Source organism: Neovison vison, chromosome 6 (genome assembly GCF_020171115.1).
Source record: "Neovison vison isolate M4711 chromosome 6, ASM_NN_V1, whole genome shotgun sequence".
Lineage (NCBI taxonomy): Eukaryota > Metazoa > Chordata > Mammalia > Carnivora > Mustelidae > Neogale > Neogale vison.
Window position 1 is genome coordinate 210,578,196 of NC_058096.1, and position 72,089 is coordinate 210,650,284.

The 72,089-nt window shown below is 39.8% G+C and overlaps 4 protein-coding genes and 1 non-coding gene across 5 annotated transcripts; 4 read left to right on the forward strand and 1 right to left on the reverse strand.

Annotated features, from left to right (window-relative positions):
• The first annotated feature begins 15,181 nt into the window (after positions 1-15,181).
• LOC122910208 (olfactory receptor 7A10-like) lies at positions 15,182-16,130 on the forward strand. The gene has a single exon (XM_044254871.1). The coding sequence runs from the start codon at positions 15,192-15,194 to the stop codon at positions 16,128-16,130; it is 939 nt and encodes a 312-aa protein (XP_044110806.1). The 5' UTR covers positions 15,182-15,191.
• A 2,582-nt stretch (positions 16,131-18,712) lies between these two features.
• On the forward strand, positions 18,713-18,853 carry LOC122910885. The gene has a single exon (XR_006385287.1). It is a non-coding gene; the product is annotated as a U4 spliceosomal RNA (small nuclear RNA).
• Positions 18,854-33,079: 14,226 nt separating this feature from the next.
• On the forward strand, positions 33,080-34,018 carry LOC122910210 (olfactory receptor 7A10-like). The gene has a single exon (XM_044254872.1). It carries the CDS (start codon positions 33,080-33,082, stop codon positions 34,016-34,018), a length of 939 nt encoding a protein of 312 aa, XP_044110807.1.
• Positions 34,019-39,467: 5,449 nt separating this feature from the next.
• Positions 39,468-40,463, forward strand: LOC122910211 (olfactory receptor 7A10-like). Its single transcript, XM_044254873.1, has one exon. The coding sequence runs from the start codon at positions 39,468-39,470 to the stop codon at positions 40,461-40,463; it is 996 nt and encodes a 331-aa protein (XP_044110808.1).
• Positions 40,464-61,443: 20,980 nt separating this feature from the next.
• On the reverse strand, positions 61,444-62,412 carry LOC122910212 (olfactory receptor-like protein OLF4). The gene has a single exon (XM_044254874.1). It carries the CDS (start codon positions 62,410-62,412, stop codon positions 61,444-61,446), a length of 969 nt encoding a protein of 322 aa, XP_044110809.1.
• Positions 62,413-72,089: the final 9,677 nt, after the last annotated feature.

Sequence of the window (72,089 nt, forward strand, 5' to 3'; positions counted from 1 at the left end):
CATGCAAGCCGTGCCCTCTATAATACCCACCACCTGGTACCCCAACCTCCCACACCCCCACCACTTCAAACCCCTCAGATTGTTTTTCAGAGTCCATAGTCTCTTATGATTTACCTCCCCTTCCAATTTCCCCCAACTCCTTTCTCCTCTCTAACACCGCTTGTCCTCCATGCTATTTGTTATGCTCCACAAATAAGTGAAACCATATGATAATTGACTCTCTCTGCTTGACTTATTTCACTCAGCATAATCTCTTCCAGTCGCGTCCATGTTGCTACAAAAGTTGAGTATTCATCCTTTCTGATGGAGGCATAATACTCCATAGTGTATATGGACCACATCTTCCTTATCCATTCATCCGTTGAAGGGCATCTTGGTTCTTTCCATAGTTTGGCGACTGTGGCCATTGCTGCTATAAACATTGGGGTACAGATGGCCCTTTTATTCACGACATCTGTATCTTTGGGGTAAATACCCAGGAGTGCAATGGCAGGGTCATAGGGAAGCACTATTTTTAATTTCTTGAGGAATCTCCACACTGTTCTCCAAAGAGGCTGCAACAACTTGCATTCCCACCCACAGTGTAAGAGGGTTCCCCTTTGTCCACATCCTCTCCAACACATGTTGTTTCCTGTTTTGTTAATTTCGGCCATTCTATCTGGTATAAGGTGATATCTCAATGTGGTTTTAATTTGAATCTCCCTGAGGGCTAATGATGATGAGCATTTTTTCATGTGTCTGATAGCCATTTGTATGTCTTGATTGGAGAAGTGTCTGTTCATATCTTCTGCCCATTTTTTGATGTGTTTGCCTGTTTCGTGTGTGTTGAGTTTGAGGAGTTCATTATAGATCCTGAATATCAACCTTTTGTCTGTACTGTCATTTGCAAATATCTTCTCCCATTCCGTGGGTTGCCTCTTTGTTTTCTTGACTGTTTCCTTTGCTGTGCAGAAGCTTTTGATTTTGATGAAGTCCCAGAAGTTTATTTTCGCTTTTGTTTCCTTTGCCTTTGGAGACATATCTTGAAAGAAGTTGCTGTGGCTGATATCAAAGAGATTACTGCCTATGTTCTCATGTAGGATTCTGATGGATTCCTGTCTCACGTTGAGGTCTTTTATCCATTTTGAGTTGATCTTTGTGTACAGTGTAAGAGAATGGTCGAGTTTCATTCTTCTACATAGAGCTGTCCAGTTTTCCCAGCACCATTTATTGAAGAGACTGTCTTTTTTCCACTGTATATTTTTTCCTGTTTTGTCAAAGATTAATTGACCATAGAGTTGAGGGTCCATATCTGGGCTCTCTACTCTGTTCCACTGGTCTATGTGTCTGTTTTTATGCCAGTACTGTCTTGGTGATCACAGCTTTGTAATAAAGCTTGAAATCAGGTAAGGTGATGCCGCCAGCTTTATTTTTGTTTTTCAACATTTCCTTAGTGATTCGGGGTCTCTTCTGACTCTATACAAATTTTAGGATTATTTGCTCCAGCTCTTTGAAGAATGCCGGTGGAATTTTGATCGGAATGGCATTAAAAGTATAGATTGCTCTAGGCAGTATAGACATTTTAACAATGTTTATTCTTCTGATCCAAGAGCATGGAATGGTCTTCCATCTATTTGTGTCTTCTTCAATTTCTTTCATGAGTTTTCTGTAGTTCCTCAAGTACAGATCCTTTATCTCTTTGGTTAGGTTTATTCCCAGGTATCTTATGGTTCTTGTTGCTATAGTAAATGGAATCGATTCTCTAATTTCCCTTTCTGTATTTTCATTGTTAGTGTATAAGAAAGCCACTGATTTCTGCACATTGACTTTGTATCCTGCCACGTTGCTGAATTGCTGTATGAGTTCTAGTAGTTTGGGGGTGGAGTCTTTTGGGTTTTCCATATAAAGAATCATGTCATCTTCAAAGAGAGAGAGTTTGACTTCTTCATTACCCGTTTGGATACCTTTTATTTCTCTCTGTTTTCTGATTGCTGTTTCTAGGACTTCTAATACTATGTTGAACAAGAGTGGTGAACGTGGGCATCCTTGTCTTGTTCCTGATCTCAATGGGAAGGCTGCAAGCTTTTTCCCATTGAGGATGATATTTGCTGTGGGTCTTTCATAGATAGATTTGATGAGGTTCAGGAATGTTCCCTATATCCCTATACTTTGATACGTTTTTATCAGGAACGGATGATGGTTCTACATTTGCAAATCAATCAATGTGATACAACAAATTAATATGAGAAGAGAGAAGAACCACATGGTCCTCTCAATTGATGCAGAAAAAGCATTTGACAAAATCCAGCATCCGTTCATGATCACAGGATTCTTAAGCAAGGTGGTCTTTAGCTTCCAGGTGTTTGAGTTCCTTCCAAACTTTTCCTGTGGTTGAGCTCCAGTTTCAAAGCATTGTGATTTGAAAATATGCAGGGAATAATCTCAATCTTTTGGTATCAGTTGAGCCTTGATTTTTGACCCTGTGTGTGGTCTATTCTGGAGAAGGTTTCATGTGCATTCGAGAAGAATGAGTATTCTGTTGTTTTAGGGTGGAATGTTCTGTATATATCTATGAGGTTTATCTTGTCCTATGTGTCATTAAATAGTCTTGTTTCTTTTTTTAAAAACTATTTTTTTATTTATTTGACTGACAGAGATCACAAGTAGGCAGAGAGGCAAGCAGAGAGGAGGAAGTAGGCTTCCTGCTGAGCAGAGAGCCCAATGTGGGGCTCAATCCCAGGATCCTGGGATCATGATCTGAGCTGAAGGCAGAGAATTTAACCCACTGAGCCACCCAGGCACCCCAATACTCTTGTTTCTTATTGATTTTCTGCTTGGATGATTTGTCTATTACTGAGATTGGCATGTTAAGATCTCCTACTCTTAATGTATTCATATCAATATTATTCTTTATCTTGATTAACAGTTTTCCTTAAGATTTTATTTATTTGACAGAGAGAGGTCACAAGTAGGCAGAGAGGTAGGCAGAGAAAGAGGAGGAAGCAGGCTCCTTGCTGAGCAGAGAGCCCGACGTGGGACTCGATCCCAGGACCCTGAGATCATGACCTGAGCCGAAGGCAGTGGCTCAACCCACTGAGCCACCCAGGCGCCCAACAGTTTTCTTATGTAATTGGCTGCTCCCATATTGGGGACATAAGTATTTACAATTGTTAGATCTTCTTGGTGGATAGTCCCTTTAAGAATGATGTAGTGTCCTTCTGTATCTCTGACTAGACTTTAGTTTAAAATCTAATTTATCTGATACGAGAATCACTACCCCAGCCTTCTTTTGAGGCCCATTGGCATGAAAGATGCTTCTCCAACCCTCACTTTCAGTCTCGGTATATCCTTAGGTTCAAAATGGGTCTCTTTTAGACAACATATGGATGGGTCTAGTCGTTTTATCCAATATGCAACCCTGTGTCATTTAATGGGCTCATTTAGGCCATTCACATTGAGAGTGATTATTGAGAGATATGTTTTTATTGACCTCATGTTACCTGTGAAGTCTTTGTTTGTATAGATTGTCTCCATATATTTCTGTTCAATGATATTCTTAGGATTTTTCCTGTTTTATAGAACCCCCCTTAATATTTCCTTTAGTGTGGGCTTGGTGGTCACATGCTCTCTTAAACCTGGCCTGTCCTGGAAGTACTTTATCTCTCCATCCATTTTGAATATCAGTCTCACTGGAGAAAGTATTCTTGCCTGCATGTTCTTCTCATTTAGTGCCCTGAATACGTTTTGCCAGCCTTTTCTGGCTTGCCAGGTTTCTGTGGCCAGGTCTGACAGTATTCCGATTGGCTTTCCTCTATACATAAGGAATTTCTTTGTCCTAGCTGCTTTCAAGAACTCCTGTCTACAATTATGATTCATCATTTTCAGTATGATTGAGTCCTTTCTAGATTCTATGATTTTGGAGGTAGACCTTTCTACCTCTAGCACATGACTGCTGGTTCCATTCGACAGATTGGGAAAAGTTTCATGTAGAATTTGTTCAACTATACTTTTTAGTCTCCTTTATTTCTCCTTTCCCTCAAGGATTCTAATAATTCTGTCATTGGAACATTTCATGGCATCATTTATTTCTCTAATTCTGTTTTCATGGCTCCTAAGCTGTTTGTTCAGGCTTCCTTCTAATCCTTTCCCTCTATCTGTTTGTCCTCCAGATCACTAATTATATCTTCTGTCTCAGTTACACTAGCTTTTTTTAAAAAATAATTTTTATTTTTTTAATAAACATATATATATTTTTTCCAATTTATTTTCAGAAAAACATTATTCATTATTTTTTCACCACACCCAGTGCTCCATGCAAGCCGTGCCCTCTATAATACCCACCACCTGGTACCCCTACCTCCCACCCCCCCGCCACTTCAAACCCCTCAGACTGTTTTTCAGAGTCCATATATTTTTTATCAGGGGTACAGGTCTGTGACTCGCCAGGTTTACACACTTCACAGCACTTACCATAGCACATACCCTCCCCAATGTCCATAACCCCACCCGCCTTCTCCCAACCCCCTCCCCCCAGCAATCCTCAGTTTGGTTTGTGAGATTAAAAGTCACTTATGGTTTGTCTCCCTCCTAATCCCATCTTGTTTTATTTATTCTTCTCCTACCCCCTTAACCCCCCATGTTGCATCTCCACTTCCTCATATCAGGGAGATCATATGATAGTTGTCTTTCTCCACTTGACTTATTTCGCTAAGCATGATACCTTCTAATTCCATCCACGTTATCGCAAATGGCAAGATTTCATTTCTTTTGATGGCTGCATAGTATTCCATTGTGTATATATACCACATCTTCTTTGTCCATTCATCTGTTGATGGACATCTAGGTTCTTTCCATAGTTTAGCTATTGTGGACATTGCTGCTATAAACATTCGGGTTCATGTGCCCCTTCGGATCACTACGTTTGTATGTTTAGGGTAAATACCCAGTAGTGCTATTGCTGGGTCATAAAGTAGTTCTATTTTCAACCTTTTGAGAAACCTCCATGTTGTTTTCCAGAGTGGTTGCACCAGCTTGCATTCCCACCAACAGTGTAGGAGGGTTCCCCTTTCTCTGCATCCTTGCCAGCATCTGTCATTTCCTGACTTGTTAATTTTAGCCATTCTGACTGGTGTGAGGTGATATCTCATTGTGGTTTTGATTTGCATTTCCCTGATGCCAAGTAATGTGGATCACTTTTTCATTTGTCTGTTGGCCATCTGGATGTCTTCTTTGCAGAAATGTCTGTTCATGTCTTCTGCCCATTTCTTGATTGGATTATTTGTTCTTTGGGTGTTGAGTTTGATAAGTTCTTTATAGATTTTGAACACTAGCCCTTTATCTGATAAGTCATTTGCAAATATCTTTTCCCTTTCTGTCAGTTGTCTTTTGGTTTTGTTAACTGTTTCCTTTGCTGTGCAAAAGATTTTGATCTTGATAAAATCCCAATAGTTTATTTTTGCCCTTGCTTCCCTTGCCTTTGACGATGTTCCTAGGAAGATGTTGCTGCAGCTGAGGTTGAAGAGGTTGCTGCCTGTGTTCTCCTCAAGGATTTTGATGGATTCCTTTCTCACATTGAGGTCCTTCATCCATTTTGAGACTATTTTTGTGTGTGGTGTAAGGAAATGGTCCAATTTTATTTTTCTGCATATGGCTGTCCAATTTTCCCGACACCATTTATTGAAGAGGCTGTGTTTTTTTCATTGGACATTCTTTCCTGCTTTGTCGAAGATTAGTTGACCATAGAGTTGAGGGTCTATTGCTGGACTCTCTATTCTGTTCCACTGATCTATGTGTCTGTTTTTGTGCCAGCACCATGCTGTCTTGATGATGATGGCTTTGTAATAGAGCTTGAAGTCCGGAATTGTGATGCCACCAACTCTTGCTTTCTTTTTCTTTTCTTTTTTTTTAATTTTAAATTTTTAAATTTTTTATAAACATATAATATATTTTTATCCCCAGGGGTACAGGTCTGTGAATCACCAGGTTTACACACTTCAGAGCACTCACCAAAGCACATATCAAGGAATGCATCCATTTCATCAAGGTTGCTAAGCTTCTTGGCATATAACTGTTGATAATATCTTCTGATAATTGTTTCTACTTCCTTGGTGTTAGTTTTGATCTCTCCCATTTCATTCATAATTTTATGAATTTGGGCTTTTTCTCTTTTCTTTTGGATTAGTGTGGCTAGTAGCTTATCAATCTTATTGATTCTTTCAAAAAACCAACTTCTAGTTTCATTGATACATTGTACTGTATCTTTGGTTTCTAACTCATTGATCTCAGCTCTAATTTTGATGATTTCCCTTCTTATATGTGGAGTTGGTTTGATTTGTTGTTGATTCTCCAGTTCTTTAAGGTGTAGAGACAGCTGCTGTGTTCTGGAGTTTTCAATTTTTTTGAGCAAGGCTTGGATGGCTATGTATTTCCCCCTTAGGACCGCCTTTGCTGTATCCCATAGGTTTTGAACCAAAGTGTCTTCATTCTCATTGGTTTCCATGAATTGTTTCAGTTCTTCTTTGATCTCCTGGTTGATCCAAGCATTCTTAAGCAAGGTGGCCTTTAGCTTCCAGGTGTTTGAGTTCCTTCGGAACTTTTCCTTGTGATTAAGCTCCAGTTTCAAAGCATTGTGATCTGAGAATATGCAGGGAATAATCTCAGTCTTTTGGTATCGGTTTAGTCCTGATTTGTGATCCAGTATGTGGTCTATTCTTGAGAAAATTCTATGTACACTTGAGAAATATGAGGATTCTGCTGTTTTAGGGTTGAATATTCAGTATATATCTATGAGGTCCATCTGTTCCAATGTATTATTTAATGCTCTTGTTTCTTTATTGATTTTCTGCTCCGATGATCTGTCCATTTCTGAGAGAGGTGTGTTAAGATCTCCTACGATTAGTGTATTCATATCAATATGACTCTTTATCTTGATTAACAGTTTTCTTATATAATTGGCTGCTCCCATATTGGTGGCATAGATATTTGCAATTGTTAGATCATCTTGGTGGATAGTCCCTTTAAGGATTATGCAGTGTCCTTCTGTATCTCTGACTACAGTCTTTAGTTTAAAATCTAATTTATCTGATATGAGAATCACTACCCCAGCCTTCTTTTGAGTCCCACTGGCATGAAAGATGCTTCTCCATCTCTTAACTTTCAGTCTTGGTGTATCTTTAGGTTCAAAATGGGTCTCTTCTCAACATTTCCTTAGCGATTCAGGGCCTCTTCTGATTCCATACAAATTTTAGGATTATTTGCTCCAGCTCTTTGAATAATAATGGTGGAATTTTGATTGGAATAGCATTAAAAGTATAGATTTCTCTAGGCAATATAGACATTTTAACAATGTTTATTCTTCCAATGCAAGAGCATGGAATGGTCTTCCATCTTTTTGTGTCTTCTTCAATTACTTTCATGAGTGTTCTGTAGTTCCTCCAGTAGAGATCCTTTACCTCTGTGGTTAGTTTTATTCCCAGGTATCTTATGGTTCTTGGTGCTATAGTAAATGGAATCGATTCTCTGTTTCCCTTTCTGTATTTTCACTGTTAATGTATAAGAAAGCCACTGATTTCTGTACATTGACTTTGTATCCTGCCACGTTACTGAATTGCTGTATGAGTTCTAGTAGTTTGGGGGTGGAGTCGTTTGGGTTTTCCATATAAAGAATCATGTCATTTGTAAGGAATCAGAAGAGACCCCAAATTGCTAAGGAAATGTTGAAAAACAAAAATAAAGCTGGGGGCATCATGTTACCTGATTTCAAGCTTTACTACAAAGCTGTTATCACCAAGACAGCATGGTGCTGGCATAAAAACAGACACATAGACCAGTGCAACAGAGTAGAGAGCCCAGATACGGACCTTCAACTCTGTGGTCAGATAATCTTCGACAAAACAGGAAAAAATATACAGTGGAAAAAAGACAGTCTCTTCAATAAATGGTGCTGTGAAAACTGGACAGCTATATGTAGAAGAATGAAACGTGACCATTCTCTTACACTGTACACAAAGATAAACTCAAAATGGATAAAAGACCTCAATGTGAGACAGGACCATCAGAATCCTAGAGGAGAACATAGGCAGTAATCTCTTTGATATCAGCCAGAACAACATCTTTCAAGATATGTCTCCAAAGGCAAAGGAAACAAAAGTGAAGATGAACTTTTGGGACTTCATCAAAATCAAAAGCTTCTGCACAGCAAAGGAAACAGTCAAGAAAACAAGGAGGCAACCCATGGAATGGGAGAAGATATTTGCAAATGACAGTACAGACAAAAGGTTGATATTTAGGATCAAAAATGAACTCCTCAAACTCAACACACACAAAACAGACAATCATATCAGAAAATGGGCAGAAGATATGGACAGACCCTTCTCCAAAAAAGACATACAAATGGCAATCAGACACATGAAAAAAAAGTTCATCATCACTAGCTATCAGGGTAATTCAAATTAAAATTACATTGAGATATCATCTTACACCACTTACAATGGCCAAAATTAGCAAGACAGGAAACAACATGTGTTGGAGAGGATGTGGAGAAAGGGGAACCCTCTTACACTGTTGGTGGGAATGCAAGTTGGTCCAGCCACTTTGGAGAACAGTTGGAGAATTCCTCAAGGAATAAAAAATAGAACTTACCTATGACCTTGCCATTGCACTCCTGGGTATTTACCCCAAAGATACAGATGTTGTGAAAAGAAGGGCCATCTGTACCCCAATGTTTATAGCAGCAATGGCCACAGTCGCCAAACTATGGAAAGAACCAAGATGTCCTTCAACGGATGAATGGATAAGGAAGATGTGGTCCATATACACTATGGAGTATTATGCCTCCATCAGAAAGGATGAATACTCAACTTTTGTAGCAATATGGACGGGACTGGAAGAGGTTATGCTGAGTGAAATAAGTCAAGCAGAGAGAGTCAATTATCATATGGTTTCACTTATTTGTGGAGCATAACAAATAGCATGGAGGACAAGGGGTGTTAGAGAGGAGTAGGGAATTTGGGTAAATTGGAAGGGGAGGTAAACCATGAGAGACTATGGACTCTGGAAAACAATCTGAGGGGTTTGAAGTGGCGGGGGGGGTGGGAGTTTGGGGGTACCAGGTGGTGGGTATTATAGAGGGCACGTCTTGCATGGAGCACTGGGTGTGGTGAAAAAATAATGAATACTGTTTTTCTGAAAATAAATAAATAAATAAAAATTAAAAAATATAAAAAAAAAAACCATTGAGGCGGCGCCTGGGTGGCTCAGTGGGTTAAAGCCTCTGCCTTCGGCTCAGGTCATGATCCCAGGGTCCTGGGTTCGAGCCCCGCGTCAGGCTCTCCGCTCAGTAAGGAGCCTGCTTCCTCCTCTTTCTCTCTGCCTACCTGTCTGCCTACTTGTAATCTCAAATAAATAAATAAAACCTTAAAAAAAAAAGTAAAGGGTAAAAGTTAAAAAAAATTTTAGCGGAAGAAGAGAAAAAAAATGAAAAAAGAAACAAAATTAAATTAACTGCAAGACTAAAATATCACAGGGAGAAAGCCATGAGTTCCGTGGTTTGTTTTCTCCTCCTCTGGAATTCTGCTGCTCTCCTTGGTATTGAAACTGCACTCCTTGATAGGTGAACTTGGTCTTGCCTGGATATCTTGTTGATCTTCTGGGGGAGGGGCCTGTTGTAGTGATTCTCAAGTGTCTTTGCCCCAGGTGGAATTGCACCGCCCTTACCAGGGGCCGGGCTGAGTGATCCGCTCGGCTTTGCTTTCAGGAGCTTTTGTTCCCTGAGCGCTTTCCGTAGAGTTCCGGAGGACCGGAATACAAATGGCGGCCTCCTGGTCTCTGGCCTGGAGGAGCCGAGAGCCCGGGGCCTGGCTCCCCAGTGCGGCCTCAGCGAACAGCTCCTAGTAACTCCCGTCTGCCTAACCTCCGGCTGCGCTCCGAGCACCGAGCCTGTGACGGGTTCAAGGCAACACCGAGCTGTGAGCTTACTGTCGGCTCTGTCTCTGCAGCCAGCTTTCCCGTTCCAATATCCGCAAGCTCTGCAACACTCAGACACCCCTGATCCTTTTGTGACCCTGTGAGACTTGAGGCCACGCCGACCCCATGTGGGCTTCGCCCCGGTTTAGCCTCTGGAGTGATGTCCCTCAGCGGAACAGACTTTTAAAAGTCCTGATTTTGTGCTCCGTTGTTCTGCCGCTTGCCGGGAGCCCCCCCCCCCCGGGGTCTATCTTCCCGTTGCTTTGGATTCACTTCTCTGCCAGTCCTACATTTCAGAAAGTGGTTGTTTTTCTGTTTCTAGAATTGCTGTTCTTCTTCCCTTCCTCTTTGATCTGCCGATGCATTTGCAGGTGTTTGCAATCTTTAGATAAGCTCTCTAGCTGATCTCCTGCTAGCTGAAGTAGTCTCAGCCTGCTACTTCTCCGCCATCTTGACTCCTCCCCCAATACCCAACTTTTGTAGCGACATGGACGGGACTGGAAGAGATTATGCTGAGTGACATAAGTCAAGCAGAGAGAGTCAATTATCATATGGTTTCACTTATTTGTGGAGCATATCAAATAGCTTGGAGGACATGGGGAGTTAGAGAGGAGAAGGGAGTTGGGGGAAATTGGAAGGGGAGGTGAATCATGAGAGAGTATGGACTCTGAAAAACAATCTGAGAGGTTTGAAGTGGCGGGGGGGGTGGGAGGTTGGGGTACCAGGTGGTGGGTATTATGGAGGGCACGGATTGCATGGAGCACTGGGTGTGGTGAAAAAATAATGAATACTGTTATGCTGAAAATATATAAATTTAAATTTAAAAATTGGGCAGAATATATGGACAGACACTTCTCCAATCAAGACCATGAGAGACTATGGACTCTGAAAAACAGTCTGAGGGGTTTGAAGTGGCGGGGGGGTGGGAGGTTGGGGTACCAGGTGGTGGGTATTATAGAGGGCACAGCTTGCATGGAGCACTGGGTGTGGTGAAAAAATAATGAATACTGTTTTTCTGAAAATAAATAAATTGGGGAAAAAAAAAGACATACAAATGGCTATCAGACACATGAAAAAATGTTTATCATCACCAGCCATCAGGGAGATTCAAATTAAAACTACATTGAGATATCACCTTACACTAGTTAGAATGGCCAAAATTAGCAAGACAGGAAACAACATGTGTTGGAGGGGATGTGGAGAAAGGGGAATCCTCTTCCACTGTTGGTGGGAATGCAAGTTGGTGCAGCCTCTTTGGAGAACAATCTGGAGATTCATCAAGAAATTAAAAATAGAACTTCCCTATGACATGCAATTGCACTACTGGGTATTTACCCCAAAGATACCGATGTAGTGGAAAGAAGGGCCATCTGTACCCCAATGTTTATAGCAGCAATGATTTGTATTTCTACTCATGTTGTTGTTGTTGAAAACAGATCATTTAATAATGATAGTGTGGTAACTCTGAAAGTCGTATTTCACCCTCCCTAGGATTTTTTTTTTGTTGAATATAATCTACATACAGTCTTATTTTAGCTTCAGGTGTGCAATGTAATGATTCATCAATTCTATACATTGTTCAGTGCTCATTGAGATAATTGTAGTCCTAATGCCCTATATCTATCTCCTCTATCACCCATTCAACTGTGAACTCCTCAAGAGAAGGAATCTTGTCTTATACTTTTCTTCATTCCCAGGACATAGTTTAGTGCATAGTTTAGTACCATATCATAACTGCTACTTAAGTGTTTGTAAGATGCCCAAAGAAATAAATGGTTGAGTGATGTCAAATAGACATTTTGTACAATGAAGGAGGAAGGAGGAGCAAGACAACAGGAGAAGCACTGTGGTGGCTGGTGGATCTATGATCACGAGGCAATAGAAGAGTGTCTGGATGGGAGAAAGAAAATATTGAAGACTCAAGGAATCTCTCCTTCAAATCAGAATTACAGTGTAGTTTGCCTTATTAGTGTGATTCTTATTGAAAGGAGAACTCCTTGTGGGATAAAATATTTAATGAGATAAGAGGCAATCATGGAATGCCCAGGCTGTGTCCCAGTACCAACTCTGGGACTAGCTGCATTCTGTGTTTCTCTCCTAGCTTCAGAGCACCAAGTCTCTGAAGGGAAGTGAGACAAAAGAATATTTCATTAATGAGACTCATGGGAATTCACCCCTACAGCCAAAAATTTAAAATACCTCTGCTCACCCACTGAATATGTCTCTTCTAATCTCAGGTGAAATGAACACATAACTGTGTCTTCCAGAGCCTTCATGAGTGGGGCCATGTCTCTTCCTTTCCTGGGGCCATAACTTCCAACCTCAGCAATCATCCATGGCAGAAACTGGGTCAGTGATCTCACAGTGTTCTGTGATATCCCTGGGTGAGCCACATGTTTTATGGTGGGAGGGACCATTTCAAACCATTGCTATTTTAGGGGCACCAAGAGGACAGTAAGTAAAGGAGGGTTTAGTGATGCCAGATCCTGTTTATTAAGGCTTTGATTCTGTGACAAAACTCTTTTTTTTCAATTTATTTATTTTCAGAAAAACATTATTCATTATTTTTTTCACCACACCCAGTCTTAATACACTAAGCCATCTTTCCCAGATCAGTCTTCTCCAGAGTAGTGCTTAATGACAGGGATGTCGTTCCTCAATAGTCTTTCCTCTTTTTTCATTGATTGTTCTTTCATTGTTGAGAGCATCTGTTTATTGTTATTCAACCATTTGTATTGCAGTTATTTAAAAAACATTTTTTCAGCAATTAATAAATGTTGACACTAAGGTTTATTCTGGGAATAAATTAATGACTAAGACATTGTTTCTTCTCTCAAGGTACTCACTGTGTAAATGAAGTGAGAGATGCAAAAATAAATAAATGTGACATCATGATGTTGCATGGAAATTTGTAGAAGTATCCAGAAAAGTTGACTCTTTAATTTATTTTTAACTGCCTTCAAAAATTTGACTCTTTCAGGGGAGTTAGTAAAATCCACAGACAAGATTATAATGGAACTGAGGCTTGAAGGAGCTGTTGGAGTTCTTCCGGGGGGATAATGGTTTTGATCAGTCCAGGAAGGAAAAGCAGAGGAGGAAATTTAGAGACTAATTAAACTAGAAGTTGTGCTTCTATGATTAGAAACACTTCTTACCTCATCACCAAACTCAGCGTCTACAGTCTTTCATGGTTCATCTCCCCCTCCTATTTCCCCCAACTCACTTCTCCCCTCCTTCTCCCAATGTCCTTCATGTTATTACTTATGCTCCACAAGTCAGTAAAACCATATGATAATTTACTCTCCCTGGTGGTGGGTATTAAGGAGGGCACATATTGAATGGAGTACTGGGTGTAGTGCATAAACAATGAATCTTGGAACACTGAAAGAATAAAATAAAATAAAATAAATTTTTAAAAATAAAATACTGATGTATATAATGCAAAAAAGAAAAGAAAAGAAAAGAAACACTTATTAGTGATCTGACCAACAATCAGTAGATCAGTAGCAGGGTATGCAAAATGAACCAACATGAACCTGGCCTGGTAGGAAACAGTATGTTAAGAATCAGGTATTTTGACTAAAGAATTGAAATTTAATTCTGAAATTAGTGAGGCATAAGTGCATGTTTTAAATGTCAGGGGGTAGCTATGCACAGGTCTGCTCTATGGAAAATGGCACAGGTTAATGTGAAGAATAAACTATTGCTGTGTTCAGAGTGTGAGGGGGACATTGAGGGATAGAAGTAGCACCATGAGCATGAGATGGGAGGCAAGTGATGGGTCTCTGAGGGATGGACATCATAGATACAAAAATTCAGATGAATAATATTTTATTATATGTATATAACACATCCTCTTTATCCATTAATCAGTAGATGGACATCTGGACTACAGTTTGGTCATCACTGCCATTTGCAATTATATGGGTGGCACTAGAGCGTATTATGCTAAGTGAAATAAATCAGTCAGAGAAAAATAAATATATGATCTCCTCATTTGTGGAATTTAAGAAAGAAAGTCACTGAACAATGGGAAAGGACAAAAGAAAAAAAGGAGAGAAAAAAACAAGCCATAAAAGAGTCTTGATGGTGGAGGACAAACAGGGTTGATGAATGGAGGCAAGTGGGTGGGTGGGGGGGTGAGGGGATGTGCTAGATTAGTGATGGGTAGTAAGGAAGGATCTTGGTGGGATCAGCATTGAGTGTCTTATGTAAGTGATGAATCACTGAATTCTATTCCAGAAACCAATATTGCACTGTATGTTAACTGACAAAAATTTAAATAAATAAATTTAAAAAATAAGATGAATATTTTCATTCATTATTAAGTGTTTACTAGAAACTATGTTAGTCATCTTCTTTTAATCACATCTATGAGATAATTAATACTACAAACAATGACAGACATATTATAGCCATTATTTTATTGAATTCTCAAAAACTATGGATTTGGTATCACTCTTTTATTTTAGTTGAAAACCACCTCTTGAAACATCATTTGCTCTTTCGTTAATATTTTATTGCTCTCTCTGGCACACACATATCTTAGACACAATCTGGTGAAGGTCATACACGTATCACTACTTCGTAATGCTTTCACAATGCTTGCCACAAGATAATTGGTTAAAATATTTCTCAAGTAAACAAAAAAATCTCAGGAAATTTATAAAGCACAATATTGCTTTGGGTAAATGTTTTGATTCAGGACTAGGACTGCAATTATTTTCAGCATCATGAAAAATATGGAGTTTTTGAGATCCTTGATATTCTTAGGTAATTTTTCTAGATTTATAGGTAATGTGTAAGCATTAATGAACTAAGCATGTTGAAAAAGCCAATTTCACTGCACAAATAACAGACTTTCTTTTTTTCTTTTCCTTCTTTCTTTCTTGGATTTCTTTCTTTCTTCTCTCTCTCTCTCTCTTTCTTTCTTTCTTTCTTTCTTTCTTTCTTATTTATTCATTTAGTTTAGAGAGAGAGAGAGAGAGAGAGAGAGAGAGAGAGGACAAGCACGGGAGGGTAGAGGGGACATGAGAGAATTTGAGGCAGACTCCTGTCACTGCAGAGAGTCCAATTCGGGATTTGAACTCACCACCAGGAGATCATGACCTGAGCTGAAATCAAGAGTTGGTTGCTGAAATGACTGGGCCCCCCAGGAACCCCAGTCACAGCATTTCTTTTAATTCTGTTCTCACTGCTTGTGACTTTGTTATGCTCTTGTCTCTGTTCCAGCTGTTTTCAGCAGTTACATGAAACAAAGGAATCAAACTGCTGTTTCAGAATTTATCCTCCTGGGACTTTCAGAGGAGGGAGAACTGCAGCCACTGCTCCTGTGGCAGTTTCTGTCCATGTACCTGCTCACCTTCAGTGGGAACCTGCTCATCATCCTGGCCATTGTCACAGACTCCCGCCTCCACACACCCATGTACTTCTTCCTCTCCAACCTGTCCTTTGTAGACATCTGTTTCACCTCAACCACCGTCCCCAAGATGCTGCTGAACATCCAGACACAGGGCAAAGTGATCACCTATGCAGACTGCCTCAGCCAGATGTATTTTTTCATGCTTTTTGCGGGAGTAGATAACTTTCTTTTGACAGTGATGGCCTATGACCGGTTTGCGGCCATCTGTCACCCACTGCACTACATGGTTATCATGAACCCCAAGTTCTGTGCCAGCCTTCTTCTGGCATGCTGGGTGTTGAGTGTTCTGGACTCTCTATTACATGAGTTACTGGTTTTGCAATTGTCCTTTTGTATGCCGTTAGAAATCCCTCACTTTTTTTGTGAACTTAATCAGGTGATCCACCTTGCTTGTTCTGACACCTTCTTCAATAACCTGGCAATTTATCTTACAAGTGGACTTCTGGGTTTTATTCCACTCATTGGTATCCTTTACTCTTACTCTAGAATTGTAACCACTATTTTGAAAATTCCATCTTCTGGGGGCAAGTATAAAGCATTTTCCACGTGTGGGTCTCACCTTTTGGTTGTCTCTTTATTCTATGGTACAGGCTTTGGGGTGTATTTTAGTTCTGCAGCTTCTCAAAACTCGAGGACAACTGCCATAGCTTCAGTGATGTACACAGTGGTCACACCCATGCTGAATCCCTTCATCTATGGTCTGAGGAACAGAGACATAAAGCTGGCACTAAGAAAGTTCTTGAGCAAAAAGATTGTCTCTGCATAGAAGGATCCTGTGTTTCAAGATAAAGATGTGAGTAAAAGGTCTCAAGACCCTAGATGACCCAAATCATGATTTTTGTATCAGTTCATGAAAGATGATCTACAATTTATCTTTCTACACTATTCTGTAGTTTAATTTTTTCATACAGAGCAATCAACTATCTGTTTATTTTTTTCAGTTTGAAGTTAAAAAAAATTCCAGTTAGTTAACAGATAGTGTAATATTAGGTTCAGGAATAGAATTCAGTAATTTATCACTTACTGACAAGATCCAGTGCTCATCACAACAAATGCCCTCCTCAATCCCAATCACCCATTTAGCACATCCATTCCCCATATCCTCTCCAGCAGCCCTTAGTTGGTCTTCTGACTTTAAGAGTCTGATGAATACCCAACTTTTGTGGTCTATTTTCTTAAAAAAGTTTTCTTAAAATATCTATCTATCTATCTATCTATCTATCTATCATCTATCTATCTATCTATCTATCTATCATCTATTTATATTTCAGAGAGAGAGAGAGAGAAATAGTATGAGTGGGGGGGAGTAGAGGGAGAGGGAGAAAATCTCAACCAGACTCCAGGTTGAATGAGAAGCCATTTGCAGAGCTTGATCTCACCACCCACAGATGATGACCTAGGACAAAATCAAGAGTCAGTTGCCTATCAGACTGTGCCATCCAGATGCCCCGTATCTTTCCCAATTTTAAGTTACCAATTTTAAATTCCAATCACAGTCCTAATGGGCCATAGTAACCTGGCCAGCAACATCACCTTAGAGTCTTTGGGTTTGGTTTGGAGGAAAAAGTATTGCATTCATTGCTGTTTTACAATCTTCACTCAGGGGAAACTGGTTGCATCAATTGAAGATATGGGTCAGTGATTGATCTCAGGTCGGAGAGTGAAATAGAGATTATCACCTATCAGAGCAGTGATACGGTCACTCTTTTATTCATGATTTTTTTTTTAGTTGGATTATTATTTTTTTTTCTTTCAATTTATTTATTTTCAGAAAAACAGTATTCATTATTTTTTCACCACACCCAGTGCTCCATGCAAGCTGTGCCCTCTATAATACCCACCACCTGGTACCCCAACCTCCCACCCCCCCACCACTTCAAACCCCTCAGATTGTTTTTCAGAGTCCATAGTCTCTCATGGTTCATCTCCCCTTCCAATTTACCCAAAAGCACATACCCTCCCCAATGTCCATAACCCTACCCCCCTTCTCCCAACCCCCCTCCCCCCAGCAACCCACAGTTTGTTTCGTGAGATTAAGAGTCACTTATGGTTTGTCTCCCTCCCTATCCCATCTTGTTTCATTGATTCTTAAAGGGATTTTTGTTTTGTTTTGTTTTCCTGAGTTACATAAATTGGATGAGCCCTTAGTAAGCTGCCCATCGTTTTTGTTTTATGGAGACACCATGAATAATTTTCCATTTTGAGAAATCCCCATGGCTCTCACAGTTTAGATGAGAATGATGAATTCTTATATGAACTATGAATATCAAACCTCAGATGGTTGTGGGCTGTTGACATTTTCTGTTGACATCCCCCAGTTCAGGATGGGCTGACCACAGGACAAATCCATCTCAATTTAAGCATGTTCATGGCACCTATACTGCAGGGGAGAAGTTCTGTAGAGCTTGTAAAGGAGGCCATTACAGCCTCACCAAGTCATTTCTCAATGACCTTATTTTATGACCTCTGAACCCTTATTTTGGGTATACTTTGGGATTGAGGTGTTGAATCACATAACATAGGTTCATCACATCACAACACCCTTGTCTTCCTCTACCTCATATAAAACTATTTATGGCATTGACATTCTTAGAGTATGCCAATTTTTTCATCCCTTTTTTGTCATGGTAAAAAATATGTAAAATTTATTATTTTGAACATTTTGAAGCATTCAGTTATGTGGCATCAAAGATTTTCTCCCCATTGAGCAACCACAGTCCCTATCCATCTCCAGAACTTTCTCATCATCTCAAACTGAACCTTTTGTTCCCATGGAACACTAACTCTCCATTGCCCCTCTGACCAGCCCCTGGCTCCCACCATCTTACCTTCTCTCTCTAAAAGTGGGTCCTGTAGGTGCCTCATATAGATGGAACTGTATATTATTTGTCCTTTTGTGTTTGGCTGCTTTCACTTAGCATAGCGTTGGTGAGGTTCATCTATGTCATAGCCTGTGCCAGAATTCTATTCTTTTTAGAGAATAGAATGAATGACAAATGGTATTCCACTGTCTGTGGTCACTGTGCTTTATTCATCTGTGATTTTGTTGATGGAGATTGGGGTTGTGTCCACATTTTGGCTACTGTAAATAAAGCTTTATGACAAGTGGTGTCCAAATATCTGTTATAGTCACTGCTACAAATTCTTAGGGGGCATATAAGTAGGCATATACTCACTGGTGAAACTACTGGATCATATGATAATTCCGTGTTTCAGTTTTTGAGGAACTGGCACACAGTTTCCCACAGAAGCTGTGCCACTTTTAAAATTCTCATCAGCAAAACATCACCAGGCTCCAATTTCCCCATATCCTCACAAACTCTTATTTTCTGTTTTATCTTTGAAAATAGCTTTGCGCAGTGGCAGTATCGTAGCCAATGAGGTTTATCCGAGGCGCGATTATTGCTAATTGAAAATAGCCATCCTAGTGTGTGTGAAGTGGGGCTATATTATGGTTTTGGTTTGCATTTCCCTAAAGATATTTATGTTACCCATCTTTCATATACTAAGTATTGATTCCTATATCTGCTTTGGAGAAGTGTCTCTTTGTGAAGTGGTATTACATTACGGTTTTGGTTTACATTCCCCAATAATTAATGATGTTGCACATCATTTTTGTGTTAAATATCAGTTCCATATCTTCTTTGGAGAAATACCTATTTGAGTCCATTGCCTGTTTTTTTTTCACCATTAATTTTATATTTTAAATTATTTTAAGTTTTGATTCTGGTGTAGTTAACATATAGTGTAATGTTAGATTCAGTTGTACAATATAGTGATTCACTACCTCCATAGATCATCCAGTGTTGGTCAGGGGCAGTGCATTCCATAATCCCCATCACCTATTTCACCCATGACCCCTATTTCCTCTCAGGTAACCATCAGTTTGTTCTCTAAAGAGTCTGTTTCAAGTTTTTTTTTCTCTCTTTTTCCTATGCTCATTTGTTTTGTTTCTTAACTTCTTCATATGAGTGAAATCATGTGGTATTTGTCTTTCTATGACTGACTTATTTCACGTAGCTTTGCATTCGGTAGCTCTGTCCATGCATTACAAATAGGAAGATTTCATTCTTTTTTATGACTGAGTAATATTCTATTATAAGTATAATTATATAATATCTTCTTTAACCATTCATCTGTTCATAGATTCTTGGTTTGCTTCTATGGCTTAGCTACTGTAAATAAAGCTGCTGGAAAAATGTAATCCTTTGAATTTTGGGGGTAGTTACTCACCCAGAAGTGTGTTTACTGGATCATAAAATAGTTCTAATTTAACTTTTGAGGAGCCTCCATACTGTTTTCCATATTGGTTTCACCTGTTTGCATTCCCACCAACAGTGCAAGAGAGTTTCTTTTTCACCAAATCATTGCCAACAGTTATTCTTTCGTTTTTTAAAAATACTTTTTTTAGCGTCATTTCTGAATATCTTCTCCCATTCCATGGGAGGCCTCTTTGTTTTGTTGACTGTTTTCTTTGCTGTGCAGAAGGTTTTGATCTTGATGAAGTGCCAAAAGTTCATTTTTGCTTTTCTTTTTTTTTAATTTTTTTTAAATTTATTTTTTATTTTCAGCATAACAGTACTCATTATTTTTGCACCACACCCAGTGCTCCGTGCAATCCGTGCCCTCTATAATACACACCACCTGGTACCCCGACCTCCCACCCCCCGCCCCTTCAAAACCCTCAGATTGTTTTTCAGAGTCCATAGTCTCTCATGGTTCACCTCCATTTTTGCTTTTCTTTTGAGGGGGCGGAGGGTGTGAGGTTGGGTGAGCCTGGTGGTGGGTATTATGGAGGGCAGGTATAGCATGGAACACTGGGTGTGGTATATAAACAATGAATTCTGGTACACTGAAAGGAAATAAAAAATTAAGAAAAGCAGACAAGACACATAATTACATTATTTCATGTATATGAAGTCTCTAAAGTCACCACTTTTAGAAATAGAAATGAGAACAGTTGTTGCCTTAAACCAAGGGAAGGGGGAATGGGCATTGTTCAATGTGTACAGAATTTCAGCTTTGCAAGATGGAAAAGTTCTGGAGCTCTGTTGTTAATACTGCTGGGCTGTACAGTTAGAGATGGTTAAGATCTAAATTTTATGATATCTGTTTTACCATAATAAAAAACAATAAAATAAAGTAAAAAAATGAACTGTTTGGGTGTTTTGCTATTGAATTTTTGTACATGTTTTGGATATTAATTTGTCATCAAGTATGTGGTTTGCCAATTTTTTCTTTGTGGCTTGCCTTTTCACTCGGGAAATAGTGCCTTTCAATGCACACATAGTTTGAACTTATGGAAGTACTTTTTTCTCTGGTTGCCCGTGTCCTTGGTATTATATACTGGAAATCTTGGTCAAATCCAGTATCATAAAGATGTACTTTTGTGTTTCCTTCTATGTACTTACAGTGTTATTTCTTGTGGTTAGATCTGTGATCCATTTGGAGTCATGTTTGTAGATCATGGGCAGAAAGGTCACCTTCAAGATTTTGCAGATGGAAATCTTGGTTTCCCATCACTATTTCTTGGAATGGCTGTCCAGTTACCATCGAACTGTCCTGGCAATATAAAAAATCATTCAATCATATACATGAGAGTTTATATATATGGGCTTTCTCCTGGCCCAGTGATTTCTGTTTCTGTTTGTGTTGTTGTTATTAAAACAGATTGGTTTAAAAGTAAAATGTGGTAACTCTGAAAATCAGGTTTCCCCCTCTCCCCGGGATTATTTTTTATGAAAGTATAATAACATATATTGTTATATTAGCTTCAGGTGTATAACACAATGATCCAACAATTGTGTATACTTTTCAGTGTTCATGAAGATAGGTGTAGTTTTAATCCTCTTTATTTATCTCATCCATCTCCTCACCCACCTCCCCTTTGGCAATCACCATTTTCTTTTCTGTATTTAAGAGTCTGTGTTTTCTTGTCTCTTTTTTCCTGGTTTGTTCATACATTTCGTTTCTTCAATTCCACATATGATTGGCATCAAATGGTATTGGTCTTTTTCAGACTGACTTATTTCACTCAGTACTATACCTTTAGCTCCATCTATGTGGAAAACTTGCATACTATTTTATGTTGTTGCTGTTGTTGTTTTTGGCCTTGTAAAAGTGTCCATTCTTTCTCTATTTTATCAGTCTATACTTTTTCAGTTTTCTTTGAGTATTATAGTAGCAAGAGTGTATGCATAACATTGTCACAGGATGACTTTTCCACAGGGTGAGCTTGATCCTGGACATGCCATCACGAAATCTGCACTGACACTCAACTATTTTCATAAAAAACATCAGCCTGTAGCCAAAATACAAGAAGCATCTCTGCTATCTGAATGCTGTCTCACTGCCCAGGGGCAGGTTTCAATTATCATCCTTAGCCCCTTATTACTGGTCAGCAAGTATGAAGTACAGAAAATACCTTGAATGTACCTTAACAGTCTAACTGTCACATTGACTGCCCTGATACCCCTTCTTGGAGTGCTCTTACCCCTTTCCCTGACATCAAGACACAGGACAATTATAAGCTTGTTTGGGAAGCCTTCATTCATTGCCCCTGGAAGAGTTGATTATGTTGGTGTTCTCTTCATCAGGTGTCAGGGCCATTTCAGGTTAGTACATTCATTTGTTGTTCAGTCTCTTGCCCTGTTTGAACTGTGAGCCATATCTTACACTTTTCTTAATCCCCAGGATGTACCTTAGTACCTACTGTATCCACCCCTGCTGTGCAAGTGTTTGCAAGATGCCCAAAGAGGCTAATGGTCGAGCCATGTTAAACAGACACTGTGTACAATGAAGGAGAAAGAGGTGCAGAACAGGAAAAGCATTGTGGGGGCTGGGGTATCTATGATCATGAGCCAACAGAAGAGGGTCCAGATGAGAGAAAGAAGAGATTTAGGGAACATGGAATCTCTCTTCCAAATAAAGAGTTGCATATTCATTATGGGGTACTCTGGCTTAGTGAGACCCTCTACAGGGAGAGGACTTCCTTGTGAGATCAAAGAGTTTAATGGGATAAGAGATGATCATGGAATGCCCAGGCGGTGTCCTAATACCAACACTGGGACTAGTTTGCATTCTGTGTTTCTGACCAAGTCTTTCAATGGGAAGTGAGACAAAAGACTATTTCATTAATGAGACTCCTGGGAATTCAGCCTCTATAGCCACAGAAATTGAAAATGTCTCTGCTGCACCCACTGCCTTCATCTTTTCTAATATCAGGTGATACAAACACATAACTGTGCCTTCCAAAGCCTTCATGAATAGGACCGTGTCTCTTCCTTTCCTGGGGGCATAACTTCCAACCTCATCAATCATCCATGGGAGAATATGGTTCTGTGATCTCATACTGTTCTGTGATAACATCTGGGTGAGTCACAAGTTCTGGGGACATGTGGTATGGTGGGAAGGACCCCTTTTGTTGGTGATTATTGTTGGGGTATTGACAGGGACAATAAGTTTTTTTTTTGTTTTTGTTTTTTGTTTCCAATTTATTTATTTTCAGAAAAACATTATTCATTATTTTTTCACCACACCCAGTGCTCCATGCAAGCCGTGCCCTCTATAATACCCACCACCTGGTACCCCAACCTCCCACCCCCCTGCCACTTCAAACCCCTCAGATTGTTTTTCAGAGTCCATAGTCTCTCATGGTTCACCTCCCCTTCCAATTTACCCAAATTCCCTTCTCCTCTCTAATGCCCCTTGTCCTCCATGCTATTTGTTATGCCCCACAAATAAGTGAAACCATATGATAATTGACTCTCTCTGCTTGACTTATTTCACTCAGCATAATCTCTTCCAGGGACAATAAGTTAAGGAGAGTTAATAAAGCTAAGGCCTTCCTGTTCAGGCTTTGATTCTGAAGAGAAACCCTGGCTACACTAAGCCACCTCTCTCTGATCTGTCTTCTCTGGAGTAATGTTTAATCATAGAGACTCCATTCCTCAACAGTCTTTCCTCTGCTTCATTGCTTGTTCTTTCATTTTTGAGAGTGACTGTTTATCATTATTCAGCCATTTGTTATTGTAGTCTTTCAACAAACATTTTTTTCAGTATTTAACATATGGTAAACACTACCATTTATTGTGGAAACAAATAAGATGTTGTTTTTTCTCTCAAGGTACTCACTGCGTAAACGAAGTGAGAGATGTAAAAATAAGTAAATGTGGTATTGTGAGGTTGCATTGAAATCTGTGAAAGTATCCAAAAAGTTGACTTTTTCTTTGAATATTTTTTTCCCATAAGTTAACTTTTTTATGGGACTTAGTGAAGGCTTCACAGACAAGATTATAATGGAACTGACCATTGAAGGAGGTGTTTGGGTCCCTCCAGGGGCACATTGGGTATGATCCATCCAGGAAGAAACAGCAGAGGAGGAAATTTAGAGATTAGTTGAACTAGAAGTTGTGCTGCTATGATTAGAAACACTTCTTACTGATCTGACCAACAATCAGTAGCAGGATATGCAAAATGGGTGAATAGGCAACTGGCCTAGTAGGAAATCATATGTTAAGAAAAAATCAAGTGTTTTGGCTACAGGGTTGAAATATAATTCTGAAAGTAGTGAAGCATAAGTGCAGGTTTTAAAGGTCAGGAGATATCCATGCATAGATCTGCTCTGTGGAAAATTGACATAGGTTAATGTAAAGATCAAACTGTTACTGTGTTCAGAGTGTGAGAGGGACATTGAGGGTAGAAGTAGCACCATGAGCCTGAGATGGGAGACATGATGGGTCTCTGAGGGGGTAGACATCATGGATACAAAAAAATCATCTGATTTTCATTCATTATTATGTTTTTTCCAGAAAGTGTACCAGACATCTTCTCTTTATCATTTTTATGTATTAGTTAATAGTACAAACAGTTCTAGACTTATCATATCATAGTCATCATTTTATTGAGCTTTCAAAAAGTATGAATTTGTTATCAGTCTTATTTTATGGGTGGAAGTGTCCCTGACAACAGTGATACTGCTTACAGAAAACATGTAATAGAGCCCAAGGTGTTGTCAGTGTTCCGTGTTTCCAAAGGTTTTGCATTTCATTAATAATTTTTTTTCTTCATTAATAATTTAAAGTTTTATTCAACTTTAGTTTTTGAACAGTTGTACATTTACACACAAAACAAATTGCTGTGATAGTTCAGAGAGTTCTCACAAGCTCCCTTCCCAGTTTCTGGTCTTATCATTACATTGTATCTGTTATACATGTTATGTGTAATCCTCTTATCTGCTGAGCTTCCACACACGTGAATTTTCTGAGGTCTCCTTTGTTCTTGAAGTAATTGATAGTTTTGAGGAGTACTAGGTGGGTGTCCTATAAAATTATCTTTCATGGACTTGCCTCCTTCTTCTTTTCTTTCTGAGTAGGCTAGGACTATGGATGTGGGATAAGAAGACCAGAGAGGTAAACTGCCATATTCATCTCATGATATCAAGGGTACACACTATCAACATGACTGACCCCCATTGGTGTTGCTGCTGATTCGCTGGGTGCATGGGGTTTTCCAGATTTCTCTACTGTGGTTACTTCCCCAACCCTTTTTTTTCCCATACTGTACTCTTGTAGGGACTTTTCTAAGTGTAGTCTCATTCCTAAGTAGTGGGAATTATCCTCCACCTCCTTGAAAATAAAACGGATTGCATAGAGCACTGGGTGTGGTGCAAAAACAATGAATATTGTTATGCTGAAAATAAATTAAAAAAAAGAAAAAAAAGAAAATGGAATATGTATGCACATCATTGGTATTCTTCTGCCCTCTAGTGTGCCTCTTCTCCATTTTTTCCCACTTATTTACACTGGTGTGCACTCCTTGATATTGATAATATAGTCTGTGTTTTAATCCAGTACTATTTCATTTTGTTGCTCAATTTGTTCCAGCTTTGGCAATAGAGAACTCCTTCAGTCAGCTAATATCTCTCTTTAGCATGTCTCTATTCTTGGCTTTTTAGGGTAATATTTCATTACTGTCTTACAGTAAAAGAAACTTCAGCTTCAGGTTCGGCTTCCTGTATTTTACCCCCCCGAGCACTAGAATCAGTGATTCCTGAAAGGACTCATTTTATTGATCTGTTTTATTTTATTGGATCATGGGATCAGCACCAGGATCTGGGTGCCAGGTGTGCTTGCTGCTGCCAGGGTCTCTATACACCCACATCTGATGTGGTGAGGAAACATATGAGTGTATACTCTGTGTATATGTGCACACACACACACACACACACAGATAGAGATAGAGATAGAGATGATAGAGATAGAGATAGAGATAGGGATAGATATATACAACTCTCTGTAACTTTGTTAAGCTGAAGCAAGTTCATACTGATGGCTCCAGCTCTCATTTATTGCCACATGGATCATCCTAACCTCTCCACTTTGCTTACATGTAAACTCCAACACCAAACGGCCCACGATTTACTCTCCATTTCTTTATATGTTCAGTTTCAGTTCACATGTGTAGAGTATCAGCATCGTTAACAGTTCTTTCTGGGATACACCTCTATTAACTATAGTAGAATCGTTCTGTACACTTTCATCTCCAGTTTCACTGGCACCACTCAGTCTCCAGATCACATATTTCTGCATTTTTGCCCACATGCTTCATTGAGATTTTCTTCATGCAATTGTAATATAGTTAGATTGTTTTTTATTTTGTCACATGGAACATTCCATCCTGGGATTTTCTCACTCCTCTGTGTTTGCTGTGTATGATTTGTATTTTTTTTAATTAATTTATTTTTTTTTAGCATAACAGTATTCATTGTTTTTTTTCTTTTTTTATTTTCTTTATACAATCTTTTTATAAAATTTATTTATTTTCAGAAAAAACATTATTCATTATTTTTTCACCACACCCAGTGCTCCATGCAAGCCGTGCCCTCTATAATACCCACCACCTGGTACCCCCAACCTCCCACCCCCCCCCACCACTTCAAACCCCTCAGATTGTTTTTCAGAGTCCATAGTCTCTCATGGTTCACCTCCCCTTCCAATTTATCCAAATTCCCTACTCCTCTCTAACGCCCCTTGTCCTCCATGCTATTTGTTATGCTCCACAAATAAGTGAAACCATATGATAATTGTATTCATTGTTTTTGCACCACACAGAGTGCTATATGCAATATGTACCCACCACCTGGTTCTCCAACCTCCCCGTCCCTTCAAAATGCTCTGGTTGTTTTTCAGAGTCCATAGCCTCTCATGGTTCACCTCCCCTTCCAATTTCCCTCAACTCCCTTCTCCTCTCCATCTCCCCTTGTCCTCCATGCTATTTGTTATGCTCCACAAATAAGTGAAACCATATGGTAATTGACTCCCTCTGCTTGACTGATTTCACTCAGCATAATCTCTTCCAGTCCGTCCATGTTGCTACAGAGGTTGGGTATTCGTCCTTTCTGATGGAGGCATAATACTCCATAGTGTATATGGACCACATCTTCCTTATCCATTCATCCGTTGAAGGACATCTTGGTTCTTTCCACAGTTTGGCGACCGTGGCCATTGCTGCTATAAATATTGGGGTACAGATGGCCCTTCTTTTCACGACATCTGTATCTTTGGGGTAAATACCCAGGAGTGCAATTGCAGGGTCATAGGGAAGATCTATTTGTAATTTCTTTTTTTTTTTCAATTTTTTTCAATTCATTCATTTTCAGAAAAACAGTATTCATTATTTTTTCACCACACCCAGTGCCCCATGCAAGCCGTGCCCTCTATAATACCCACCACCTGGTACCCCAACCTCCCACACCCCCGACACTTCAAACCCCTCAGATTGTTTTTCAGAGTCCATAGTCTCTCGTGATTCACCTCCCCTTCCAATTTACCCCAACTCCCTTCTCCTCTCTAACACCCCTTGTCCTCCATGCTATTTGTTATGCTCCACAAATAAGTGAAACCATATGATAATTGACTCTCTCTGCTTGACTTATTTCACTCAGCATAATCTCTTCCAGTCCCATCCATGTCGCTACAAAAGTTGGGTATTCATCCTTTCTGGTGGAGGCATAATAGGTCTTTTATCAATTTTTTTTTCTTTTTTTTCCAATTTATTTATTTTCAGAAAAACAGTATTCATTATTTTTTCACCACACCCAGTGCTCCATGCAAGCCGTGCCCTCTATAATACCCACCACCTGGTACCCCAACCTCCCACCCCCCCGCCATTTCAAACCCCTCAGACTGTTTTTCAGAGTCCATAGTCTTTTATCAATTTTGAGTTGATCTTTGTGTACGGTGTAAGAGAATGGTCAAGTTTCTTCCTTCTACATATAGCTGCCCAGTTTTCGCAGCACCATTTATTGAAGAGACTGTCTTTTTCCACTGTATATTTTTTCCTGTTTTGTCAAAGATTAATTGACTATAGAGTTGAGGGTCCATATCTGGGCCCTCTACTCTGTTCCACTGGTCTATGTGTCTGTTTTTATGCCAGTACCATGCTGTCTTGGTGATCACAGCTTTGTAGTAAAGCTTGAAATCAGGTAACATGATGCCCCCGGTTTTATTTTTGTTTTTCAACATTTCCTTAGTGATTCGTGGTCTCTTCTGATTCCATACAAATTTTTGGATTATTTGCTCCAGCTTTTTGAAGAATACCGGTGGAATTTTGATTGGAATGGCATTAAAAGTATAGATTGCCAGGTGGTGGGTATTATAGAGGGCACGGATTGCATGGAGCACTGGATGTGGTGAAAAAATAATGAATACTGTTTTTCTGAAAATAAATAAATTGGAAAAAAAAGTATTGATTGCTCTAGGCAGTATAGACATTTTAAGAATGTTTATTCTTCCGATCCAAGAGCATGGAATGGTCTTCCATCTTTTTGTGTCTTCTTTGATTTCTTTCATGAGTGTTCTGTAGTTCCTCAAATATAGATCCTTTACCTCTTTGGTTAGGTTTATTCCCAGGTATCTTCTGGTTCTTGGTGCTATAGTAAGTGGAATTGATTCTCTAATTTCCCTTTCTGTATTTTCATTGTTAGTGTATAAGAAAGCCACTGATTTCTGCACATTGACTTTGTATCCTGCCACGTTGCTGAATTGTTGTTTGAGTTCTAGTAGTTTGGGGGTCGAGTCTTTTGGGTTTTCCATATAAAGAATCATGTCATCTGCGAATAGAGAGAGTTTGACTTTTTCATTGCCAATTTGGATACCTTTTATTTTTCTTTGTTGTCTGATTGCTGTTGCTAGGACTTCTAATACTATGTTGAACAAGAGTGGTGAGAGTGGGCATCCTTGTCATGTTCCTGATTTCAACGGGAAGGCTCCAAGCTTTGTCCCATTGAGGATGATATTTGCTGTGGGTCTTTCATAGATAGATTTGATGAGGTTCAGGAATGTTCCCTCTATCCCTATACTTTGAAGCGTTTTAATCAGGAATGGATGCTGGATTTTGTATATTTTTTTTAAATTTTCTTATTTTTAAAATTTCTTTTCAATGTACCAGCATTCATTGTTTATGCACCACCCCCAGTGCTTCATGCAATACATACCCACCAGGCTAGCCCTTTCTCCCACGTCCCGCCCCGTCAAGACCCTCAGATTGTTTTTTAGAGTCCATAGTCTCTCATGGTTCATCTCCCCCTCAATTTCCCCCAACTCCCTTCTCCTCTCCATTTCCCCATATCCTCCATGTTATTCCTTATGCTCCACAAATAAGTGAAACCATATGATAATTGACTATATCTGCTTTTCTTATTTCACTCAGCATGTCTCTTCCAGTCCCATCCATGTTGCTACAAATGTTGGGTATTCATCCTTTCTGATGGAGGCGTAATATGCCATAGTGTATATGGACCACATATTCCTTACTTATTCGTGGTTGAAGGGTATCTTGGTTCTTCGCACAGTTTGGCGTCCATGGCCATTGCTGCTATGAACATTGGGGTACAGATGGCCTTTCTTTTCAGTATATCTGTATCTTTGGGGTAAATACCCAGTAGTGCAATTGCATGTCATAGGGAAGCTCCATTTTTAATTTCTGAAGGAATCTCCACACTGTTCTCCAAAGTGGCTGCACCAACTTGCATTCCCACCAACAGTGGAAGAGGGTTCCCCTTTCTCCACATCCCCTCCAATATCGCGTTCACTCTGCCCGCAGAGAGACACGACAGGTAGTTAAGGAGAGCTCTTTTATTCTTGCATGCTAGCTTCTTACACTCCGGAGGATGCTTCTTCCCTGCTGGCCGCGTGGGGCTTGCCCTGGGGTGCTCTCCAAGGACAGGGAGCCAGCGGCGAGCAGGAGGCGCGGCGGGGCGGCGGCCCGGGTCCCCTCGGCTCTGGCACGGTGGCGCTGGCGGCGGTGGCGGTGGCGGCTCCTCGCGCTTTCCTTTCTCCAGGCTGCTGTAGCCGCTGCTCATGCTGCTGGACCCGTCGCGCGTGGGCCGCCTATCCCCAAGGTGCAGGCGGCCAGGCAGGGGGTGCCGCGCACGCCTGCCCCGCTAGGTTCCCAGCACGTGGCCCCCAGCCGGAGCCCCCGCTGTCCTGCTGCAGCTGCAGCCCCCGCTCACCCTCTCCGGTCCTCCCGGCCCCTCCCAGTTATATGTTCATGGTCAGCCAATCACAGCAGGGTACATGAGTTAGGCGCATGGACACTGCACTAAAGCATACAGGGCATGCAGAGATCACGCAGAGAGCATGCAGGCGCCCGGTCCAATGAGGATTGCTTCCTCATTCGGATGAAGCTTGTTTATTCTAAAGCCTGACCGCACTGGCTCATTGCCAGCCGCCATCCCGTCCCGCCTGCCTTGTGGGGTCCCGGACACCCCGACACTCCAACACATGTTGTTTCCTGTCTTGTTAATCTTGGCCATTCTTACTGGTGTAAGGTAATATTTCAATGTGGTTTTGATTTGAATCAAAATGGCTAGTGATGATGAACTTTTTTTATGTGTCTTCATTGGAGAAGTGTCTATTCATGTATTCTCTCCATTTTTTTGACACGATTATTTGTCTGTTTTTTTGTTTTGTTTTGTTCTCTATTTTTGTTTTTGTTTTTTTTTCCATGAAGGAGGTGCTGCTCCATTTATTTTAGGTCTTTTTTTTTCCAATTTGTTTATTTTCAGAAAAAAAGTATTCATTATTTTTTCACCACACCCAGTGCTCCATGCAAGCCGTACCCTCTATAATACCCACCACCTGGTACCCCAACCTCCCACCCCCCCCCCCGCCACTTCAAACCCCTCAGATTGTTTTTCAGAGTCCATAGTCTCTCATGGTTCACCTCCCCTTCCAATTTACCCAAATTTCCTTCTCCTCACGATTATCTGTTTTGTGTGTGTTGAGTTTGATTTGTATTTGTAACATTGTTGAACCATGTATTAGTATAATGGTTTTTCTTGTTTTTAATTATGTTTTATTTTATAAAATACAATCACCTTCTTTAGGAACAGAAATCTTATTTTTTCTTCCTTTGTAATTTTCATGCCTTCCCTTTCCTTCCTTTCCCTTTTCTTTCCTTTCTTTTCCTTCCCTTTCCTTTCTCTTTTCTCACCTTCCTTCCTTCCTCCCTCCCTCCTTTTCTCTGTCATCTTCTCCTTTTCCTCTTTCTTTCTTTCTTTCAACTTTCTTTCTTCCTTCTTCACTGGTTCATTGCTTTGCGTGTAATTTGGAAAGCTGTGTGTAAAGAAGTTATAAAAGCAGGCATTCTTGCCTTGTTCTTATCTTAGGGTTGTTTCAGACTCTCACTATTAAGAATAACATTGAAGGTGGGTTTTCATATGTGACCTATATCACATTGAGGAAGTTTCCTCTTGTTCTTAATTTTTCCAATGTTGCTATTATGAAATAATGCAGAATTTTGTCATTTTTTTCTACATCAGTTGAGATAATCCTGCCTTTTATCCTTCATTCTGTTACTGTGGTGTATTACAGGGAGGGGTTTTCATAAGTTAAACCATCCTTGCCTTCCAGGAATGCATCCCACTTGGTCATGATGCATAATCCTTTTATACAGCATGAAGAAAAGGCTGCTGTATTCAGTTGTAATATTTAGTCAAAGATTCCCATGGAATGTTGATCTGTACTCCTCTTTTCTTGCAATGTCTTTGGCTTCAGTGTAAGTGCAGTACTGTCCTCTTGGAATAAAGTAGGAAGTGTTTGCCCTTTGAAATGTTTGGGAAGAGTTTGAGAAGGATTGGTGTTCATCCTTCTAATTCTGTGTGGATCTCGTGATCTTTAAGGATGACTACTCCATTGAAATGTTGAAATTATAAAATGCAATCCTCCTAGGAGAAAGAAGCTCTGTGGCTCATGGTATAGCCTTTCCTCTGCTTTCTAATACAGTTGTACTTCAGCTACAAGGGGTACACAGTACTACAATACCTGAAAACACTGTATTTCTCCTTCTCTGCACTCTGTGCTTGCGTGCTTGCATGTGTGTGTGTGTGTGTGTCTGTGTGTCTCTGTGTGTGTCTGTGTGTAGAGGCTAGAGAATTTAACATTAGAGTACACACTGGTTAAACATTTAGAGCAAGCTGAAGCTCTCTTAGGTAATAAAAAATGCAGAGTATAGACCAACTATAGACTGAGGATAGAGAGAGAAAGAGAAAGAATTATAGAGAAATGAAGTTTTTTCCATTTGTAAATATATTGCCATTCGTATATATTACAGAAAATATATAATGTACATGTACATATATGTATATACACACATATATACACACACACATACATATATATGTACACACACACACACACACACACACATAGAATGACAATGTCCATTGCCTTAGAATGTTTCCAAAGATGTAGGAGACTTTGACATTCTCTCTCTTCTCCTACATCCAGCACCTGTTCTTTTTGTGTTACCTACTCTGCTCACAGCTTTCTCTTTGATGTTGCCCTACGGTTTCAGTGAGCTCTTGTCTAAGGCTGTTTGCACAGGCTCTTTCTCTGCCTTATGTGTTTTTCTCAAAATTATGTGCATGGTTCAAGACTCCACTATCCTTAGCTTTCCTGCTCAAAGTTCCCTTATCAGAGAAGAGACAATGGAAAGGTAGTGTTGTACTACCCTGTCTTGCATTATTTTACTTATTAGTGAAAACCACCACTTGCAATGTCATTTGCTCACTCATTAATATTTTATTGCTCCCTCTGATGCACACATGCAAGACTCAATCTTGTTAAGGTCAAACACACATCACTAATTTATAATGCTCTCAACAGTGCTTGCCACAAGGTAATTGGTTAAAATATTTGTTAAGTGAACAAAAAACATCTCAGGAAATTTATAGAGGACAGCTGTGCTTTGGGTAAATGCTTCAATTCAGGACTGCTAATTTTTTCAGTAACATGGAAAACATGGGCTTTTGAGGTCCTTGAAATTTTTAGCTAATTATTCTAGATGGATAGGTAATGTATGAGAATTAATGAGTGAAGCAACTTAAAAACAAAAATTTCACAAATCTCAGCATTTCTCTCTCTCTCTCTCTCTCAGCCATCCTGAGAGATAGATGAGAGAGAGAGAACACAAATGGGCAGAGGAGGATAAGGGGAGGAGGAGCATCTGACATAGCCTCTGCTCCCAGCAGAGTCCAGTGTGGGGCTTGAATTCACCAGCAGGAGATCATGACCCAAGCTGAAATCAGGAGTTGGTTGCTCAAAGGACTGAGCCCCCCAGGAACACCAGTCACAGCATTTCTTTTAATTCTGTGCTCACTGTTTGTGACTTTGTTATGCTCTTGTCTCTGTTCCAGCTGTTTTCAGCAGTTACATGGAACAAAGGAATCAAACTGCTGTTTCAGAATTTATCCTCCTGGGACTTTCAGAGGAGGGAGAACTGCAGTCACTGCTCCTGTGGCAGTTCCTGTCCATGTACCTGCTCACCTTCAGTGGGAACCTGCTCATCATCCTGGCCATTGTCATAGACTCCCACCTCCACACGCCCATGTACTTCTTCCTCTCCAACCTGTCCTTTGTAGACATCTGTTTCACCTCCACCACCATCCCCAAGATGCTGCTGAACCTCCAGACACAGAGCAAAGTGATCACCTATGCAGGCTGCCTCAGCCAGATATACTTTTTCATGGTTTTTGTGGGAGTAGACAACTTTCTTTTGACAGTGATGGCCTATGACCGGTTTGCGGCCATCTGTCACCCACTGCACTACATGGTTATCATGAACCCCAAGTTCTGTGCCAGCCTTCTTCTGGCATGCTGGGTGTTGAGTGTTCTGGACTCTCTATTACATGACTTACTGGTTTTGCAATTGTCTTTTTGTATGCCGTTAGAAATCCCTCACTTTTTTTGTGAACTTAATCAAGTGATCCACCTTGCTTGTTCTGACACCTTCTTCAATAACCTGGCAATTTATGTTACAAGTGGAATTCGGGGTTTTATTCCTCTAATTGGTATCCTTTACTCTTACTCTAGAATTGTAACCTCTATTTTGAAAATTCCGTCTTCTGGGGGCAAGTATAAAGCATTTTCCACATGTGGGTCTCACCTCTTGGTTGTCTCTTTATTCTTTGGTACAGGCTTTGGGGTATATTTTAGTTCTGAAGCTTCTCAAAACTCGAGGACAACTGCCATAGCTTCAGTGATGTACACAGTGGTCACACCCATGCTGAACCCCTTCATCTATGGTCTGAGGAACAGTGACATAAAACTGGCACTAAGAAAGCTCTTGATCAGAAAGGCAGTCTCTGCATAGAAGGATCTTTTGTTTCAAGATAAAGAAGTGAGTAACAGGGCTCAAGACCCTACATGACTCAGATCATGATTTTTGTATCAGTTCATGAAAGAGGATCTACAGTTTAACTTTCTACACCATTCAGTCTTTAATTTTTTCATACATAACAATCAACTATCTGTTTATTTTTTTTCCGCCTTATTTTTTTTCCAATTTATTTATTTTCAGAAAAACAGTAATCATTGTTTTTCCACCACTCCCAGTGCTCCATGCAAGCCGTGCCCTCTATAATACCCACCACCTGGTACTCCAACCTCCCACCCCCCCGCCACTTCAAACCCCTCAGACTGTTTTTCAGAGTCCATAGTCTCTCATGGTTCACCTCCCCTTCCAATTTACCCAAATCCCCTACTCCTCTCTAACACCCCTTGTCCTCCATGCTATTGGTTATGCTCCACAAATAAGTGAAACCATATGATAATTGACTCTCTCTGCTTGACTGATTTCACTCAGCATAATCTCTTCCAGTCCCGTCCATGTTGCTACAAAGGTTGGGTATTCATCCTTTCTGATGGAGGCATAATACTCCATAGTGTATATGGACCACATCTTCCTTATCCATTCATCAGTTGAAGGGCATCTTGGTTCTTTCCATAGTTTGGCGACTGTGGCCATTGCTGCTATAAACATTGGGGTACAGATGGCCCTTCTTTTCACGACATCTGTATCTTTGGGGTAAATACCCAGGAGTGCAATTGCAGGGTCATAGGGAAGCTCTATTTTTAATTTCTTGAGGAATCTCCACACTGTTCTCCAAAGAGGCTGCACCAACTTGCATTCCCATCAACAGTGGAAGGTGGTTCCCCTTTCTCCACATCCTCTCCAACACATGTTGTTTCCTGTTTTGTTAATTTTGGCCATTCTAACTGGTGTAAGGTGATATCTCAATGTGGTTTTTTTTTTTTTTTTCCCAATTTATTTATTTTCAGAAAAACAGTATTCATTATTTTTTCACCACACCCAGTGCTCCATGCAAGCTGTGCCCTCTATAATACCCACCACCTGGTACCCCAACCTCCCACCCCCCCGCCACTTCAAACCCCTCAGACTGTTTTTCAGAGTCCATAGTCTCTCATGGTTCACCTCCCCTTCCAATTTACCCAAATTCCCTACTACTCTCTAACGCCCCTTGTCCTCCATGCTATTGGTTATGCTCCACAAATGAGTGAAACCATATGATAATTGACTCTCTCTGCTTGACTTATTTCACTCAGCATAATCTCCTCCAGTCCCGTCCATGTTGCTACAAAAGTTGGATATTCGTCCTTTCTGATGGAGGCATAATACTCCATAGTGTATATGGACCACATCTTCCTTATCCATTCATCCGTTGAAGGGCATCTTGGTTCTTTCCATAGTTTGGCGACTGTGGCCATTGCTGCTATAAACATTGGGGTACAGATGGCCCTTCTTTTCACGACATCTGTATCTTTGGGGTAAATACCCAGGAGTGCAATTGCAGGGTCGTAGGGAAGCTCTATTTTTAATTTCTTGAGGAATCTCCACACTGTTCTCCAAAGAGGCTGCACCAACTTGCATTCCCACCAACAGTGTAAGAGGGTTCCCCTTTCTCCACATCCTCTCCAACACATGTTGTTTCCTGTTTTGTTAATTTTGGCCATTCTAACTGGTGTAAGGTGATATCTCAATGTGGTTTTAATTTGAATCTCCCGGAGGGCTAATGATGATGAGCATTTTTTCATGTGTCTGATAGCCATTTATATGTCTTGATTGGAGAAGTGTCTGTTCATATCTTCTGCCCATTGTTTGATGTGTTTGTCTGTTTCGTGTGGGTTGAGTTTGAGGAGTTCATTATAGATCCTGGATATCAACCTTTTGTCTGTACTGTCATTTGCAAATATCTCTCCCATTCCGTGGGTTGCCTCTTTGTTTTTTTGACTGTTTCCTTTGCTGTGCAGAAGCTTTTGATTTTGATGAAGTCCCAAAAGTTTATTTTCACTTTTGTTTCCTTTGCCTTTGGAGACGTATCTTGAAAGAAGTTGCTGTGGCTGATATCAAAGAGATTACTGCCTATGTTCTCATGTAGGATTCTGATGGATTCCTGTCTCACGTTGAGGTCTTTTATCCATTTTGAGTTGATCTTTGTGTACGGTGTAAGAGAATGGTCGAGTTTCATTCTTCTACATATAGCTGTCCAGTTTTCCCAGCACCATTTATTGAAGAGACTGTCTTTTTTCCACTGTATATTTTTTCCTGTTTTGTCAAAGATTAATTGACCATAGAGTTGAGGGTCCATATCTGGGCTCTCTACTCTGTTCCACTGGTCTATGTGTCTGTTTTTATGCCAGTACCATGCTGTCTTGGTGATCACAGCTTTGTAATAAAGCTTGAAATCAGGTAAGGTGATGCCGCCAGCTTTATTTTTGTTTTTCAACATTTCCTTATCGATTCGGGGTCTCTTCTGATTCCATACAAATTTTAGGATTATTTGCTCCAAGTCTTTGAAGAATGCCGGTGGAATTTTGATCGGAATGGCGTTAAAAGTATAGATTGCTCTAGGCAGTATAGACATTTTAACAATGTTTATTCTTCCGATCCAAGAGCATGGAATGGTCTTCCATCTTTTTGTGTCTTCGACTTCTTTCATGAGTGTTCTATAGTTCCTCAAGTACAGATACTTTACCTCTTTAGTTAGGTTTATTCCAAGGTATCTTATGGTTCTTGGTGCTATAGTAAATGGAATCGATTCTCTAATTTCCCTTTCTGTATTTTGATTGTTAGTGTATAAGAAAGCCACTGATTTCTGCACATTGACTTTGTATCCTGCCACGTTGCTGAATTGCTGTATGAGTTCTAGTAGTTCAGTGTGGTTTTGATTTGAATCTCCGTAATGGCTAGTGATGATGTACGTTTTTTATGTGTCTTCATTGGAGAAGTGTCTGTTCATGTCTTCTCTCTATTTTTTTGACATGATTATCTGTTTTGTGTGTGTTGAGTTTGATTTGTATTTGTGACATTGTTGAACCATGTATCAGTCTAATGGTTTTTCTTGTTTTTAATTATGTTTTGTTTTATAAAATACAATCACCTTTTTTAGGAACAGAAATCGTATTCCCTCTTCCTTTCTAATTTTCATGCCTTCCCTTTCCTTCCTTTCCCTTTCCTTTCCTTCCCTTTGCTTTCTCGTTTCTCACCTTCCTTCCTTCCTCCCTCCCTCCCTCCTTTTCTCTGTCATCTTCTCCTTTTCCTCTTTCTTTCTTTCTTTCAACTTTCTTTCTTTCTTTCTTCCTTCTTTACTGCTTCATTGCTTTGCATGTAATTTGGAAAGCTGTGTGTAAAGAAGTTATAAAAGCAGGTATTCTTGCCTTGTTCTTATCTTAGGGTTGTTTCAGACTTTCACTATTACGGATAGCATTGAAGGTGGGTTTTCATATGTGACCTATATCACATTGAGGAAGTTTCCTTTTATTCTTAATTTTTCCAATGTTGCTATTATGAAATAATGCAGAATTTTGTCATTTTTTTCTACATCAGTTGAGATAATCCTGCCTTTTATCCTTCATTCTGGTACTGTGGTGTATTACAGGGAGGGGTTTTCATAAGTTAAACCATCCTTGCCTTCCAGGAATGCATCCCACTTCATCATGATACATAATCCTTTTATACAGCACGAAGAAAAGGATGCTATATTCAGTTGTAATATTTAGTTAAAGATTCCCATGGAATGTTGATCTGTACTCCTCTTTTCTTGCAATGTCTTTGGCTTCAGTGTAAGTGCAGTACTGTCCTCTTGGAATAAAGTAGGAAGTGTTTGCCCTTTGAAATGTTTGGGAAGAGTTTGAGAAGGATTGGTGTTCATCCTTCTAATTCTGTGTGGATCTCGTGATCTTTAAGGATGACTACTCCATTGAAATGTTGAAATTATAAAATGCAATCCTCCTAGGAGAAAGAAGCTCTGTGGCTCATGGTATAGCCTTTCCTCTGCTTTCTAATACAGTTGTACTTCAGCTACAAGGGGTACACAGTACTACAATACCTGAAAACACTGTATTTCTCCTTCTCTGCACTCTGTGCTTGCGTGCTTGCATGTGTGTGTGTGTGTGTGTGTGTGTGTGTGTAGAGAATATAGAAGTTAACATTGGAGTACACACTAGTTAAGCATTTAGAGCAAGCTGATGCTATCTTGGGTAATAAAAAATGCAGAGTGTAGACCAACTATAGACTGAGGATAGAGAGAGAAAGAGAAAGAATTATAGAGGAATGAATTTTTTTCCATTTGTATATATATTGCCATTCGTATATATTACAGAAAATATATAATGTACATGTACATATATGTATATACACACACATGTACATATATATGTACACACACACACACACACACACACATAGAATGACAATGTCCATTGCCTTAGAATGTTTCCAAAGATGTAGGAGACTTTGACATCCTCTCTCTTCTCCTACATCCAGCACCTGTTCTTTTTGTGTTACCTACTCTGCTCACAGCTTTCTCTTTGATGTTGCCCTACGGTTTCAGTGAGCTCTTGTCTAAGGCTGTTTGCACAGGCTCTTTCTCTGCCTTATGTGTTTTTCTCAAAATTATGTGCATGGTTCAAGACTCCACTATCCTTAGCTTTCCTGCTCAAAGTTCCCTTATCAGAGAAGAGACAATGGAAAGTTTTCTCATCAGTGTTGTACTACCTGTCTTGCATTATTTTACTTATTAGTGTAATTGACACTTGAAATGTCATTTACTTACTCATTAATATTTTATTGCTCCCTCTGACGCACACATATAAGACTCAATCTTGTTAAGGTCAAACACACATCACTAATTTATAATGCTCTCAGCAGTGCTTGCCACAAGATAATTGGTTAAAATATTTGTCAAGTGAACAAAAAACATCTCAGGAAATTTATAGAGGACAGCAGTGCTTTGGGTAAATGTTTCAATTCAGGACTGCTAATTTTTTCAGTAACATGGAAAACATGAAGCTTTTGAGATCCTTGAAATTTTTAGCTAATTATTCTAGACGGATAGGTAATGTATGAGAATTAATGAGTGAAGCAATTTGAAAACAAAAATTTCACAAATATCAGCATTTCTCTCTCTCTCTCTCTCTCTCATCCATCCTGAGAGATAGATGAGAGAGAGAGAGAGATAGACAAGATAGATGAGAGAGAGAGAGAGAGAGAGGGAACACAAATAGGCAGAGGAGGAGAGGGGTAGGAAGAGCATCTGACATAGCCTCTGCTCCCAGCAGAGTCCAGTGTGGGGCTTGAATTCACCAGCAGGAGACCATGACCTAAGCTGAAATCAGGAGTTGGTTGCTGAAACGACTGAGCCCCCCAGGAACACCAGTCACAGCATTTCTTTTAATTCTGTGCTCGCTGTTTGCGACTTTGTTATGCTCTTGTCTCTGTTCCAGCTGTTTTCAGCAGTTACATGGAACAAAGGAATCAAACTGCTGTTTCAGAATTTATCCTCCTGGGACTTTCAGAGGAGGGAGAACTGCAGTCACTGCTCCTGTGGCAGTTCCTGTCCATGTACCTGCTCACCTTCATTGGGAACCTGCTCATCATCCTGGCCATTGTCATAGACTCCCACCTCCACTCACCCATGTACTTCTTCCTCTCCAACCTGTCCTTTGTAGACATCTGTTTCACCTCCACCACCATCCCCAAGATGCTGCTGAACCTCCAGACACAGAGCAAAGTGATCACCTATGCAGGTTGCCTCAGCCAGATATACTTTTTCATGGTTTTTGTGGGAGTAGACAACTTTCTTTTGACAGTGATGGCCTATGACCGGTTTGCGGCCATCTGTCACCCACTGCACTACGTGGTTATCATGAACCCCATGTTCTGTGCTAGCCTGCTTCTGGCGTGCTGGGTGTTGAGTGTTCTGGACTCTCTATTACATGACTTACTGGTTTTGCAATTGTCCTTTTGTACGCAGTTTGAAATCCCTCACTTTTTTTGTGAACTTAATCAAGTGATCCACCTTGCTTGTTCTGACAGCTTCTTCAATAGCCTGGCAATTTATCTTACAAATATACCTCTGGCTTTTGTTTCACTCATTGGTATCCTTTTCTCTTACTCTAGAATTGTAACCTCTATTTTGAAAATTCCGTCTTCTGGGGGCAAGTATAAAGCATTTTCCACGTGTGGGTCTCACCTCCTGGTTGTCTCTTTATTCTATGGTACAGGCTTTGGAGTGTATCTTAGTTCTGCTATTTTGCAAAACTTGAGGACAACTTCCATAGCTTCAGTGATGTACACAGTGGTCACACCCATGCTGAACCCCTTTATCTATGGTCTGCGGAACAGAGATATAAAGCTGGCGCTAAGAAAGCTCTTGAGCAGGAAGACATTCTCTGCACAGAAAGGTCCTTTGTTTCAAGATAAAGATGTGAGTAAAAGGGATCAAGACCCTAGATGACCCAGATCATAAATTTTGTATCAGTTCATGAAAGATGATCTACAATTTATCTTTCTACACTGGTCAGTCTTTAATTTTTTCATACATAACAAGCAACTATCTGTTTATTTTTTTTCAGTTCGAAGTTTTAAAAAAATTCCAGTTAGGAAGAGATTATGCCGAGTGAAATAAGTCAAGCAGAGAAAGTCAATTCTCATATGGTTTCACTTATTTGTGGAGCATAACAAATAGCATGGAGGACAAGGGGAGATGGAGAGGAGAAGGGAGTTGAGGGAAATTGGAAGGGGAGGTGAACCATGAGAGACTATGGACTCTGAAAAACAATCTGAGGGTTTTGAAAGGGCGGGGTGTGTCAGGTTGAGGGATCCAGTTGGTGGGTATTGGAGAGGGCACAGATAGCATGGTGCACTGGGTGTGTTGCAAAAATAATGAATACTGTTATGCTGAAAAAATAAAAAATTAAAAAAAAATCCAGTTAGTTAACAAATTGTGTAATATTAGGTTCAGGAATAGAATTCAGTAATTTAATATTTACTTACAACATCCAGTGCTCATCACAACAAATGCCCTCCTCATCCTAATTACCCATTTAGCACAGCCATGCCCCATATCCTCTTCAGCAACCCTTAGTTTGTTCTCTGTATTTTAGAGTCTGATTGTGGTCTGTTTTTTAAAAAAAGTTTTTATAGAAGATTTAATTATTTATTTCGGAGAGAGATAGAAATAGCATGAGTTGGGGGTGGTGGTAGAGGGAGAGGGAGAAAATCTCAACCAGACTCCAGGTTGAATGTGGAGCCAGTTGTGGAGCTTGATCTTACCACCAGCAGATGATGACCTAGGCCAAAATCAAGAGTCAGTTGCCTATCAGACTGTTCCTTCCAGGTGCTCCTTATCTTGCCCAATTTTAAGCTACCAATTTTAATTCCAATCACAGTCCTAATGGGCCATAGTAACCTGGCCAGCAACATCACCTTAGAGTCTTTGGGTTTTGTTTGGAGGAAAAATAATTGCATTTATTGCTATTTTACAATCTTCACTCAGGGGAAACTGGTTGCATCAATCAAAGGTCTGGGTCAGTGATTGATCTCAGGTCGGAGAGTGAAATAGAGATTATGACCAATCAGAGGAGTGATACGGTCACTCTTTTATTCATGATTTTAAAAGGGATTTTGTTTGTTTTGTTTTGTTTTGTTTTATTTTCCTTAGTTACACAAATTGGATGAGCCCTTAGTAAGCTGCCCATCATTTTTGTTTTATGGAGACACCATGAATAATTTTCCATTTTGAGAAATCCCCGTGGCTCTCACAGTTTAGATGAGATTGATGAATTCTTTTTTTTTTCTCCCAATTTATTTATTTTCAGAAAAACAGTATTCATTATTTTTTCACCACACCCAGTGCTCCATGCAAGCCGTGCCCTCTATAATACCCACCACCTGGTACCCCAACCTCCCACCCCCCCGCCAATTCAAACCCCTCAGATTGTTTTTCAGAGTCCATAGTCTCTCATGGTTCACCTCCCCTTCCAATTTACCCAAATTCCCTACTCCTCTCTAACGCCCCTTGTCCTCCATGCTATTTGTTATGCTCCACAAATGAGTGAAACCATATGATAATTGACTCTCTCTGCTTGACTGATTTCACTCAGCATAATCTCTTCCAATCCCGTCCATGTTGCTACAAAAGTTGGATATTCGTCCTTTCTGATGGAGGCATAATACTCCATAGTGTATATGGACCACATCTTCCTTATCCATTCATCCGTTGAAGGGCATCTTGGTTCTTTCCATAGTTTGGCGACTGTGGCCATTGCTGCTATAAACATGGGGGTACAGATGGCCCTTCTTTTCACGACATCTGTATTTTTGGGGTAAATACCCAGGAGTGCAATTGCAGGGTCATAGGGAAGCTCTATTTTTAATTTCTTGAGGAATCTCCACACTGTTCTCCAAAGAGGCTGCACCAACTTGCATTCCCACCAACAGTGTAAGAGGGTTCCCTGTTCTCCACACCCTCTCCAACACATGTTGTTTCCTGTTTTGTTAATTTTGGCCATTCTAACTGGTGTAAGGTGATATCTCAATGTGGTTTTAATTTGAATCTCCCTGAGGGCTAATGATGATGAGCATTTTTTCATGTGTCTGATAGCCATTTGTATTTCTTGATTGGAGAAGTGTCTGTTCATATCTTCTGCCCATTTTTTGATGTGTTTGTCTGTTTCGTGTGGGTTGAGTTTGAGGAGTTCATTATAGATCCTGAATATCAACCTTTTGTCTGTACTGTCATTTGCAAATATCTTCTCCCATTCCGTGGGTTGCCTCTTTGTTTTGTTGACTGTTTCCTTTGCTGTGCAGAAGCTTTTGATTTTGATGAAGTCCCAGAAGTTTATTTTCGCTTTTGTTTCCTTTGCCTTTGGAGACGTATCTTGAAAGAAGTTGCTGTGGCTGATATCGAAGAGATTATTGCCTATGTTCTCCTCTAAGATTCTGATAGATTCCTGTCTCACGTTGAGGTCTTTTATCCATTTTGAGTTGATCTTTGTGTACGGTGTAAGAGAATGGTCGAGTTTCATTCTTCTACATATAGCTGTCCAGTTTTCCCAGCACCATTTATTGAAGAGACTGTCTTTTTTCCACTGTATATTTTTTCCTGTTTTGTCAAAGATTAATTGACCATAGAGTTGAGGGTCCATATCAGGGCTCTCTACTCTGTTCCACTGGTCTATGTGTCTGTTTTTATGCCAGTACCATGCTGTCTTGGTGATCACAGCTTTGTAATAAAGCTTGAAATCAGGTAAGGTGATGCCGCCAGCTTTTTTTTTGTTTTTCAACATTTCCTTAGCGATTCGGGGTCTCTTCTGATTCCATACAAATTTTAGGATTATTTGCTCCAGCTCTTTGAAGAATGCCAGTGGAATTTTGATCGGAATGGCATTAAAAGTATAGATTGCTCTAGGCAGTATAGACATTTTAACAATGTTTATTCTTCCGATCCAAGAGCATGGAATGGTCTTCCATCTTTTTGTGTCTTCTTCAATTTCTTTCATGAGTGTTCTATAGTTCCTCAAGTATAGATCCTTTACCTCTTTAGTTAGGTTTATTCCCAGGTATCTTATGGTTCTTGGTGCTATAGTAAATGGAATCGATTCTCTAATTTCCCTTTCTGTATTTTCATTGTTAGTGTATAAGAAAGCCACTGATTTCTGCACATTGACTTTGTATCCTGCCACGCTGCTGAATTGCTGTATGAGTTCTAGTAGTTTGGGGGTGGAGTCTTTTGGGTTTTCCATATAAAGAATCATGTCATCTGCGAAGAGAGAGAGTTTGACTTCTTCATTACCAATTTGGATACCTTTTATTTCTCTCTGTTGTCTGATTGCTGTTGCTAGGACTTCTAATACTATGTTGAATAAGAGTGGTGAAAGTGGGCATCCTTGTCTTGTTCCTGATCTCAACGGGAAGGCTGCAAGCTTTTTCCCATTGAGGATGATATTTGCTGTGGGTCTTTCATAGATAGATTTGATGAGGTTCAGGAATGTTCCCTCTATCCCTATACTTTGAAGCGTTTTAATCAGGAACGGATGCTGGATTTTGTCAAATGCTTTTTCTGCATCAATTGAGAGGACCATGTGGTTCTTCTCTCTTCTCATATTAATTTGTTGTATCACATTGATTGATTTATGAATGTTGAACCATCCTTGTAGCCCAGGGATGAATCCCACCTGATCATGGTGGATAATCTTTTTAATGTGTTGTTGGATCCTGTTGGCTAGGATCTTGTTGAGAATCTTAGCATCCATATTCATCAGTGATATTGGTCTGAAATTCTCCTTTTTGGTAGGGTCCTTGCCTGGTTTGGGGATCAGCGTAATGCTGGCTTCATAGAAAGAGAATGATGAATTCTTATATGAACTATGAATATCAAATCTCAGATGGTTGTGGGCTGTTGACATTTTCTGTTAACATCCCCCAGTTCAGGATGGGCTGACCACAGGACAAATTCATTTCAATTTGAGCATGTTCATGGCACCTATGCTGCAGTGGAGAAGTTCTGTAGAGCTTGTCAAGGAGGCAATTACAGCCTCACCAAGACATTTCTCAATGACCTTATTTTATGACCTCTGAACCCTTATTTTGGGTATACTTTGGGATTGAGGTGTTGAATCACATAACATAGGTTCATCACAACACAACACCCTTGTCTTCCTCTACCTCATATAAAGCTATTTATGGCATTGACATTCTTAGAGTATGCCAATTTTTTCATCCCTTTTTTGTCATGGTAAAAAATATGTAAAATTTATTATTTTGAACATTTTGAAGCATTCAGTTATGTGGCATCAAAGATTTTCTCCCCATTGAGCAACCTCAGTCCCTATCCATCACCACAACTTTCTCATCATCTCAAACTGAACCTTTTGTTCCCATGGAACACTAACTCTCCATTGCCCCTCTGACCAGCCCCTGGCTCCCACCATCTTACCTTCTCTCTCTAAAAGTGGGTCCTGTAGTTGCCTCATATAGTTGGAACTGTATTTATTTGTCCTTTTGTGTTTGGTTGCTTTCACTTAGCATAACGTTGGTTCATCCATGTCATAGCCTGTGCCAGAATTCTATTCCTTTTACAGAATAGAATGAATGACAAATGGTATTCCACTGTCTGTGGTCGCCACACTTTATTCATCTGTAATTTGTTGATGGAGATTGGGGTTGTGTCCACATTTTGGCTACTGTAAATAAAGCTTTATGACAAGTGGTGTCCAAATATCTGTTCTAGTCACTGCTACAAATTCTTAGGGGATATATAAGTCGGCAAATACCCACTGGTGAAACTACTGGATCATATGATAATTTCGTGTTTCAGTTTTTGAGGAACGGGCACATGGGTTCCCACAGAAGCTGTGCCACTTTTAAAATTCTCATCAGCAAAACATCACCAGGTTCCAGTTTCCTCACATCTTTACCAACTCTTTTTTTAAATTTTTTTATTTTTCTCAATTTATTTATTTTCAGAAAAACATTATTCATTATTTTCTCACCACACCCAGTGCTCCATGCAAGCCGTGCTCTCTATAATACCCACCACCTAGTACCCCAACCTCCCACCCCCCCGCCAATTCAAACCCCTCAGATTGTTTTTCAGAGTCCATAGTCTCTCATGGTTCACCTCCCCTTCCAATTTACCCAAATTCCCTACTCCTCTCTAACGCCCCTTGTCCTCCATGCTATTTGTTATGCTCCACAAATAAGTGAAACCATATGATAATTGACTCTCTCTGCTTGACTTATTTCACTCAGCATAATCTCTTCCAGTCCCGTCCATGTTGCTACAAAAGTTGGGTATTCATCCTTTCTGATGGAGGCATAATACTCCATAGTGTATATGGACCACATCTTCCTTATCCATTCATCCGTTGAAGGGCAACTTGGTTTTTTCAATAGTTTGGCGACTGTGGCCATTGCTGCTATACACATTGGGGTACAGATGGCCTTTCTTTTCACAACATCTGTATCTTTGGGGTAAATACCCAGGAGTGCAATTGCAGGGTCATAGGGAAGCTCTATTTTTAATTTCTTGAGGAATCTCCACACTGTTCTCCAAAAAGGCTGCACCAACTTGCATTCCCACCAACAGTGGAAGAGGGTTCCCCTTTCTCCACATCCTCTCCAACACATGTTGTTTCCTGTTTTGTTAGTTTTGGCCATTCTAACTGGTGTAAGGTGATATCTCAATTTGGTTTTAACTTGAATCTCCCTGAGGGCTAATGATGATGAACATTTTTTCATGTGTCTGATAGCCATTTGTTTGTCTTGATTGGAGAGGTGTCTGTTCATATCTTCAGCCCATTTTTTGATGTGTTTGCCTGTTTCGTGTGTGTTGAGTTTGAGGAGTTCATTATAGATCCTGGATATCAACCTTTTGTCTGTACCGCCATTTGCAAATATCTTCTCCCATTCCGTGGGTTGCCTCTTTGTTTTTTTGACTGTTTCCTTTGCTGTGCAGAAGCTTTTGATTTTGATGAAGTCCCAGAAGTTTATTTTCGCTTTTGTTTCCTTTGCCTTTGGAGACATATGTTGAAAGAAGTTGCTGTGGCTGATATCAAAGAGATTACTGCCTATGTTCTCCTCTAGGATGCTGATGGATTCCTGTCTCACGTTGAGGTCTTTTATCCATTTTGAGTTGATCTTTGTGTACGGTGTAAGAGAATGGTCGAGTTTCATTCTTCTACATATAGCTTTCCAGTTTTCCCAGCACCATTTATTGAAGAGACTGTCTTTTTTCCACTGTATATTTTTTCCTGTTTTGTCAAAGATTAATTGACCATAGAATTGAGGGTCCATATCTGGGCTCTCTACTCTGTTCCACTGGTCTATGTGTCTGTTTTTATGCCAGTACCATGCTGTCTTGGTGATCACAACTTTGTAATAAAGCTTGAAAAATCAGGTAAGGTGATGCCGCCAGCTTTATTTTTGTTTTTCAACATTTCCTTAGCGATTCGGGTCTCTTCTGATTCCATACACATTTTAGGATTATTTTCTCCAGCTCTTTGAAGAATGCCAGTGGAATTTTGATCGGAATGGCATTAAAAGTATAGATTGCTCGGACGGGGCGGGGGGGCGGGAGGTTGGGGTACCAGGTGGTGGGTATTATAGAGGGCACGGCTTGCATGAGCACTGGGTGTGGTGAAAAAATAATGGATAATGTTTTTCTGAAAATAAATAAATTGAAAAAAATCATGGAAAAAAAAGAAATAAATTTGAATATAACTACAAAAAATATAGATTGCTCTAGGCAATATAGACATTTTAACAATGCAGAAGGAAAACTTGCTGACTCTTTCTATGAAGCCAGCATTACCCTGATCCCCAAACCAGGCAAGGACCCTACCAAAAAGGAGAACTTCAGACCAATATCACTGATGAATATGGATGCTAGGATTCTCAACAAGATCCTAGCCAACAGGATCCAACAGCACATTAAAAAGATTATCCACCATGATCAGGTGGGATTCATCCCTGGGCTACAAGGATGGTTCAACATTTGCAAATCAATCAATGTGATACAACAAATTAATATGAGAAGAGAGAAGAACCACATGGTCCTCTCAATTGATGCAGAAAAAGCATTTGACAAAATCCAGCATCCGTTCCTGATTAAAACGCTTCAAAGTATAGGGATAGAGGGAACATTCCTGAACCTCATCAAATCTATCTATGAAAGACCCACAGCAAATATCATCCTCAATGGGAAAAAGCTTGCAGCCTTCCCATTGAGATCAAGAATAAGACAAGGATGCCCACTTTCACCCCTCTTGTTCAACATAGTATTAGATGTCCTAGCAACAGCAATCAGACAACAGAGAGAAATAAAAGGTATCCAAATTGGTAATGAAGAAGTCTAACTCTCTCTCTTCACAGATGACATGATTCTTTATATGGGAAACCCAAAAGACTCCACCCCAAAACTACTAGAAGTCATACAGCAATTCAGCAACATGGCAAGATACAAAGTCAATGTACAGAAATCAGTGGCTTTCTTATACACTAAGAATGAAAGTACAGAAAGGGAAATTAGAGAATCGATTCCATTTACTATAGCACCAAGAACCATAAGATACCTGGGAATAAACCTAACCAAAGAGGTAAAGGATCTGTACGTGAGGAACTATAGAACACTCATGAAAGAAATTGAAGAAGACACAAAAAGATGGAAGACCATTCCATGCTCTTGGATCGGAAGAATAAACTTTGTTAAAACATCTTTACCAACTCTTATTTTCTGTTTTTTTCTTTGAAAATAGCCATCCTAGTGCGTGTGAAGTGGTGTTATATTATGGTTTTGGTTTGCCATTCCCTTAATATAGTCAGGTTACCCATCTTTCATGTACTAAGTATTGATTCCTATATCTGCTTTGGGGAAGTGTCTCTTTGTGAAGTGGTATTACATTACGGTTTTGGTTTACATTTCCCCAATAATTAATAATGTTGCACATCATTTTTGTGTTAAATATGAATTCCATATTTCTTTGGAGAAATATCTATTTGAGTCCATTGCCTGTTTTTTTCACCATTAATTTTATTTTTTAAATTATTTTAAGTTTTGATTCTGGTGTAGTTAACATATGGTATTTCGTTAGTTTCAGGTGTACAATATAGTGTTTCAGTACTTCCATAGATCACCCAGTGTTGTTCAGGGGAAGTTCACTCCTTTATCCCCATCCACCTACTTCACCCATGCCCATTTCCCCTTAGTATCCATCAGTTTGTTTTCTAGAGGAAAGAGACTGTTTCTGGTTTGCTTTTCTCTCTCTTTTTCCTTTGCTCATTTTTGGTTTCTTAAGTTCTTCATATGATTGAAATCATGTGGTATTTTTCCTTCTGTGGCTGACTTATTTCATGCAACATTGCATTCTGTAGCTCTGTCCATGCATTGCAAATGAGATGATTTCATTAATTTTATGGCTGAGTAATATTCTATTATATGAATAATTATATGACATCTTCTTTAGACATTCATCTATTTATGCATTCTTTGTTTGCTTCTATGTCTTAGCTACTGTAAATAATGCTGCTGTAAAAATATAATCCTTTGTATTATTATTATTATTTTTGAATTTTGGGGTAGTTACCCACACAGATGTGTGTTTACTGGATCGTAAAGTAGTTCTATTTTTAACTTTTGAGACACCTCCATACTTTTTTCCATATTGGCTTCACCTGTTTGCATTCCCAACAACACTGAAAGAGAGTTTCTTTTTCACCAAATCATTGCCAACAGTTGTTCTTTCATTTTTTTAAAATAGTTTTTTAGTGTTATTTGTGAATATCCTCTCCCATTCTGTGGGTGGCCTCTTTGTTTTGTTGACTGTTTCCTTTGCTGTGCTGAAGCTTTTGATGTTGATGAAGTCCCAAAAGTTCATCTTTGCTTTTGTTTCCTTTACCTTTGGAGACATATCTTGAAAGAAGTTGCTGTGGCCAGTGTTGAAGAGGTTACTGCCTATGTTCTTCTCTATGATTCTGATGGATTCCTGTCTCATGTTGAGGTCTTTTATCCATTTTGAGTTGATCTTTGTCTATGGTGTAAGAAAATGGTCGAGTTTCATTCTTCTACATATATCTGTCCAATTTTCCCAGCACCATTTATTGAAGAAACTGTCTTTTTCCACTGTATATTTTTTCCTGTTCTGTCCAACATTATTTGACCATAGAGTTGAGGGTCCCAAATAGGGGCTCTCTACTTTGTTCCACTGGGCTATGTGTCTGTTTTTATGCCAGTACCGTGCAGTCTTGGTGATCACAGCTCTGTAGTAAAACTTGAAATCAGGCAACGTGATGCCCCCTGTTTTGCTTTTCTTTTTGAACATTTCCTTAGCAATTTGGGGTCTCTTCTGATTCCATACAAATTTTAGAATTGTTTGTTCCAGCTCTTTGAAAAATGCTGGTGGAAGTTTGATCAGAAAGGCATTGGAAGTATAGGTTGCTCTAGGCAGTATAGACATTTTAGCAATGTTTATTCTTCTGATCCGTGAGCATGGAATGGACTTCCATTTTTTGTGTCTTCTTCAATTTCTTTCATGCGTGTTCTGTAGTTCCTGGAGTACCAATACTTTACAGAGCTTTTATTTATTTATTTATTTATCTTTATTCTGTTGGTTACTCAGATTGAATGGGTCCTTAGTAAGCTGCCCATCCATTTGTTTCATGGGGATGCCATGAAGAATTTTCCATTTTTAGAAATCCTTGTGGTTCACCCAGTTTATATAAGAATGGTGAAGTTTTACATGAACTATGGACCCAATATCTCAGAAGGTTGTGGACTGCTGAAATGGCCTGTCTGCTGGTTCAAAATGGGTTGACCTTAGGACAAATCCATTTCAGTTTGAGCTTGTTCATGGTAACCATGTCTTACAAGATTGTATGACTCTGTAGAGCTTGTCAAGGAAGATATTACAACCTCACCAGGTTATTTCTCAATGACCTTATGTTGAGTTTTATGTCCTCTGAAATCTTATTTTAGGTATACGTTGGGGTTGAGGTATTGAATCACACAAGATAAACCATTACAATTTGCCTTATCTCCTGAACTGTGGATTCCCTATTCTATATCATATGAGGTTATTTATGGCACTGACAATCTTCTAGAGAATTTTTTCATCATTTTTGGTCATGGCAAGATATATATTAAATGTATTATTTTAAAATTTTAAAGTATCAGTTGTCTGGGTGGTTCACTGTGTTAAGCTTCAGCCTTCAGCTCAGGTCATGATCTCAAGGTCCTGGAATCAAGCCCTGCATCAGGCTCTCTGCTCAGTGGGGAACCTGCCCCCCCCGCCACCTGCCTCTCTGCCAACTTGTGATCTCTCTGTCAAATAAATAAATAACATCTTTAAAACAAAGTAATGTATTCAGTTTTGTGGCATTAAGGACTTTCTCCCCATTACAGAACTACTGTCTATATCTATCTCCAGAACTTTCTCAACATCTCAAATTGAACCTCTGTCCCCATGAAACACAAATTCCCCATTGCTCCTCTGCCCAGCTCCTGGATCCCACCATCCTACTTTCTCTCTCTAAAACAGAGTACTGTAGGTAACTCATATAGATGTAATAATATAATACTAGTCCTTTTGTGTTTAGCTTCTTTCACTTAGTTTAATTTTGGCAAGGTTCATCCATGTATCCTGTGCCAGAGTTCCATTGGTTTTATGGGCTGAAGGATCTTTCATTGTATGTGTTCACCACAGTTTGTTCATCCACACCCTTGATGGACATTAAGCTTGTTTCCACATTTGGCTACTGTAAATAAAGCTTTATGAAAATTTGTGTACAAGGGGCACCTGGGTGTCTCAGTGGTTTAAAGCCTCTGCTTTTGGCTCAGGTCATGGTCCCAGGGTCCTGGGATCAGCACCGCATCAGGCTCTCTGCTCAGCAGGGAGCCTGCTTCCACTTCTCTCTCTATCTGCCTGCCTCTCTGCCTACTTGTGATCTCTGTCAAATATAAATAAAATATTTAAAAAAATTTGAGTACAAGGTGGGGGAGACAAGATGGCGGGGAAGTAGGAGGAGGCGCCCTTTCAACCTGTACCCTAAAGTGAGCTGGTTACCTTCCAAAGAACTCCGATCACCCACGAAATCAGCCTGAGATCAGCATTATACACGTCTGGATCTCTGCAGAAGCAGAAGACATCAGTGGGCAGGTAAAGCGGAGTGGGAATGTCAGAATGATATTGGAAGATAAACAAAAGGGGGAGGGAGCCACCAGAGGTGACCCATTGGAAAGTAATATCCCAATACGAGAGTGCCCTGCATCTAGGGACCAGCATTAACTTGGAGTCTGGTAGAAAGCACTCCAAAAGAGTAAAGGATCATGGTGGGGGGATTGTGGGAATCAGGGCGATTAGGGATAGGGGCTTAAGTCCCCAGACCCAGGACAGCCACCTCTGGTGAGAGCCAGAAAGAGTGCGGTGGAGAAACCAGGTCTTGGTCCCTGAGCCACCAGCACGCCTGAGAGCACGTGGGGTCCAGCTCCCGTGAGAGGCTGGGAGCAACACTGGCTGGCAGAAGCAAAGTCTTTTTGCAGTTCCCACGTGAGTGCTGTGCTGTGCTATCAGAGTCCGAATCTTGACACGCGCCCTCCCCTGAGAGAGGTGCGCATCAGTGCCAGCCCAGTGCTATGGGAACCAGAAAGACCAGGCACTCCCAGCATGGACCAGTGGGAAAATCTCAGTGTGCAATCACTGCTTGGAACCTCTCTGGAAGTCTGGAGCTGCCCAGACAGCCCCTGTTGCCGTGGTTTTGGGCACAAGTAAAAAATCCTGCGTCCCCAGGGATGGTGACTCGGAACCTGCTCTGCCAGTGGCCAAGGGGGAATTTATTTGGGCTCTGCAGCCAGACTGTGGCTTCTGTCTGAGAAGGAGGTCAGGGTGCAGTGTGCTTTCCTCTAAACCTACAAAAACCATAAAAATCTGTCAAGGCGAGAGAGAGGAAAAAAAAAAAAAAAGTGAACAAACACAAAAACCTCCAGAGAACAATAACCTGAAAAACCGGTTTCCTCAGAGTCCACCCCCTTGAGGGGAGCGTGAGGACTTAAATCAGAGAAAATCAATGACTGAAAACCCAAGTGGCAGGCCCCTCCCCCAGAAAACCAACCAGGAAAGGAAAAAAAAAAAAGACTATAAGAGAACCACCACCATTACTTCACAGGAAAACTTTTATTTTTAATTCGTTCCCACTATTCTGGCTCATTTTAAAAAAATGTATAGATAATTTTTTAACCTATTTACCATCACAGCCAGCTGTACAGTACATCAAATTCCATAATAACCTTCTAACATGAACTTTTTGATACAACACCTATGTTTTTATTTTGCATTTCTATTTCTTGAATTTATTTTTTTAGTTTTAGTTTAGTTTAGTCTAGTTTATTCCTTTTTATTTTTATTTTCTAATATTCATATAGAGAAAAACTTCAAAGTAATCCCCTTTTCCCAATCAATACTACCCCTATAGGTAAACCAATTTTTTTTCATTTATTTATTTTAACCATAACAGTATCATTATTTTTTCACCACACCCAGTGCTCCATGGCAATCCATGCCCTCTATAATACCCACCACCTGGTACCCCGACCTCCCACCCCCCCGCCTCTTTGGTTAGGTTTATTCCCAGGTATCTTATGGTTCTTGGTGCTATAGTAAATGGAATCGGTTCTCTAATTTCCCTTTATGTATTTTCATTGTTAGTATATAAGAAAGCCACTGATTTCTGTACATCAAACTCAACACACACAAAACAGACAATCATATCAAAAAATGGGCAGAAGATATGAACAGACACTTCTACAATGAAGACATACAAATGGCTATCAGACACATGAAAAAATGTTCATAATCACTAGCCATCAGGGAGATTCAAAATAAAACCACATTGAGATATCACCTTACACCAGTTAGAAGGGCCAAAATTAGCAAGACAGGAAACAACATGTGTAGGAGGGAATGAGGAGAAAGGGGAACCCTCTTACACTGTTGGTGGGAATGCAAGTTGGTGCAGCGTCTTTGGAGAACAGTGTGGAGGTTCCTCAAGAAATTAAAAATAGAGCTTCCCTATGACCCTGCAATTTCACCCCTGGGTATTTACCCCAAAGACACAGATGTCGTGAAAAGAAGGGCCATCTGTACCCCAATGTTTATAGCAGCAATGGCCACGGTCGCCAAACTGTGGAAAGAACCAAGATGCCCTTCAACTGATGAATGGATAAGGAAAATGTGGTCCATATACACTATGGAATATTATGCCTCATCAGAAAGGATGAATCCCCAACTTTTGTAGCAACATGGACGGGACTGGAAGAGATTATGCTGAGTGAAATAAGTCAAGCAGAGAGAGTCAATTATCATATGGTTTCACTTATTTGTGGAGCATAACAAATATCATGGAGGACAAGGGGTGTTAGAGAGGAGAAGGGAGTTGGGGTAAATTGGAAGGGGAGGTGAATCATGAGAGACTATGGACTCTGAAAAAAAATCTGAGGGGTTTGAGTGGCGGGGGGGTGAGAGGTCGGGATACCAGGTGGTGGGTATTATAGAGGGCACGGCTTGCATGGAGCACTGGGTGTGGTGAAAAAATAATGAATACTGTTATGCTGAAATAAATAAATTAATAAAAAAAGATTTTATTTATTTGTTTGAAAGACAGAGACCATTTAAGAGAGCACAAGCATGGGGAGTGGCAGAGGTAGAGAGAGAAGCAGACTCCCTGCTGAGAGCCCCATGTGGACTCCATTCCAGGATCCTGAGATCATGACCTGACCCGAGGATTCGTGGGTAACTGACTGAGCCACCCAGGCATCCACGTTTGCTCTTTTTTTAAATCTTTATACCTAATTTTTAAAAATTTATTTTCAGCATAACAGTATTCATTATTTTTGCACCACACCCAGTGCTCCATGCAATCTGTGCCCTCTCTAATACCCACCATCTGGTTTTCCAACTGCCCACCCCCCTGCCCCTTCAAAACCCTCAGATTGTTTTTCAGAGTCCATAGTCTCTTATGGTTCACCTCTCCTTCCAGTTTCCCTCAACTCCCTTCTTCTCTATAACTCCCCATGTCCTCCATGCTATTTGTTATGCTCTACAAATAAGTGAAATCATATGATAATTGACTCTGTCTGCTTGGCTTATTTCACTCAGCATAATCTCTTCCAGTCCCATCGATGTTGCTACAAAAGTTGGGGATTTGTCCTTTCTGATGGAGGCATAACACTCCATAGTGTATATGGACCACATCTTCCTTATCCATTTGTTCGTTGAAGGGCATCTTGGTTCTTTCCATAGTTTGGTGACCGTGGTCATTGCTGCTATAAACATTGGGGTACAGATGGCCCTTCTTTTCACTACATCTGTTTCTTTGGGGTAAATACTAAGTAGTCCAATTGCAGGGTCATAGGGAAGCTCTATTTTTAATTTCTTGAGGAATATCCACACTGTTCTCCAAAGTGGCTGCACCAACTGGCATACCCATCACAGTGTAAGAGGGTTCCCTTTCTCCACATCCTCTCCAACACATGTTCTTTCCTGTCTTGCTAATTTTGACCATTCTATCTGGTGTAAGGTGGTATCTCAATGTAGTTTTAATGTGAATCTCCCTGATGGCTAGTTATGATGAACATTTTTTCATGTGTCTGATAGCCATTTCTTTGTCTTTGTTGGAGAAGTGTCTGTTCATATATTCTGCCCATTTTTTGATATGAATGTCTGTTTTTTATGTGTTTAGTTTGAAGAGATCTTTATAGATCCTGGATATCAAACTTTTGTCTGTACTGTCATTTGCAAATATCTTCTCCCATTCCGTAGGTTGCCTCTTTGTTTTTTTGACTGTTTCCTTTGCTGTGCAGAAGCTTTTGATTTTGATGAATTCCCAAAAGTTAATTTTCGCTTTTCTTTCCTTTTCCTTGGGAGACATACAGAAATGGAAATTAGAGAATCGATTCCATTTGCTATAGCACCAAGAACCATAAGATACCTGGGAAGAAACCTAACCAAAGGGGTAAAGGATCTGTACTCGAGGAACTACAGAACACTCATGAAAGAAATTGAAGAAGACACAAAAAGTTGGAAGACCATTCCATGCTCTTGGATCAGAAGAATAAACATTGTTGAAATGTCTTTACTGCCTAGAGCAATCTATACTTTTAATGCCATTCCGATCAAAATTCCACCGGTATTCTTCATGAGCTGGAGCAAATAATCCAAAAATTTGTATGGAATCAGAAGAGACCCTGAATTGCTAAGGAAATGTTGAAAAACAAAAATAAAACTGTGGGCATCACATTACCTGATTTCAAGCTTTACTACAAAGTTGTGATCACTAAGACAGCATGGTACTGGCACAAAAACAGACACATAGACCAGTGGAACAGAATAGAGAGCCCAGATATGGACCCTCAACTCTGTGGTCAAATAATTTTCGACAAAACAGGAAAAAAATATACAGTGGTAAAAAGACAGTCTCTTCAATAATTGGTGCTGGGAAAACTGGACAGCTATATGTAGAAGAATGAAATTCGACCATTCTCTTACACCGTGCACAAAGATAAACTCAAAATGGATAAAAGACCTCAATGTGAGACAGGAATCCATCAGAATCCTAGAGGAGAACATAGGCAGTAACCTCTTCGATATCAGCCACATCAACTTCTTTCAAGATATGTCTCCAAAGGCAAAGGACTTTCTTAATTTTGTTATAAAGATATCCCATGAGTCAAAATGGACACCCCCATTAGTAACTTCTGTTGCTTGAGTTCTGGCCTCTGTCAATACGAGTCACCTTGGAAAATGTGAGCCCTGCTACCCCTGCTCTGAGGACTGCTCCCATTTCACAACACACACACACTTGCTTTCACACACACACACATGACTTTCTGGGCTATTGGCTGCCATGCCTTTTTCACCCACAGCTACACTAGCTAGGCCAGCAGTGGATACATGTCAAGCTCACCAGATCTTGATATCTCTCCCCTAAAGATGGCAGAAATTATACCCAGGAATTCCTATGGACAAATAAACTAGGTGATACCTATCAGTATGCTCATTTTCTGATATCAACATAAAGAGACACGAGCAATCTGATCAGTAAAGACAGAGAGAAAAGGGAGGAGTGACATGGACATGAGAGGTAAAAAACAAAACAAAACAAAACAAACAACCAGATAATATGGTGCAGGTGGCCACAAAATACCAACCAGGGGGAAGGAAAAGCATCTTTGGTTATGGTGACATTCCTGCTCTCATTAGATTCATTGATACCCAGAAAAAACAATAAAGGATCAAAGAGATAAAAGTAGTGATATTTTCATGGTGTGTAACATGTTATAGATGGAATGCTCTGAGTGAAAATGGGCAAAAGGTATAAACCAACACTTCACAACAGGAAATGTACAAGGTAGAACAGCAGGTGGACTGTTTTAATATCAAGAAGCAGAAGGTTTGCTTTCCCAGTGGCTAGTCCATCTTTATTTCACCAGTTGCTCTTTATTTGGCCTGATGGGGTTGGGGCTGAAGCAGGCTCCTTCCTCCCTTGTCTTGTGTGACGTTTCTTTATTCGTTATTCCTTTTCTGGGGGGTCTTGATAGTTTTGACAAGTCCGATGGACACTCTCTAGTCCTGGTTCTGGTCTTCATCCCGGATGCTATTCTATACAACCTGAATTTGCCATGACAATCCATCCTCTTACTAGCTTCTCCACGTGATTTTTCTTCAGGCATATGATCACACACACACACTTGCTTTAATCCCCCAGCCTTTGCCATATGTGCAAGATCAAGCAAGCAGGCACCTCCTGTGCATTGTTTCCTTTGTTTTTTCCAGGGTCTGGGAGTATATGTGCCTTTATGTAAAAACACGTTGAAGAAAATGAGAAGTTACAGAACAAGAAGAATGGCAAAGGAGATGAAACCCATTAACCTGGGTCATTTTCCACAACTGTATTGAACAAAACTAAAAGGAACATCAAAAACAAACTGACACCACACACCCTTTGAATAGTATCAACATCAGCTAGCAGTTAATTTAGCAAAGAGAACACAACATAGCATGTATCTAGAGCTTTCTGGCACATGATGATTGTTCTATTCCTATTTGCTGAATGACTTAGAAATTGGGTCACAGTAAACAGGCACATTTATCAGATGGGGACATTGTGCTTAATTTGGAACAGACTGGATTGTTGAATAAAATCTGGCACAAATGGCTATATGTCTGGAAGGAAATGAAGTGTTTCCTTATTTTTCCCACCTTAAAAAAAATCAGAGGGATTAAAGACTCCAGAGTAAAAGTAAAGAATCCTATGTGGATGAACATAGGAAAAAGTGCATACAAAAGCTACAGGTGGACAATACCATCATGATTCAAGTGGGAAAATCAGAAGCAAAAAAGGAAGACAGATTTAACTCCAGAAAACTTAAAATTTTGTATGGTCAAAAATACCCAACCAAGAATCAGTTGAATGCTAACAACTTTGTAAAAGTCATTTGAGATGTTAAGTGTAGAAAATGGGTATGAAATGTATGGACAAATAATAATAATAACAACAGACAGCTGAATGGGAATCCAATATATGAATCTTTGCTCAAGGTGAGTGATAGTTTGAAAAAACAAAGGAGGATTTCTTTCTCACACCCATCAGCTGGGAAAGCCTGCTAAGAGATGGCTTGTTGATAGGAGCTAGAACTTCTTTACTGGCAGTGAAGGGACACTCTCTAATTAGTTGACTCACACCTATCATGGCAGGAGAGTTCTCTTCCAACTGTGAAGATGCAAAGGTTCACCTGTGGATATTAATATAATGGAGTTAAGTGGAGACAATTTACATTTGATAAAATCATTTTTTTCTCTTAAACCAGGATATATATATATATATCTATGAAATAAACTGGTTTAAGACAGAGGAGCACTATGGCCATTCAGTTCATGGATGAGACTTAGAAACACACTGTTGAGATTCCCATCTGACTAAGGACTCATGAGGAGCCCTGAAGATATCAGGACAACTTCTAGCCCTGTAATCTCTTTCAATAATAAAGAAATTATATGGATTGGCTGGGTGGCTCAGCGATTAAGTGTCTGCCTTCAGCTCGGGTCATGATCCCAGAGTCCTGGGATTGAGCCCCTCATCAGTCTCCTTGCTCTGTGGGAAGCCTGCTTCTCCTCCTCACATTCCACCTGCTTGTGTTCCTTCTCTCACTGTGTCTCTCTGTGTCAAATAAATAAATAAAAATCTTAAAAAGAAGGGAGTTGGGGGAAATTGGAAAGGGAGGTGAACCATGATAGACTATGGACTCTGAAAAACAATCTGAGGGTTTTGAAGGGGCGGGGGGTGGGAGGTCGGGGTACCAGGTGGTGGGTTTTATAGAGGGCACGGATTGCATGGAGCACTGGGTGTGGTGCAAAAATAATGAATATTGTTGTGCTGAAAATAAAAAATAAATTTAAAAAAGTAAGGCATTATATGAAGCCATGTTATTTTAGGATGCCTTGTGTGCAACAATATCTAACTGATGTAATAATCAAATGAGGTGGAAAAGACACCATTTTTAATAATCTGACTCTTTTTTAGCCTAGGCCCTTTTTTCTCCTAATTGAAAGTATCCTTCATGATTACTCCGTTCTTTATCTCATGTAACCATGTTAAAAGATGACTCCACTGAGACCCTTTGAGGAAACATGGAAAGGTTGGAAGGACGTGTAAGTGTGCACAAGACTAATAACTCTGAATCACATACCTGGATGGGAATCCAAGCTTACTGATGATTCCTGTGTTTATGAGAATGAAATATAGTGTATGATACTGATTCTATTCATTCTCTGTCCCTGTAGTGGTTATGGCAAAATCTAAAATAGTAGGAGATATTTCAACTAGGGAAATTGAAGGAATCATATTTGTATGTAGCACTGGAAAATTTCAAACAGAATCCAGAAGATAATTTAATAGAACCCCAAATGTTGCTCCAGTATTTCATCTTGTGAATACACCTTACAGATGGATCTTGATATTCCACAATTCAATGAGTAGATGAAGTGCCTGAGATAGAAATATTCTGCATTGCACTAGATGTATGTTTCAATATGTTGCCTCATCATTCTTAAAGTCAATATGGCCTTGATTCTAAGGCCATATTCTGTCAGCTTTTTCCCCATATTTGTCTTTCTGCATAAATTCCACTTGGAGACATGTATTCTATTATTATTATTATTATTATTTTACATTGACTCTGGTAGGCATGGTGGGTACAAACTGTGTAACAATAGGATCCTAAAGTGTGGGAAAGTCCCCATGATTAGCTATAACCACCAGAATGTCTAAGTCTGGATTCCCAGAAAGAAGAGTTAAAGTGGTGATATACAAGCAAATTATGTTCACAAATGAGAAGCACAGTCTCAGATTTTTTGTTCTAAATTCATGTAAATATCTGTTGTTGTCAAGATTAGATTTTCCATAGGCATAGCATTCAGTCAAACAAATGACAAAAAAATGGGCAGAAGACATGAACAGACAGTTCTCCAAGGAAGACATAAAAATGGCTATCAGACACATGAAAAATGTTCATCATCATGAGCCATCAGGGAGATTTCAAATCAAGCCCACATTGAGATACCAACTTATACCAGTTAGAATGGCTCAAATTAACAAAACAGGAAACAACAAGTGTTGGAGAGGATGTGGAGAAAAGGGACCCCTTTTAGGCGGTTGGTGGGAACACAAGTTGGTGCAGCCACTTTGGAAAACAGTGTGGAGATTCCTCAGGACATTAAAAATTTGAAGTGGCGGGGGGGTGGGAGGTTGGGGTACCAGGTGGTGGGTATTACAGAGGGCACGGCTTGCATGGAGCACTGGGTGTGGTGAAAAAAATAATGAATACTGTTTTTCTGAAAATAAATAAATTGGAAAAAAAATAGAGCTACCATATGACCCTGCAATTGCACTACTGGGTATTTATCCCAAAGACACAGGTGTCATGAAAAGAAGGGCTATCTCTCCTCCAATGTTCATAGCAGCAGTGACCACAGTCGCCAAACCATGGAAGGGGCCAAGATGCCCTTTAAGAGACAAATGGATAAAGACGGTATGGTGCATATATACAATGGGATATTACACCTCCACCGAAAAGGATGAATACCCAACTTTTGTATCAACATGGACAGCACTGGTGGAGATTATGCTGAGTGAAATAAGTCAGGCAGGGCGAGTCAATTATCATATGGTTTCACTTACTTGTACAAGAAGGACATTGGGAGAAGGAGAGGAGAAGGGAGTTGTGGGTAATCAGAGGGAGAGATGAACCATGAGCCTATGGACTCTGAGAAACAAATGGAGGGCTTTGGATGGGAAGGGCATGGGGTTTTGGGTGACCCTGGTGGGGATATTAAGGAGGGCACATATTTCATGGAGCACTCGGTATGATGCATAAACAATGGATCTTGGAACACTGAGAAAATAAAATAAAGTTTTAAAACTATACCTAAATGAATAATATACTACATATTCTGCACTTTTTCCACTTTATGTTTCTGAGAATTGCTTATATTGATACATGTTTATTTTGTTTTTCATTTTCACTGCTATAGTGTAAGATTCCATTGTATGAATAAAGTTTTTTTCATTTCTCTGGGGAAAAAACTGGAAAAAATACTATGATATTTTATTTCAGAATAAATTATTCTTAACAGATTCGCGTAGTCCTTTGAATAAGTGAGAATGCCCAAATATTTCACATCTGAGGTTGAGAATGACTTTGAGGAGGTAGAGAAATGACAAAAGAATAATCTGCTGTATACCAGAGCTATCAAAAGGCTTAATAAAACAAGTTATGAACATTTTTCAGTGAGGTCAAAATAAAGGAAAGATCCTCGAAAAACATAGAGGAGGCATGTTCGACTTTCACATTCTGGTCAAAGTTTTGCCTCACACTTTAGGCCCGGCAGTCATGGACACTTCTTCAGTCCCAGGACAACTGGCCCTTTTAGAGCTGCCACCTCAGAGAATCTCATCAGAGCCTCCTTTATGTCTTTGTTCCTTAGGCTGTAGATGAAGGGGTTGAGCATGGGTGTGACCACCGTATACATCACTGAGGCCACTGCACTTGCATGGGAGCTCTGGGTAGCAGTAGAGCTAAAGTACACACCTAGGCTCGTACAATAAAATAAGGAGACAACTGACAGGTGAGATGTACAGGTGGAAAAGGCTTTGTACTTGCCCTGAGCTGATGAGATCCCAAGTATGGAGGAAACTATCTTAGAATAAGAGTAGAGGATCCCAAGGAAGGGACCACCAGCCAGGAATATAACTGCAAAATACATCACCACGTTATTGAGAAAGGTGTCAGAACAGGCAAGCTGGATCATCTGATTGAGTTCACAGAAAAAGTGGGGGATTTCCACCTCTGTACAGAATGACAGCCGCAACACCATTAAGGTTTCTAACAAGGCATGCAGGACACTTAACATCCAGGACATCAGAACAAGAATTCCACAGAGCTGGGGGTTCATGATGACTGTGTAGTGCAGAGGGTGACAGATAGCCACAAAACGATCATAAGCCATCACAGTCAGGAGAAAAATGTCTAATCCTGCAAAGAGTTGGAAAAAGTACATCTGTGTAAAGCAGCCTGCAAAGGTTATGACTTTTCTCCCTGTTTGTATATCCACCAGCATCTTGGGGATGGTGGTGGAGGTAACACAGATGTCTGTGAAGGACAGGTTGGCCAGGAAGAAGTACATGGGGGAGTGGAGGTGGGAGTCAGAGGTGAAAGCCAGGATAATGAGTAGGTTTCCAAGCACAGTGATCAGGTACATGGAGAGGAAAAGCCCAAATATGAGGAGCTGTACTTCAGTTTCCTCTGAAAATCCCAGAAGAAGAAACTCTGAAACTCCTGTAATGTTCCCTGACTCCATCTGTTGGTGGTAGCTAAAAGCATATAGAAAAACAAATGACTAATTTTCACACAAACAAGCATTCGTGATCTGGCATAAGTGTTAACCACTTACACTTTAGAGTCGGGAAGTTAAATTCAATATATGGGGTGGGTCTCATACCACTAGGGCATCCCATCCAAAATTCTGTTTCCACCTCTGTCTGTTCCTCAAGCATAAAGGAGGTTCTCATTTTATTGAGAATGTTTTGCAGCCCTTGAGGAATACATTCTGAGTATTGACCTTGTTCTAGGCACTGTTTGGGTGATGAATACAAGGTGCTGATAACAATTTCCTTATAATTCTATGATAGAGAGAGAATGTAAGTGAATACATATAATGTCAGATGGTGACAGAAGCTGTGAAGACAGGAAAGCAGGCATAAGGAGAGACTTGGTGAGGTGTTATTCTTTTATTGGATGTCCACACAAGACCTGCAAAGAAGGTGACATGTGAACAGGACCTCAAGGGAGATGGGAAGGGAGATTGAGGTTATCTCAGGAAGTGTTTTTTTCCAACAGGGACAAGGCTCAGTGTCAAGGTCCCAAGGAAGCTGCTTGATTCAGAAAATCAAGGCTCAAAAGAAAGCCAGAGTGTCGAAGGGGAAGAAGCATGAGGGACGATGATGAGAGATGGTGGTAGTACGTGTTGGGGAATGAAGCGGCCACTCTGCAACAGCTGAAACTTCAAGATATGGGGAATCCTTTATTTTACTGATTTTGTAGGACTTTCTTAATTTTGTTATAAAGATATCCCATGAGTCGAAATGGACATCCCCATTAGTAATTTCTCTTGCTTGAGTTCTGGCCTTTGTCAATAAGTGAGCCCTGGTACCCCTGCTCTGAGGACTGGCCCCAGTTCACAACACACACACACACTCGCATACACACACAATCACACACACATACACACACACTTTCTGGGCTATGGCTGCCATGCCTTTTTCACCCCCAGCTACACTAGTTAGGCCAGCAGTGGATGCATGTCAAGCTCACCAGATCTTGATATCTCTTCCCTAAAGATGGGAGAAATGATACTCAGGAATTCCTACAGACAAATAAACTAGGCGATACCTATCAGTATGCTCATTTTCTGATATCAACTTAAAGAGGCAAGAGCAATCTGATCAGTAAAGACAGAGAGAAAAGGGAGGAGCGACATGGACACGAGAGGAAACAAAACAAAACAAAACAAAACAACCAGATCAAATAGTGCTGGTGCCCCCCAAATACGAACCAGGAGGAAGAAAAAGCATCTTTGGTTCTGGTGACACTCCTGCTCTCGTTGGATTCCTTGATACCCAGAAAAAAATAAAGAATAAAAAAGATAAAAGTAGTAACATTTTCATGGTGTGAAATATGTGATAGATGGAATGCTCCGAGTGAAAATGGGTAAAAGGTATAAACCAACACTTCAGAACAGGAAATGTACAAGGTAGAACAGCAGGTAGGCTGTTTTATAGGAGATATATAGCAGGTAGGTAGGTTTTAATATCAAGAAGCAGAAGATTTGCTTTCCCAGTGGCTGGTCCATCTTCTTTTTCTAATTTTTAATTTTTTCAGCATAACAGTATTCATTATATTTGCACCACACCCAGGGTTCCATGCAATCCATGCCCTCTCTGATACCCACCACCTGGATCCCCCAATCTCCTACTCCCCACCCCTTCAAAACACTCAGATTGTTTTTCAGAGTCCATAGTCTCTCATGGTTCACCTCCCTTCCAATTTCCCTCAACTCCCTTCTCCTCTCCATCTCCCCTTGTCCTCCATGCTATTTGTTATGCTCCACAAATAAGTGAAACCATACGATAATTTACTCTCTCTGCTTGACTTATTTCACTCAGCATAATCTCTTCCAGTCCCATCCATGTTGCTACAAAAGTTGGGTATTCATCCTTTCTGATGGAGGCATAATACTCTATAGTGTATATGGACCACATCTTCCTTATCCATTTGTCCGTTGAAGGGCATCTTGGTTCTTTCCACAGTTTAGTCCATCTTTATTTGACCGATTCCTCTTTATTTGGCCCGATGAGGTTGGGAGCTAAAGCAGACTTCTTTCTCATTTGTCTTGTGTGACATTTTTAAAATTTGTTATTCCTCTCTCTGCTTGGCTCATTTAACTTAGTTTAATCTCTTTCAGTCCTGTCCATTTTGATACAAAAATTGGGTTTGCATCTTCTCACAGAGGCATAATTCTCCATTGTATATATGGACCATATCTTCTTTGTCCCTTTTTAGGTTTTTATTTAATTCCAGTTAGTTAACAGAAAATGTAATATTAAGTACATGTTCATCATAAAGTGATTCAAAACATCCATATAACACCTGGTGCTCACTACAAGTGCTTTTCTCAATCCCCATCACCTATTTTTCCCCATCCTCCACCGTATTTCTTCTGGTAATCAGGGGTGTTTCTCTTTGATTAAGAGTCTGTTTCTTGATTTTCCTCTCTTTCTTTTTCCCTTTGCTTATTTTCTTTGTTTCTTAAATTCCATGTATGTCTGAAATCATGTGGTCTTTTTCTTTCCCTGATTGATTTATTTCACTTAGCATGATACTCTCTAAATCCATTGGTGTCATTGCAAATGACAAAATTTCATTCTCTTTTAGGCTGACTACTATATATACCACTTCTTCTTTTCCATTCATCTCTCCATGGACACTTGGATTGCTTCCATAATTTGGCTATTATATATACTGATGCTTTAAATACCGGGGTGCATGAATTCCTTTTGAATTAGTATTTTTGTATTCTTTGTGTAAATACCTAGCCGTGCAAATGCTGGATCATAGGGTTGTTCTATTTTTAACTTTCTGAGGAAACCCCATACTGTTTTTCAGAGCTCTGACAACATTTTACATTTCTAGCAACATTGCAAGAGGGTTCCTCTTTTCCACTTCCTCTGCAACAACTGTTGTTTCCTGTGTTGTTAATTTCAGCTGTTGCGACAGGTATGAGGTGCAATGTCGTTACAATTTCTATTTTTGTTTCCCTGATGAGCTATTTTGAGCATCTTTTCATGAGTCTGTTGTCCATCTGTATGTCTTCTTTGGAAAACTGTCTATTCATTTCTTCTGCACATTTCTTAACTGGTTATTTGTGCTTTGGTTGTTGAGTTCCAAAATTCTCTATAGATTTTGCATATTAACCCTTAATCAGCTATGTCATTTGCAAATATCTTCTCTTATTCTGTAGGTCGCTCTACTTGGTATTTACCCAAAGCATAAAAAAACACTAATTCAAAGGAGTACATGCACTCTGGTGCTTTTAGCAGTATTATCAACAATAAATAAACTGGAGAGAGCCCAAATGTCCACCAACTGGTGAATGGATAAAGAATATGGGGTATGTATATATACAATGGAATAATACTAGGCCACCAAGAGGAATTCTCTTATACCGTACACAAAGATAAACTCAAAATGGATAAAAGACATCAACATGAGACAGGAATCCCTCAGAATCCTAGAGGAGAATATAGGCAGTAACCTCTTCGATATCAGCCACAGCAGCTTATTTCAAGATATGTCTCCAAAGGCAAAAGAAAGAAAACCGAAAATAAACTTTTGGGACTTCATCAAGATGAATAGCTTCTGCACAGCAAAGGAAACAGTCAACAAAACAAAGAGGCAATCCACGAAATGGGAGAAGATATTTGCAAATGACAGTACAAACAAAAGGTTGATCCAGGATCTATAAAGAACTCCTCAAACTCAACACACACAAAATGGGCAATCATATAAAAAAATGGGCAGAAGATATGAACTGACACTTTTCCAATGGAGACATACAAATGACTATCAGACACATGAAAAAAGGTTTATCATCACTAGCCATCAGGGAGATTCAAATCAAAACCACATTGAGATACCACTTAACACCAGTTAGAATGGCCAAAATTAGCAAGACAGGAAACAGCATGTGTTGGAGGGGATGTGGAGAAAGGGGAACCCTCTTACACTGTTGGTGGGAATGCAAGTTGGTGCAGCGTCTTTGGAGAACAGTGTGGAGATTCCTCAAGAAATTAAAAATAGAGCTTCCCTAAGACCCTGCTATTGCACTCCTGGGTATTTACCCCAAAGATACAGATGTCGTGAAAAGAAGGGCCATCTGAACCCCAATGTTTATAGCAGCAATGGCCACGGTCGCCAAATGGTGGAAAGAACCAAGATGCCCTTCAACGGATGAATGGATAAGGAAGATGTGGTCCATATACACTATGGAGTATTATGCCTCCATCAGAAAGGACGAATACCCAACTTTTGTAGCAACATGGACGGGACTAGAAGAGATTATGCTGAGTGAAATAAGTCAAGAAGAGAGAGTCAATTATCATATGGTTTCACTTATTTGTGGAGCATAACAAATAGCATGGAGGAAAAAGGGGAGATGTGGAGGAGAAGGGAGTTGAGGGAAATTGGAAGGGAGGTGAACCATGAGAGACTATGGACTCTGAGGGTTTTGAAGGGGTTGGGGGTGGCAGGTTGGGGGACGCAGGTGGTGGGTATTGGCGAGGGCACGGATTGCATGGAGCACTGGGTGTGGTGCAAAACCAATGAATACTGTTACGCTGAAAAGAAATAATAAAAAAAAAAGGAGATGGGCACATACATATACAATGGAATAATACTCAGCCACCAAGAGGAATGAAATCGTGCCATTTATAGTGACCTGGATGGAGTTAGAGAGTATTATGGTAAGTGAAATAACTCCATCAGAGAAAGACAAGTACCATATGATTTCACTTGTGTGTGGAATTTAAGAAACAAAGAAAATGACCATAGGGGAAAAAGGAGAGGAAAATCAGGAAGAAGACCCTTAACTATAGAGAACAAACTGAGGATTATTGGAGAGATGTGGGCTGGGGGATAGGTGAAGTAGTTGATGGTGATGAAGAAGGCCACTTGTGGTTATGAGCACCCTGATGTTGTACAGAAGTATTGAATCACTCAGTTCTACATCTGATACTAATATTGCACTGTATTCTTACTAACTGCAATTTATATAAAAACATGGAGAACAAATAAATTTCTATAGAATTCAATGATGAAGAAAAAAGATAGAGATAAAAAAATAAAATCAAATACCATGTCAGATGGTGATAGGTGGTGCTATGAATGAAAAAAAATAATCATTATAAAAAGGAGTAGTTAATAGGAGTTCAGGAAGATCTGCAAAGAAGGTGGCATTTTAACAGGGGTTTCCAGAAAGACAAAGCATGAGGCAGAAGGATATCTAGTAGTGTGTGTCAGCAGAGAAAACAGAGCAAAGACCCTCCAGATGGCACTTTCTTCACTTAGGCAAATATCAAAATGAAGTCAGTGTGTGAGAGAATGAGCAAGAGGGAGAGTGATGACAGGTGGTGGCAGAGAATTTTGAGGAATGAGATGGCTTTCCTGCCAGAGGGAATACTTTTTCCACATTATGTTCTTTGCATTTTATTAATTGTGTTTCAATGAGTTCTGGGAATGGAGATAGATCCCTTCCCTATTTCCATCTGTTGGTTAACATTATGGCATTTAAGGATCACATATTTAAGTATACAAACTCAGGTACCATTGCCCTGATGATTTTTTAAGCCCCGCAACACACACACACACACACACACACACACACACACACCTCACACACAGACGCACAAAGTGCATTCTGACCTCCTGGCACTGTGTTACTACCATGCTTTTCTCACCCTGGGCACAATAATGTTGAAAGAAATGGTACAAGGCAAGCTGTCAACATCAGATTACCGTTACCCTGAAGAATGTGTAAATAGTACATAAATTCTAGTTAATAAGCCTCCCAAGGACATGGAAACATGAGCTCCAGTTTAATACAATAATCTTTTGTCCCGTACTTACAGAACATAAAAAAGCAATTCCAGAAATACAGAGAGGAAAGAAATGGACACAAGGGGGAAAAAATCAAGTAAGTTCAGGGAATCCCTGAGAGACTGTGATGAGCAGAAATCTTCCCTGGTTCTGGCAGCATTCCAGCCCTGGGTCACATCCCCTGATGCCAAGAATAATTAACAACGAAGGAAAAAATGCATCCAAACAAGAAACGAGTTGTATTTTTATGATGTCAAAATATTTTACTCTAGAAAAATGTGCAAAGGGAATAAACCTGCAATTTAGAACAGAATATACACAATGTAGAGCAGTAAAGGGGATTTTTAAAGATGAGTTAATAAAAGACAATTTCAAATGTTTTTAAATGCAAAACTTTTGGAACCAGAAAACCAGTTTTGAATGTTAGATCTACCACATTTAAGCTCTTTGAACTTGGGAAAGACAACCAATACATTCCAAATTGAATGTCCTTACTCAAATAGTGGGGATAGCAGTATCCATCCTCCTAGAGTGGCAGACATCATTAGTCAGTATATGTAAACAGTTTACCATATAGTTCTTTCCTGAAAGTAAATGAGTGATTATCACACCAGTAAAGAGATTTGGCTGACTTTTTTTCTTCCACCTCACAAATGTGACTATAGTTTCAACAACTCTTAGTAATGAAGTATTGCAAAGTGAAGCGAATTAGCATACACCTTTTTGTATATTAAATACAATTTTTATGTGAATACTCACCTTGAGAGAGATGCTGAGAAATGCATGTAAATATAGAACTGCTGTTGCAAAGAAATAGTTGCCTGCATGGGTCTGGGCTTTCTATAAATACAGAACGTACTCAAAACCACCACATGGTATTAAGTTCACAGCTCACATCTCCAATCCTAATACTCTGTTTTCCTGCTCCCCTTACCAGAAAACTCATTGGATATATTCTAATTTCATTGGAACAACTTTAGGTCCTCCATTCCCTTTCCCTGTCTTCTCCAACTGGTCTTCCATTCCAACCACATATTGTCAACAATGTCTGTATTGCTGAGTCCAATGGAGACTTCTCTTTTAAAGACACTACATAAATAATTATAAATGATTCTACCTTATAAATGAGTCTTAGGTGACCTCAGGTAAAACTTATCTGACTCCTTTCTCTCCAACCTTTTCCTGAAATACCTTCTGAGCTCTCAGACTCACTGGATGGTGTCTATAAGATGAAAGTCTCTATGTGAAGGTCCCAATTTTTCCCTGGAGGGCTGATGGAGATGAAAGTTCTTTTTCTAGAAAGGATAACAGGAAGCAGCCTGGGTCCTCCAGGCAGGCTTAGGAACCCAAAAGCAACAACCATGTCTGGGTGATTCCAAGGATTCCCTTGCTTAAGTTCTACAGCAGAGGAGATATTTACAGCTCCCTGTGTCTGATCATTAGGTACTGTTTCCATTGTTACTCCCACCACAGAGCACTTCTTTCTCAGTGGGCCACAGATGTGTACAGAAAGGAAACATTCCCTGCTGAGACTCCGTTCCCAGGAGACCATATTAGAAGTCAGGTTAATCCAGTTTTGTAGTCCTCATACTCATGAACTTGCCTGCCTTCTAGAGATCTAAACTCCTTGCACATCCCTTTAACCTTGAGATTATATTGAATTGTTTTAGTTGAGGGTTTAATTTACCATTTATAGCTTTGGGGTGATGTTAATAAATAAGCCGTGTGTTCCTTTTCATGTGTGGTTTTGAATGAAAAGTCTAAGTATTCACCCTGGAGTCTGAAATAAATTCTGTGTTCGATTTTTCAAAATGAAGGTTCCTAAGTGGACAGCAAATACACCACTAAAAAGACTTTCAGTGTGCAGAATAATGTCCCCAAAATATTTCCACATCTTGATCTACAGAATCTGTGGATATGTCTTGTCATGGCAAGGGAGAATTGAAGTTGCAAATGGTATTAACATTAATAGTCAGCTGACCCTAAGATAAAGTTATTCTGATTACCCAGGTGGACTCAATAGATTACAAGGGTAATGCAAATGTGGAAGAGGGAGACAGAACCCTTGGGGTCAGAGAAAGATTTTGAGGTGCTATGTTTCTGGCTTTTTAGATAAAGGGAAGACACATGAGCCAGGGAGTACAAGTGGCTCTACACCTGGAATAGACAAGAAAACATATTCACTCCCAAACCTCTAGACTGAACACTCTTCTGCAGACAGTGATTTTAGCCCAGGGAGAACTATTTCAGACTTGTGACTTCCAGAACTATGAGAAAATAAATTGATTTTTTTTCAATTTATTTATTTTCAGAAAAACAGTATTCATTATTTTTTCACCACACCCAGTGCTCCATGCAATCCGTGCCCTCTATAATACCCACTACCTGGTACCCCAATCTCCCACCCCCCCGCCACTTCAACCCACTAACTGGTACCCCAACCTCCCACCCGCCCGCCAGTTCAACCCCCTCAGATTGTTTTTCAGAGTCCATAGTCTCTCATGATTCAAATCCCCTTCCAATTTACCCCAACTCCATTCTCCTCTCTAACACCTCTTGTCCTCCATGATATTTGTTAAGGCAGAACCATGGTAATTTGTTACAACCACAATAAAAATCTAATCCAGACATTTATCCAATAACACTTTGTTCAAGGTTAATGAATTCTGCTTTGGATATTATTCATTTATATTATCTTGGATAATGATATTTGGTATTGAGATCCCAATTTAAGTAGAAGGAGAAATCTGAAGTCACTTTGGAGTTGTTCAAACTCAATAGCTGGTTCAGAAAAATAAATCTTCCATGCCATAAATCACACTGACTTACGGGAACTAAGATAGAAAAATTGAATCATTAGGGCCACTTGTTCTATGTTAAATATTTGTATCAAAATGTTTACATAGTTTTAGTTTCACATTAATCCAAAGTTTCATTCTTTTAATTCTTATCCTATCCCACTTTCTCTCGTTTGCTTGTGATATGAAAGATATCTTAATAATGAATCTGTACATGTGTATATGAGTGCTAATGTTTATTTGAAAGAAACATGTATAAACACACATGTATAAACACACACACACACACACACGTGCCTCCACATTGAATATTTTGATTTCAGCAAAGGCAGTCGTAAGAGAGAAATATATTGCAATATAGGCTTTTCTCAAGAAACAAGAAAAGTCTGAAATACAAGACATAACATTACACCTGAAGGAGGTTGAAAATAAAAGAACAAATAAACCCTATATTCAGCAGCAGAAGAAAATTATGAATGATTAGAGCTGAAATCAATGATATATTAATCTAAGAAATATTAGGACAGATTGATGAAACTAGGAATTGGTTCTTTGAAGGAATTAACATGATCAATAAAACCCTAGCCAAATTGATCAAATGAAAAATAGAAAGCACCCAAACAAGTAAATCACAAATGCATACAAAGGGCCAACAGACACATGAAAAAAGTGTTCAACATCACTTGACATTGGGGAAATACAAATCAAAACCACGATGAGATACTACCTCACACCAGTCAGAATGGCTAAAATTAACAAGTCAGGAAAAAATGAAGGTCAGTGAGGATGAGGAGAAAGGGGAATGTGCAATTATTCTTAGAAAATATTTTGTAAGCCCTAAGGGGTGATTGTGGAAGCAGCTGAAATGTCAGCAGTGTTCCTGTTTTGGGGCTATTGAATGCAATGGCCTGGCAGGAGCAGGATCCCTCAATCCCCAGAGCCAGGGCATAGATTAAGTGCTATGAAGGAATGTAATCCTCAGTACTCCCTTCCTGCATTTGGCGATTGCCAGACAAACATCCTGCAC

Coding starts and splice junctions, on each gene's coding strand:
- LOC122910208 (XM_044254871.1), top strand. CDS start 15,192: ATGAAACAAAGGAATCAAACTGCTGTTTCAGAATTTATCCTCCTGGGA.
- LOC122910210 (XM_044254872.1), top strand. CDS start 33,080: ATGGAACAAAGGAATCAAACTGCTGTTTCAGAATTTATCCTCCTGGGA.
- LOC122910211 (XM_044254873.1), top strand. CDS start 39,468: ATGGAACAAAGGAATCAAACTGCTGTTTCAGAATTTATCCTCCTGGGA.
- LOC122910212 (XM_044254874.1), bottom strand. CDS start 62,412: ATGGAGTCAGGGAACATTACAGGAGTTTCAGAGTTTCTTCTTCTGGGA.